This window comes from Triturus cristatus, chromosome 8 (assembly GCF_964204655.1).
Source record: "Triturus cristatus chromosome 8, aTriCri1.1, whole genome shotgun sequence".
NCBI classification, from domain to species: Eukaryota; Metazoa; Chordata; class Amphibia; order Caudata; family Salamandridae; genus Triturus; species Triturus cristatus.
In genome coordinates this window covers 655717272-655789360 of record NC_140591.1, presented here as the reverse complement: position 1 = coordinate 655789360, position 72089 = coordinate 655717272, and the positions used below count along the sequence as shown (strand labels likewise).

General features: G+C 41.1%; 1 protein-coding gene across 1 annotated transcript; it reads right to left on the bottom strand.

Annotated features, from left to right (window-relative positions):
* Positions 1–14956: 14956 nt before the first annotated feature.
* On the bottom strand, positions 14957–63389 carry LOC146802516 (uncharacterized). Its single transcript, XM_085623764.1, has 3 exons — positions 63280–63389; positions 53206–58900; positions 14957–15148 (listed from the first exon to the last, which is right to left on the bottom strand). The coding sequence occupies exons 2-3, from the start codon at positions 58855–58857 to the stop codon at positions 14957–14959; spliced, it is 5844 nt and encodes a 1947-aa protein (XP_085479890.1). The 5' UTR covers positions 58858–58900; positions 63280–63389.
* Between the last annotated feature and the right edge of the window lie 8700 nt (positions 63390–72089).

The following is a 72089-nucleotide window of genomic DNA, read 5'->3' as shown; positions in this document are numbered from 1 at the left end:
GTTACAGGAATCCAGATAGAAGTAACACTGGTACTTATATTTTTTGGTCCAGGCCAAGATAGTATTTTGGCCTCAAATAAAAGGGCCGAGATCTGTAAAGCTTGGAAATCGGCTGTTCCACCCCTTCTCTCCGAGTGTAAAAACAGTATCATACGCATAAGTCAGCTAGATATGGCATGTGACCCTAGAAGTCAAGAGAAAGTATGGGCCATGATCGTTGATTGGTGTCAGAAGAATGGGGTCCAATGATTAAGTCAATAAATAGCTGTTGGTTCTGGTCCCCCTCATGCCATGTGTGTGAGGGGTAGGAGTTAAAGCAGCTAGATTTCTTGTGTGGAAAGACTCTATTTCAATCCGGCACTCAGTAAGAGAAATGAAGTATTGCCTACAACTTAATTGGCAGAATGAGGACCACATTTTTTTAAATAAAGATAAAAATTATAGTAAGCAAATAGGTAGAATGTAACATGCCCTGAAACAACCAAATTACTAATCAAATTTAAGCAAAGTACTTTAGTGTTGTGTCTTTTGAAACAATTGAGATGTTTAACTTAGCTGAGGTTCCTTCATGCCTACCTCACGCTTCCCCATGGAGAGATAGAATCACCCCTCAACAACTAGGAATCTTCATGGAAGACAATTGTGAACCATGTTTTAAGGATACACATACAGTAGCCTGAAAGAAGTGGGAATGGATGGTTTGGGAGTTTTTTATGGTCATGAATGAGTGAATAGGTTATTATACTTAGAGACAGATGTACAATGCCATGTTTTGGTTCAAACTCAGCGCTTTACAAAATCACAGGGTTGGTGACCACAAAGGCTTTGGAACCTTTTGATAAAGTGTTCATCAATGAGCATCAGAGGAGAAGAGAGCATTAAATGAAGGTAACTGTCTGGAATATGTGATGCTTTCTTATAGCTGTCTCTTTCTCTGCAAATAATAATCTCAATGTGATGTTGAGCAGTTATATTTTTTGGAACTATTTTGTGATTTATTATTTTCACAGTTTTGATTTGTGTTTTTATCAGGATAGGGTTGGGTTATCACAGATTATTTTGTACCATTTTAAAACTGGTTTGCTTAGTAAAGGATTAGTCCATCGACCACATTTCGTTTGACACTCTAAGGGGTATATTATCAAGGAGATGTGATAATTATCGCAAATCGCGCTTAGCTCTATCAGGGTTGTAGTAAGTTGCCCACCAAGTCAGTTTTTCAAGATTTTAATTTGCAAAGGTATCTTGTCGAACTTTCCGATTCCCGCAGGTTTCCCTCAGTACAAATGTTGTGACTACAGTGTGGGTTGGGGGGAGCAATTCTGAGATTGTCCTGGACCCTCTAAAGCAAACAGGAGGACAATTTTGTGAAGTTTGGTCTTAATTGTCAAAGGAACTAATCCTTTGCTGAAATAAATATTTGCATTTTTTTAACACTACCTAAGTTTTGCATTTATTTTTGTAAATATTTAAAGGTATTTTCTATTGACTTGTACGCACAAAAACCAGTGACCGAAAAGGAATGATTTAACAAGGGAGAACTTATAAAATCCTCTTTAACCGCATACATTACACTGGAAACATTACATTATCTGCAATTCTTTCCTCCTTCCATTGTCCAGCTGTTATAAGTCTGTTGTTTTGGAATATTCCAGTATCCTCTCACCTATTTGCTGTGGGAGAATGATGTCAAATGTCTGGTATGCAGGCAGATAAAACATCTAATTTCGTGTTAAATTATGTTTATCTGAAGAAAAATGCACTAAAATGTGGCAGGTTATGTCAAATTCACATGCGTACAAGAAACTCACAAAGAGGAGCCTATTTGCCTTGAAGGACAAATACTAGACATGATTAAGACACCTTAACCACAATGCGTAACTAGCCACAATGTGATGATTAGTTGCCATGACATTTTGTTGTTTCAAAACGTAGGAGTGGAGTTTATAATGCACTGCATACCTTAGTAAGTTACTGTACAATGGCTATTCGACATCAACAGCATTTTAAGTGAAAACCTGGAAAATAAGTAATTTGTCTTTGAATCTTTTCAATGCACTAGGATTTTCTTTTTTATATTGAAAGGAACATTTAGGGGAGCATGAATTATTCCATGTACTTCTATTAGTTCAAGGTAGTGTTCCACAGAGACATGATATTTGTTCTCAAAATGATACCCAAGACATTGAACATACATGTGGGTTTATTTTTTGTGTGCAAGAAACTATCAAAGTATTGTCGAATCAGAGACTTACTTTACATTTCATTTTGTGAAGACTGAGGGGCATATGTACAAGAAGTTAACCCCACCGGCGGCTTTTTTTTATCGCCGTATTTACAAGTTGCCATTAACCGCAGTTAGCAGCAGTTTTCCTGAGTAAACGTGTGTTTTTTCGGATCGCCCCTTCTTTTAACGGGACTTAACGAAAATGAGATGCAAGTTGGACATTCCCGTGTAAAAATTGCCGCTAACCCAACTCAGCAATATTTACACTGATTTATCGGCCCGTCGATACTTCTAGAAAACTGCTGCTAAGGCCAGTTAGCGGCTGGTTTTTAAGACCAGAAAAAAGCTGGTTTAAAAAATGGTGCAAACACACCTGTACATTAGGGAGACTAACCCAGACCCTCATTTGCTTACCTAAGGATGGCATGGAGGCACTACTCTTGCAGCTTGGAGCCCCAAGAAGACCACAATCACCACCACCGCCACCAGTGCCACCACAGAGGCAGCGCCAAAGAAGAGAGCGAGTCTACTGCCAATGCATCACCCTGATAGACCTCTGGCCAGAGGATGTGATAGACCACTACAGGCTGAAAAGCACCTCCATCTTACGCATACTCACACAGATAGCACCAAGGCTGCAGGCACCATCACAGCAGTGCACAAACATCCCTCTCCAGACAAAGCTACTGGCAGTGCTGCACATGTTGGCCTCTGGCACCTTCCAACCAACCCCTGCCAGAGTGGACAGAGTCTCATGGTCAGCCTTCTCCAGGTTCCTCCCAAATGTCTTGGATGCCATTATCAGCCTGATATCACAGCACCTACACTTCTCCAACACTGCACAGGAACATCTTGACAACAAGCAAGGCTTCTATGACATTGCTGGGTTTCCGCATGTGTTGGGGGCAATTGACTGCACCAATGTTCTACTTGTGCCTCCTGCAAAAATGGCACATACATACAGGAACAGGAAGCACACACACTCAATGAATGTACAGACAATTGTGGACTCCCTGGGCTTGTTCGTCAATGTTGTCGCTAAGTTCCCTGGGAGTGTGCATAACTCCTACATCTTTCGCCAATCGATCATCAACCACCGCTTTGAGAATGGCACATATGGAAATGGAATGTTTGTTGATAAGTACAAACTGAACACACCACACACCTCAAGTACACAAGCATGTAGCTAAAATATCTGAGGATTCACAAGTAGCCAATGCAATATGAAATACCTTGAAACAGGTCAAAACAATATACACAAGCACACAATGCAAAATAATTAAGACATCCCAACAAGGGAGTAGCCAAGAAAATCTCACTTAAACCATTATCGCAGCCTTGGAGTATAGATTTTGAAAAATTCCTCAGACAAAAATGAAAATAATCAGTGCAGTACATGACACAGAACATATGCTTCTGCTGTGCTACATACATCTTGAAATCAACATATGTACCATATGTACAACAAGATGACAGATCACCCTCTTCTCACTTGTGGTAGTGCACAATTAGCTGACATGCAAAAACACAGTCATCCATGCACCATGCAGCGGGTGTACCTGCATCATGGGTCTGCAAGTAGTGACGCATGAAGGGAGCACCAAATGCACACAAATAATCAACAAAGTTATTTAAACATCAGTCTGTGTTGTCGCAGAATGGAGCCTGCATAGCAAGAGCATACAAACCATCCAAATCACATTTTCACCACATGTCGTGCATTCACATGACTCCCCTGGTGAGGCAGAGTAATCTGAGGCACAAAATCAGAATTCATAATGTATGTTGATTGGGAACAGACACAAACATGGCAAAATTGATGTGTATTAACACAATTGTTTTGGGGACAAAATGACTGGTCCTTTCAATGATTATAGAACAGGATTGTGACCTATTTCTACCTTTCCCCCCACCTTAGATCGGGTAGTCCCAGAAGTGGGTATATTTGAGGGAACAGTGTTTTCCAAAATGCAATCTATGCTTAGATGTGTCCCTAAACCTGCTTACAATTTTCATTTTGAGTAATATAATGCCCTCAATAATTTACAGAAAAACAGTGAGGTTACTATCAAACCCAGTGACAAGGGGAGAGGTATCGTGGATTTGATACCACAGACTATACGGAACAGATCCTGAAAATGTTAGAGGTACCTGAACACTACTATAAAGTCAACACCTTCCCTGAACAGAGGATTAAAAAAGAAATCCTCAACATTACTCAAAAAGCCCTGGATAGAAGCACTATCTGTAAACAGGAGTTTGAGTTTCTCTACAGTCTGTACACCAGAATCCCTGTACTCTATGGGGTACCCAAAACACACAAAGATACCACCAGGCCCCCATTTAGAACAATTGTGTCCACTATTGGATCTATAACAGTACCTCTTTCCAAATACGTTGATATTTTCGTAAAACCTATGATGTTTGCCATGCCTGCCTATGTCAAAGATACTGGGCACTTGATCTCTAAGATTGAAGGCACTGCATTTAACCCTAACACCAACGTTTTTGTCACGATGGATATCGAGGCATTATATACTAACATCCTGCAGCGGGGTGCCTTGGAATCAGTCAAGATGACCCTGGAAAGAAGTGATAGCCAAAACGATCATATGTCATTCTTGAATGTCTGGCGATAGTACTACAAGAGAACTATTTTGAATTTAACAACTTAATCTTCAAACAAGTTCAGGGTGTTAGTATGGGCGCTGCTTACGCCCCCAATGCGGCCAACATCTACATGGGGGTTTTTGAGGAATGATTCATTTTCAATGAGATAGCTCCTTTTGCAGAAAATATTCATCAACGGCACAGGTTCATTGATGATATTTTTTCATAAGGAAGGGACAAGAAGAGCAACTAAATGAATTTCTTTTATGGACCAACCAGTGTGACCCTCATTTGAAATTCAGTTCTAAAATTTGCAAAGAAAGGATTGAATGTTTAGACATATGGATTTACACTGCCAATCAGGAGATTCAAGTGTCTTCGTACATATAGCCCACAGTAAGGAATACAATACTGCCTTATGAGAGCTATTACCCCAGATGACAGTATTCGTTTTAGTCAGCACCTGAGATTATGCAGGAACTGTACTAATGTTAGTGATTTTGACCAGCATGCTGAGAAGCTTAATCTGAATCAATCAATTATTTGTGGCGCGCACTAATCACCCGTGAGGGTCTCAAGGCGCTGGGGTGGGGGTGCAGCTATTGCTTGAACAGCCAGGTCTTGAGAAGTCTCCTGAAGGGCAGCAGGTCTTGCCGCCGACGTAGGAGAAAGATCTGCCGCCGGTGGTTGTCCTGTGGAAGCGTGGAACAGTGGCGAGGGCGAGGTCAGCAGAGCAAAGCTGGCGGTTCGGGTTGTAGAAGGTGTGTCGTATGTTGAGGTATGCTGGGCCGGTGTTGTGGAGTGCCTTGTGAGCATGGGTGAGGAGCTTGAAGGTGATCCTCTTGTTCACTGGGAGCCAGTGCAGGTTTCTCAGGTGGGCTGTGATGTGAGTGTGGCGGGGGATGTCAAGGATGAGGCGTGCTGAGGCGTTCTGTATGTGATGTCTTTTCTGGAGTGCGGCCGTGGTTCCAGCGTAGAGGGTGTTGCCGTAGTCCAGTTTGCTGGTGACGAGAGCCTGGGTGACCGTCCTTCTGGTTTCGGTGGAGATCCATCTGTAGATCTTGCAAAGCAAGCGGAGGGTGTTGAAGCAGGAGGCGGAGACAGCGTTGACTTGCTGGGTCATTGACAGCGATGAGTCCAGGAAGAACCCCAGGTTGCGTGTGTGGTCGGTGGGCTGTGATGCGGTTCCCAGAGCAGCCGGCCACCAGGAGTCTTCCCAGGAGGAAGGGGTGCTGCCCAGGATGAGGACCTCTGTTTTGTCTGAGTTAAGTTTCAAGCGACTGTTCTTCATCCAGTCGGCGATGTCCTTCATTCCTTCGTGGAAGTTGGTCTTGGCGGTGTCAGGGTCCATGGTGAGTGAGAGGATCAGCTGTGTGTCATCGGCGTAGGAGATGATGTTGAGGTTGTGTGAGCGGACGATGTTGACGAGCGGTGCCATGTAGACGTTGAAGAGGGTTGGGCTGAGGGATGATCCTTGGGGCACGTTGCAGGAGATCTTGGTGGCTTCAGATCAGAATGGGGGAGGCGGACCCTCTGGGTTCTGTCGGTGAGAAAGGAGGTGATCCAGTTCAGGGCTTTGTCATGGATCCCTGCGTTGTGGAGGCGTGGGCATAGGATGTAGTGGCAGACGGTGTCGAAGGCGGCCGAGAAGTCCAGGAGGATAAGGGCCGCGGTTTCGCCGTTGTCCAATAGGGTCCTGATGTCATCGGTGGCAGCGATGAAGGCAGTCTCGGTGCTGTGGTTGCTGTTGATTCTGGATAGGGACGGGTCCAGGATGTTGTTCTTCTCGAGGTAGTGGGTCAGTTGCCTGTTGACAATCTTCTCGATTACTTTCGCCGGGAATGGGAGCAGGGAGATGGGCTGGAAGTTCTTGAGGTCCTTTGGGTCAGCTGTGGGTTTCTTGAGGAGGGCGTTGAAGCTTTTGAGTAGAGGATAGCCCAATAAACTGATTAAGGACTCCTATAAGGGAGCCAAATATTATAACAGGGAGTCCCTCTTTCAACACAAACCCAAGATGGATGATATGAATTTGATATGTATCACTAGACTTTCCAATTTCAATAACAAACTGAGCCAGATAATTGGCTCCCAATGGCACATCCTTAATTCAGGTGAAGAATCTACACATCTCCCTAAACCAGTTTTTGCATTTCAACGCAATAGAAACCTCCGAAACTCATTGGTAAGGGCTTCCTACAAAGAAGACAAGCAGTATATTCAGAAATCAATTAAAGGTAATAACCCCATCAAAGGTGCTCACAACTGTGGCAATTGCCATGCAAGTAGCCATGCCATTGTTTCTGCCATCTAAGATTGGGGACAAAGACAATTTATTTTCCGCGAGATGACCAACTGCAGGACAACTAACATTATATACCTTATGCTTTGTCCCTGCAACCAAGGATATGTAGGCGAGACCAGCCGCGAATTTAGAGTCAGAGTTAGTGAGCACAAATCTGCCATTAAAAACAATTGGACAGGAGCACACTTAGTTGACCATTGGTCTCAAAAACAACATCCGTAGAAAGATCTTAAATGGATCTGGGAAAATACGATGCCCTAATGACAGGAATATTGACAGCTTGAGAAAAAGAAGAGAAGTCTTTTCCATATACACACTGCAAACAGCCAATTGAGGCCTCAATGAACTTCTACCATGGAAAAATGCGACAACTTAGATCTAGGATCTTGCTGTCCCTTACATTAGGTTCTAGGGATCCCACCTATTTTGCTCTGCCCTTTGGGTTGTCTATCTGCATTTGGAGATATACTGGTGTTACCCATGTATAGATATATATCTATATATATGTACCTCTCCATTATTCTAGCTGAAAACAATGGCGAACAACGGCGAATTAGGTAACCGCACTTCCCTGCTGTGTACTCTTTGTAATTATATCCACAAGTAGTCCAAATCAGTGTGCACATGCAACTCCTGCACCTGCCGTTGTTGGGTGCCAGCTGCTAGGCAGAGAAAGAACTAAAGCAAAGTTGGAGTGGTGCACTACTCAATAAGTCATGTAGGCTTGTTCTGTTGTGTCAATAAATCCTTTATTCTCAATGTCATCCAACAGTAAAAAGTTCCAGCCAATGCGTTTCGTTCATTTGAAAGTGAACTTCTTCAGGGCTGTAAGTTACAATATATAAAAAGACATAAATATCTATACAAACATATAATTTCACTCAACACAGAACATAACTAAAAAGAGACAAAATGACAAAGGGCATAAGACACGACAACAACGTAAGAAACAAAGGCATATGGCGAGACCTAAATGCACATAGTCATACATATAAAGTCATATGTGGACAAAACACACATACATAAAGTCACTAAAATCACTAAACAATCTTCTTGGTATGCGTTTGTAGTGAGTTTCCAGGGCATGAAACAAACAAATAACGAAAAACAAAACACACAGGGACTAACTGTGGTCTTGTGGGGGATCTCCCCCAACCGATCACACACCATACATTGGTATGTACAGACACAATTAACTCTGCTTGCAATTTTTTGCATACCATTGCCATGTATCCCGATTGTCATTCCCACCTGGGAGGGATCTCCCCAGACGATAAGGGACTCACATCACTTGAATAACTTCTCCTTTCCACTTATCCTATTATGGGTAAGGTCCCCCCACAAGACCGGTGACCTCTTGGAGGAATGGGAACATAATCTGGAAGGAGCATCATTTACAATGATGAAAAATGTGGTTAAACAAGCTAGTGAGAAAGGCCAACAATTACAGGCAGAAACAGATGACATAGAGGAACAAATAGAAACTATGGACTGTCGGGATTTAGTGGAAAAACATTATGCCATCCTTAATAATTTCATAGAGGGATACCAACAATACCTAAGAGACAAAAAGACGGGAAAGATCAAGAGGGATGACCGTGATTACAAGGACGCCAAGATTTACACTTTGCCAGACAGTATGACAATCCCATAAACAACGAGGATAGAAAAAGGGGTAAGAAAGAAAGTCTAGAAACCAAATCAGTGAGTAGTAGCTCACTGGCCTCAAGCGAAAGTATCACCTCAAGCACAACACAACCCTCAATCACTTTAGGAGAGGGTACCACCAATTTCCAAAGGGAATTGGAGAGATTACGCATAGGCGACAGGCAGTTAAAAAGGAACACATGAAAACGGGGGCGCCACCAGTCTTACTCTCACGCCAGTGCCGAACACAGATTTATAGATCGTTAACCTATCAAGCAGGGTACTAGATGTACATGAATGTAATGTTTTGAAAATGGGACTTGGATTTTGTCCTACCCAATATAAGGACTTTGTTGATGTTCACATAGATTTGTACAAATTCCTACGAACACTCAAATTAAAGAAAAACAATTCTCAGCAACCTGCTAAACCTGTCATGAATGCATTGCACACCTCACCTGTACATAGAACCATTGGGGATATACAGGGAGTTCAAACACTGTTATCTATCGAGAATGATGAAAGACCTGGCATACAGACCATTCTCGATGACTTAGATATCAGTGAAAACTACAACCAGGACACAAGTCTCAAATGAACAAACAAGTTTGTCCCACCTGGGGGTACCATGCTAATACTGAAAAATTTGGAGAATTAATCACACAGGAGTTAAGAACGCTAGAAGGCCTCAGCAAGCATACACCTCACCCCACATCCAACCTGTCCCAGAAGGAAAGAGAAGCTCTTCAGTGATTACAAAATGACTCCAATATTGTAATCAGAGAGGCAGATGAGGGTGGGAATGTGGTGGTAATGGACATACAGGACTACATGGGGTACATTTCACGACAACTGGGTGACTCACAGTGTTACAAACCAATAAACCATAACCCCATCAGTGCATTACAAGTAACCATCAACACAAGACTCACGGAATGGAGGGAGGAATGTTTGTTTACTGAGAATGAGGACAGGTACCTACATATTGACAATGCGCGCTTCCTGTGCATCTACATCTTACCCAAGGTACACAAGGGAGGTAAAATTAAACCAGGGAGACCGAATATTTCAGGTGTGGGGTCCCTAACAGTGCGGCTGTCTGAATTAGTGGACTTGTCACTACAAAAACATGTCACCAACCTACCAGCATACCTTAAAGATAGCAAGGACATCCTGGGTAAATTTGAGGGCTTCCCATGGTCAGAGGAGCACAGATTTGTCACCTTAGATGCGGTAGGACTCTACACATGCATCCACAAAAACTATGGCATGTTGGCAACCCGTCATTACTTGGACACAGAAGGGGCAGACTGCTATGCAGATAATAACATGATCATAGACATGATCAAGCTGATTCTCACCAACAACTTTTTCAAACACAACGAGAGGTGGTACCACCAACTTCAGGGGACTGCCATGGGTTCAAGATTCGCTCCTTCGTACGCCGGGATCTTCATGGGCTGGTACGAGAAGGAGCATGCCTGGGCCAGACGTGCCTCCCCCTTGACCAAACACATTGTATATTGGGGGAGGTACATAGATGACATCATCTGCCTATGGTCTGGCTCAGAAGTACTCCTCAATGAAATCCTCAATTACCTCAACAACAATCCCTTCAATGTCCAACTCACCATGCAGCACCATCTAGAACATATTGAGTTTTTGGACATTCACTTTTTTGTCAGAGATGGGGTGGTACACAGCACTCTTTACAGGAAACCCACCTCCTGTAACAGCATATTTCAAGCGGGAAGTGCCCATGCTAATTCTGTCATTTCCAACATCCAGTATGGGGAAATGGTCCGGGCACGACGCGCATGCAGGGAAGAAAAAGGGTTCAAAGAGAATGTATCTGACTGACATCAAGGAACGTTTCAAACAAAGGGGATATGACCAAAGGGTTTTGGACACAGCAGAGCAGAGAGCACTGAGCATTTCCAGATCAGACACACTCAAAAACAACCCCTCACAAGGATCAGGGAAACACCACACCAAGTAACATAACAGGGAAAAAATAGCCTTTTTTAATAACTACACGGCACACAGTGATCGGATCTTTAAAGCCTTCAGAAAACATTGGCATCTACTTGTGGAAATTCCTACATTATGCCCCCACATCAATGACAACCACTCATTGATTTTCAGGAGGGGACGTACTCTGAGGAGCTCCCTATGCCCCAGCTACATCATAGCCAACAAAGCAACCTCCAGAACATAGTTGCCAGAAACACCCCCCATGGCTTTTTTACCTGTACCAACTGCAACGTTTGCTGCTTGGGCCAAAACAAGCGTAAGGAACTGTGTTACAATTCCAACTACACACACAAAATCTAACACCACATTAATGGCAACACACAGTTTGTGATTTACATTCTGGAATACCCATGCAGTATGATTTATGTGGGCAGCACTGTCCCTAATCATAAAACCAGAATCCAGGAACATCGCAGGGCACCAATTAATGGTGATGACAGATACCTGATGACAGAGCACTATCTCACAACACACACAGGACCCATTGTATGACAATCCCATAAACAACGAGGATAGAAAAAGGGGTAAGAAAGAAAGTCTAGAATCCAAATCAGCGAGTAGTAGCTCACTGGCCTCAAGCGAAAGTATCACCTCAAGCACAACACAACCCTCAATCGCTTTAGGAGAGGGTACCACCAATTTCCAAAGGGAATCGGAGAGATTACGCATAGGCGACAGGCAGTTAAAAAGGAACACATGAAAACGGGGGCGCCACCAGTCTTACTCTCACGCCAGTGCCGAACACAGATTTATAGATCGTTAACCTATCAAGCAGGGTACTAGATGTACATGAATGTAATGTTTTGAAAATGGGACTTGGATTTTGTCCTACCCAATATAAGGACTTTGTTGATGTTCACATAGATTTGTACAAATTCCTACGAACACTCAAATTAAAGAAAAACAATTCTCAGCAACCTGCTAAACCTGTCATGAATGCATTGCACACCTCACCTGTACAGAGAACCATTGGGGATATACGGGGAGTTCAAACACTGTTATCTATCGAGAATGATGAAAGACCTGGCATACAGACCATTCTCGATGACTTAGACATCAGTGAAAACTACAACCAGGACACAAGTCTCAAATGCAAAAACAAGTTTGTCCCACCTGGGGGTACCATGCTAATACTGAAAAATTTGGAGAATTAATCACACAGGACTTAAGAACGCTAGAAGGCCTCAGCAAGCATACACCTCACCCCTCATCCAACCTGTCCCAGAAGGAAAGAGAAGCTCTTCAGAGATTACAAAATGACTCCAATATTGTAATCAGAGAGGCAGATGAGGGTGGGAATGTGGTGGTAATGGACATACAGGGCTACATGGGGTACATTTCACGACAACTGGGTGACTCACAGTGTTACAAACCAATCAATCATAACCCCATCAGTGCATTACAAGTAACCATCAACACAAGACTCACGGAATGGAGGGAGGAATGTTTGTTTACTGAGAATGAGTACAGGTACCTACATATTGACAATGCGCGCTTCCTGTGCATCTACATCTTACCCAAGGTACACAAGGGAGGTAAAATTAAACCAGGGAGACCGATTATTTCAGGTGTGGGGTCCCCAACAGTGCGGCTGTCTGAATTAGTGGACTTGTCACTACAAAAACGTGTCACCAACCTACCAGCATACCCTAAAGATAGCAAGGACATTCTGGTTAAATTTGAGGGCTTCCCATGGTCAGAGGAGCACAGATTTGTCACCTTAGATGTGGTAGGACTCTACAAATGCATCCACAAAAACTATGGCATGTTGGCAACCCGTCATTACTTGGACACAGAAGGGGCAGACTACTATGCAGATAATAACATGATCATAGACATGATCAAGCTGATTCTCACCAACAACTTTTTCAAACACAACGAGAGGTGGTACCACCAACTTCAGGGGACTGCCATGGGTTCAAGATTTGCTCCTTCGTACGCCGGGCTCTTCATGGGCTGGTATGAGAAGGAGCATGCCTGGGCCAGACGTGCCTCCCCCTGGATCAAACACATTGTATATTGGGGAGGTACACATATGACATCATCTGCCTATGGTCTGGCTCAGAAGTACTCCTTAATGAAATCCTCAATTACCTCAACAACAATCCCTTCAATGTCCAACTCACCATGCAAATCCAATCTGCCAACTAACGATCCCAATAGCTTTCGCCCGATCGCCAGACTTCCCCTTCCGGCCAAGTTGGTCGAAAAATTCATGAATAGGCAACTTAGTCTCTTTTTAGCCGATTCCCAAGCACTTGACCCCACGCAATATGGTTTCAGGCCAGGTCACAGCACGGAGTCCGCCTTGATCAAGGCCACGGATGAAATCAGAGAGGCAGTGGATCAGGGAGGGAAAGCAGCGCTGATCCTGCTTGACCTATCGGCAGCTTTCGATACGGTCCATCATTCTTTACTTCTGAACCGCCTAAAAACGTGTGGTATTGCCGGAAAAGCATGGGACCTTATTAGATCCTTTCTCACAGATAGGAAACAGGTGGTTACCTTAGGGGAATTTCAGTGCAAGCCTTTCTCCACACCCTGTGGTGTCCCTCAGAGGTCTTTACTTAGCCCCACCCTTTTTAATATGTATGTGAGCGCATTGGCTCCTGTTATCAGTGCCTACGGTTTTGGTATCACTTCATACGCAGACGACACTCAAATCGTGGTCTCTCTGACTCCAGGGGGGGAGACTGACACGGAAGAGCGTCTGCGGGAGTGTATGTTAGCAGTTGGGAGCTGGATGGCCAAGAATTGCCTCAAATTAAATTCAGACAAAACAGAGGTCATTTTCATCGGAAATATCTCTAATTTCTGGACACCAGCCTGTTGGCCTGATTCCCTGGGCACGCTACCAGTTCCGGTCATAAAAGCAAAAACCTCGGCATAATCCTGGATGATAGACTAACCTTGGATTTCCACATCAAGGAAGTGACATCCAAAACCATGTACACCATTAGGATGCTGAGGAAAGTGCTACCCCTCCTGCCTCAGGACAGCAGACACATTGTGGTCAGGGGATTGGTACTTGCTAGACTGGATTATTGCAATGGACTTTATTTAAATGCTCAAGGTAGGGCACTGAGTAAACTTCAGATTCTGCAGAACGCCGCAGTACGCCTTCTTATGGGCAATTCCAGATTTGCCTCTGCATCCGAGGGAAGAAAAACCTTGCACTGGCTCCCGGTCAAGAGCCGAATTCAGTTTAAAGCTTTTACCATGACCTTCAAGGCTCTGCACGGTTTAGGTCCAGAATTTCTAAAGGACAGACTACATTGGTATGTGCCCGGGAGGAACCTTCGGTCAAAAGTAGCCAACCTGGCTCAGGTCCCACGTATTAGGAAAGCTCGCTGGGGAGGCAGGAGCTTTATCTACGGGGCCGCTAAAGCATGGAACGAACTTCCTCCTTATCTTAGGACCGTGACGGATCTCCTGTCATTCAGGAGGCAACTTAAGACCTGGTTGTTCTGCAATGAGTAATCCCGTTCATCCACTCACTCTTTTTCTTGACTTAGGACTCTCTGGTTTTTCAAGACAGCGCCAGGACACCTCCGGGTAATTGCCGCGCTTTACAAAATTCAATAACATAACATGCAGCACCATCTAGAACATATTGAGTTTTTGGACATTCACTTTTTTGTCAGAGATGGGGTGGTACATAGCCCTCTTTACAGGAAACCCACCTCCTGCAACGGCATACTTCACGCGGGAAGTGCCCATGCTAATTCTGTCATTTCCAACATCCAGTATGGGGAAATGGTCTGGGCACGACGTGCATGCAGTGAAGAAAAGGGGTTCAAAGTGAATGTATCTGACATCAAGGAACGTTTCAAACAAAGGGGATATGACCAAAGGGTTTTGGACAGAGCAGAGCAGAGAGCACTGAGCATTTCCAGATCAGACACTCTCAGAAACAAGCCCTCACAAGGATCAGGGACACACCACACCAAGTAACATAACGGGGAAAAAATAGCCTTTTTTAATAACTACACGGCACACAGTGATCGGATCTTTAAAGCCTTCAGAAAACATTGGCATCTACTTGTGGAAATTCCTACATTACGCCCCCACATAAATGACAACCCCTCATTGATTTTCAGGATGGGACATACCCTGAGGAGCTACCTATGCCCCAGCTACATCACAGCCAACAAAGCAACCTCCAAAACATAGTTGCCAGAAACACCCCTTATGGCTTTTTTACCTGTACCAACTGCAACGTTTGCTGCTTGGGCCAAAACAAGCATAAGGAACTGTGTTACAATTCCAACTACACACACAAAATCTAACACCACATTAACAGCAACACACAGTTTGTGATTTACATTCTGGAATGCCCATGCAGTATGATTTATGTGGGCAGCACTGTGCCCAATCATAAAACCAGAATCCCGGAACATCGCAGGGCACTAATTAATGGTGATGACAGATACCTGATGACAGAGCACTATCGCACAACACACACAGGACCCATCAACTTCAGGTTGTTTGGCATTGACCACATCCCACCTAACAACCGACGGGGAATAGGGAACTGACACTAAGGAGAGCGGAGGCCAAATAGATTTGCAGTCTTGATGCGGTAAAGAAGGGGCACAACAATGACAATGAGTTTCACTATTTTTTTAGTAAGGGCTCCCTTCCCAGAATTTTTTTTGGCCAATGCCTCCAGATGTTTGCAGCCATCCCTCTTAGACACTCGGCCCTAGACCTGAGTGTGTTGCTCTCTATTCCTCCTACCCACTCTTCCTGCCGCCCATTATCTATTTCCCCTTTTTTCTATTTTTATTCTCATTTATTTGTTCATATCCTTTTGCTGAATTTAGTTCATTCATTCCATTCTTTGGATGCATGCAGTGCTGCAGCATGTACCAGTTACCTACACCCAGCGAATCTAGGCAGATCATGCCCAAGGGTGTACCCCTTCCAACGCACAAGTGTCATACTCTCTGATCCCAGCGGTACACAAGGGGGTGGTGATGGACGGAGCATCAGAACCAATCAAACACTCACACCCAGTCAACAGATCTGGGTTTGATCCATCACCGTTCTTTAGCCCACTCTGCCACCCCAGTTTAGACATGGCCATATGCAAATCAGTCTGACCCTGTGCCTCATGGAAACAGTCGAGCCCGAACTGCCAAGCCATGCCTTCCCTGGACCGGAAACAAGCTTCCTAGGACCGGTTTCTGGCATTTCAGCCATCTTCAGCCAGGCTTGCTTGAATCCAGTGGCAAAGTGAGCAAGGGACTCACGTCTGAGCATACCCTGCCAACTTATGGCGAACAAAGTGGTACAAAAGGGGGTGGTGATGGACGGAGCATCAGAACCAATCAAACACTCACACCCAGTCAACAGATCTGGGTTTGATCCATCACCGTTCTTTAGCCCACTCTGCCACCCCAGTTCAGACATGGCCATATGCAAATCAGTCTGACCCTATGCCTCATGGGAACAGTCCAGCTCGAACTGCCAAGCAATGCCTTCCCTGGACCGGAAACAAGCTTCCTAGGACCGGTTTCTGGCATTTCAGGTATCTTCAGCTAGGCTTGCTTGAATCCAGTGGCAAAGTGAGCAAGGGACTCACGTCTGAGCATATCCTGCCAACTTATGGCGAACAAAGCGGTACAAAAGGGGGTGGTGATGGACGGAGCATCAGAAGCAATCAGTCACTCACACCCAGTCAACAGATCTGGGTTTGATCCATCACCGTTCTTTAGCCCACTCTGCCACCCCAGTTCAGACATGGCCATATGCAAATCAGTCTGACCCTGTGCCTCATGGGAACAGTCCAGCCCGAACTGCCAAAGCCATGCCTTTCCTGGACCGGAAACAAGCTTCCTAGGACCGGTTTCTGGCATTTCAGCCGTCTTCAGCCAGGCTTGCTTGAATCCAGTGGCAAAGTGAGCAAGGGACTCACGTCTGAGCATACCCTGCCAACTTATGGCGAACAAAGCGGTACAAAAGGGGGTGGTGATGGACGGAGCATCAGAACCAATCAAACACTCACACCCAGTCAACAGATCTGGGTTTGATCCATCACCGTTCTTTAGCCCACTCTGCCACCCCAGTTCAGACATGGCCATATGCAAATCAGTCTGACCCTGTGCCTCATGGGAACAGTCCAGCCCGAACTGCCAAGCCATGCCTTCCCTGGACCGGAAACAAGCTTCCTAGGACCGGTTTCTGGCATTTCAGCCGTCTTCAGCCAGGCTTGCTTGAATCCAGTGGCAAAGTGAGCAAGGGACTCACGTCTGAGCATACCCTGCCAACTTATGAAGAACAAAGCGGTCCAGGGAAGACATGGCTTGGCAGTTCGGACTGGACTGTTCCCATGAGTCACAGGGTCAAGACTGATTTGCATATGGCCATGTCAGAACTGGGGTGGCATGGTGAGAAAAATAACGATGGATTAAACCCAGATCTGTGACTGGGGGTGAATGTTTTGCCAATGTGCAACATTCCGTTCATCATCTTGTGTGTTTTGCTGTTCACCCTAAGTGGGAAGGGTATGCCCAGACGTGGGTCTCGTGCTCACTACGCCACTGGAGTCAAGCTATCCTGGCTGAAGAGGGGTAAAACCCCAAAACTGGTCCTAGGATGCTTGATTCCGGTCCAGGGAAGACATGGCTTGGCAGATCGGGCTGGACTGTTCCCATGAGGCACAGGGTCAAGACTGATTTGCATATGGCCTTGTCTGAACTGGGGTGGCGTGGTGAGCAAAATAACGATGGATTAAACCCAGATCTGTGACTGGGGGTGAATGTTTTGCCAATGTGCAGCATTCCGTTCATCATCTTGTGTGTTTTGATACTCTTTGATCCCCCCTTACTCCATTGCCACAACTCGGTTGGTCACCCTTGCTGACATCATCTACGGTCAGTAATACCGATAGATTCTCAGATACACCGGCATCATCCTATCTGGTGCACCCTCACGTGCCATGCCCCTTTGAGCCCCTCCTCCAACGCACATGCGTTCTACTTTCTCATCCCCCCTTACTACATCACCACAACCCGGTTGGTATACTTGCTGACACTAATCGCCTGTCAGTATTATCGATGGTTATACGGATACATTGGCACTTTTATGTACAGTGCACCATCGTGGAGCATTCCCCTTGGTATCCTTCCTCTAACGCACCCGTGTTGCAGTCTTTCTTCCCTTTACTCTTTCCTTACCCTTCCACCTTCACCCACCATTCCCCTAGTTTGTTGACAACTTGTGCTGACGCTTATTCCTGTCAGACATGCTGACAGTTACACGGATACATTCGCCTCTCCATCAGCCACTAGAGGCACTTCCTTATCTTTCAGTCTTCCACCCATGTCTGCCCATTTCCTTTCCTGCGCTTCCAGGCATATATTACTTGGTCGCCAGCTCTGGCATCACTTGGATTCGAGCAGGACTGACGGAAGTGTTCTGCAAACTCAGGTACGAGCCTTTCCATCTCCAATCACCCACTGACCTGAACCCATGCACTTACTTTCTGTCATGGGTCTTGGATGCACTCTGGGTCCCGTTTTGTTTTTTACTTCATTTCTTCCTCCGAACCTTTCCCTTATCACTCACGCTGGTCACCATGCGCCCACCTTGTGGTTGCCCAGTAGTTTCCCGGCGGCTTTCCTCCCCCGCTACTGCAATTTTACCATCTTCCTTTTCCCAGCAGCTCACACATTGGCGCCCCTCGGTTTTCTTGGCTCTTACTTTACTATTCCACCAGCCGCATCGCTTTCATCTACTCGTCACTTGGCCTCACATGTGCACAGCCCTTTTCCGGCGCTACCATGAAACCAGCAGCATCCATTTTAGCTACCCGCTGCTTGGCCTTACATGTGCACAGCCCACACCGGCGCCAACATCTTGCTAGCTGCACCACCTTTTGGTTACCTGCCACATTGCCTAATGTGTGCATTTTGCACGGTCATGCACACATACTTACAGCCGCTCCTGCTCCACTTTTGCTTATTCAGGTCAAGCGTACCCCGCAGATACCGCTGATCACTTGCACTGCCAATTTCACACTCGCGCGCATGGTCAACGCCAATTACATGCTTGTCATCCCATGTTCGTGACCCATAGCACTTTCGGCCTTGGCCCAACTTCATGCCCAACGTTGATGCCTTTACATGTGCGCGCACTGTCACCGCTATTTATATGATTGTTTCCCAGCACAAACCCCATCCCACTGTGGAAATATGGATTTTTATGATCAGTTATGTCCCCTATCTTGGACCCCAACGGTTTCATGTATAAATCACAAGTACATGTATGTTCCCTCCAGTTCCAGTTATGAAGACGCAAACACATGTGCGTCCACCGTCAACATGTCCTCTTTCAGATCCGCCATGAATGGGCCGGATATTCTATTCCTAAGTATGAAAGGCCACCGGCTTTATATGGTTCATTTATCCCATTTTACAGTCCAGGCGAGTAGGCCCTGATTCTGCCATTAAGCCTTTTCTTGCCTCCTGCCTCTGAAAGCTCCAGTCTGAGCTCGCATCTGTATCCATGAACTTTGTCCTACTCCCTGCGCGGCTAACGGTGCCTGACTCCAGCCTGTTGCCTGCCAAAAACTGTATTTCACCTTCGAGATTATCTGCTCCGCTCCCTACCCAATGCATTCCTGTCTAATAGTTTAAATAAACATTCTTCCAGCTACCGAGCAAAAGGCCCGGCTTCTCTGTCTTTATGCAAGTAATTCATAGCCCTGTTACTATGGAAGATTTCTGCCCTTGCATCTAGTGTAGACACTTAGACGCTTGTACACGCACTCACAGTCAGTATAGAATAGATTTTATTCGAGAGACCTTTCTTTTTGGATAACATAGTTCTTTAAACATAGGATGTTAGATATGATTTGGGATTAGGTTGACATAACCCCAGACTTCTGTCTCCACATGTAGAGCTAAATGTCAAGTCCCCTTCACCCCCTAGTTGCACGTCAATCACACGTCATGCTGCTGCGCGCGCATTTCTGCCAAGTATTTCTGCTGACATTGCGAAATTCTTTCATGGAACCACCCATTTATGACATCATACCTGATGACGTTCTTTAGTTACGCCTCGTTACACCCACTTTAATTACGCATGTATGTTTTATCTTTTGTCACGCCTCCTGCATCTGTTTCACTGTAATGCATATTGTATAAAAATGATTACTTGTCAATAAAGTATGGTCCTTCACTTCCTGAACCTTCGTGGTGATGGAATATGGAGTCCATCAAATTCGAATTGATTTTGGAATAAAGCCCATTCCGAACCTCTAATACCACGGATTCTGCCTCTTATTTTACTGAGCTATTATTATAGATTTTCTGCATCAAATTAAGTACCGGTAATTAAATTATTTACCACATATATGGCGCCCGAACAGGGACACTTTCTCATCTCACGCGCCGGAGGTGCGTTGCAGGCCCGGTCTCCTGTCACAGCTGGACGGACAACAACGCGTACCCACAGGATTTCCTGTATCTCCCTCCTGCCGAGCGGGGGTAACTGAGGCTGCGATCAACACCCAGACGAGGCGGTGAGAAGTGCGAAGTATCCCGACCAGAGCCTAGCTGAGAGAGCAAGATCCGAGGTATACAGAGGCCCACCAGTTTCCGAAGTTCCGAAGTTTCGAGTCGAGTCCAGTCCGGTTCAAGTCCAGTTCAGTTCAGTTCCGAGGCCTTCCGTTCCGAGCTACCCGGTGAGTACCATTGCCGGGGAGGCGTTCTGACGTGCACATAGGTTGTGCCGGTCAAGACGGGTTTGGTACACAAATCCGGTCTGCACTGTTTCAGCAGTGTATCTGTACTGTTCAGCAGTATATCTAGTATGTCTAGTATATAATTCAGAATTACCTAGTTAGTGCCGAGTATTATGCTTAGTGACTAGTTCCCTAAATGGCCATCATTGTTGTTCATTAAATGTTAAATGTTAAATGTTTTAAATACGTTCTGCATATTGTGGTGTGAATGACTGTTCATTATTGTGTTTTGTTGTATTAAAACGTGTTCAAAATTAGGTATCAGATTAGTTCTCAATATGCCGCTCTTTTCGAAATTAAGACAAATCAAAACTAGAAAAGGGGTACTCGAAGAAGCTGTTCCCATTCCTCCTAGGGACACTCCAGGGTACTTCATGTATCATAAACATGGCCTAGACGCCATATTATTTCTTGATTTATGGGCAGACTACACCAAGGAATTATCCGAAAGTCAGAGGTGGCCCGCAGCTGGGACCTGGGATGCAGATTGCATCATGAAAGTAGAGGAAGAATTATGGAAAAAGAAAGCTAGACAGTCACAGAAAGATGCCATTGAATTATGGCGTAAAGAATCATATAGACGTACAGAAAAAGCGCTCAGACAGGAAGAGAAAAGTAAGGAGAATTCAAATAAAGTCCGAGAAAATGTATTAATTGAAGAAGGTACTCGAGTAAAAGCAGAACAAGTAGACAGACAAAGAAATGCCCTTATGAATGGTATGTATCCTCTTCTGGCCGAAGGGTTACCTAAGGCTACTCCGGAGATACCAAAAGATTTGCCACCCCCATTGTTTCCGATAAAAGCATATCCCAAAGGGCATCCCAGAACCGCAGAAGATGTTTTCCTTTCCTCTTATTTAGACGACGCAGCTCCCGAATATGCTAATTCTGCACCTCATAGACCGCCTGCCGAGGGGGTTCAACGCCAAGACCCTCCTCCGTCTGTACCTCCGCAACAACAAACTCCGACACAAGTTCCGGCAAGCACATCTGTTTCTACAGCTGTATCCACACCTATGGTTGCTATATCACGTTCAACGAATCCTTTCACATCCAGCACCCCAGGTGGTGCTACAGGAAGTGCATCAAACATTTTTTCCACGCCACCCGGAGTAAATAAACTTTCGTTTCAAGAATTAGCCCACCAACGTACGCCCAAACTAGTAACTCCCGACATGCTTAAGGAACTTCTAGTAGATTGTAGATATGACCCTGTGCCCGGCAAGGAGGACGAAATGCTGCTGGCATCATTACGTATCCGACGAGCTGCAATATATTTAGGGAGGCTACCAGGAATGACTACACATTTAGAAAATATATATCATTTTGTCCAGTCAGGGCGAGATTCTGAAAGTATTAATCGAGCAATGGAATACCAGAAAGTGGAGATACAGGGGGAACTGTTACGTTTCCTCATACATTGTGTGATCAGAAATCAAGACCGACCAGGGGTAAATTCGGAAGAAATGCAAATTCTTACCACATGGAGTCGGAATATATCAGAGGGGAAACATGATAAACGATCATGTATAGTAGCTATGTGCCGCAAGATCCGCAAAGAAGTAGAACGAATACACGAAGAAAGATTAGCAGTAGACGAGCCTGAACAAACCGAGGAGGAGGAAGAATTAGAACTGCCCACAGGACAGTTAGAAACCATGGCCTATGTAGGTAGAGGAAGATCTTGCAATAATACTAGATGCTTTAATGATCCAATACGTCCGATACGTCCAGATAATAGCAGAAAATTTCAAACCCCTATAATAAATATAAGGTCCCCCGAACATTCGTTCCAAGCCGCTGACAAATTACTCAGAGAACGAAGGGGTTATCATATACTCGATTCTATGGACGAACAAGAATTAGCCAGGTCAGCCGTTCACTGGGTCGATAGTCCCGGAAAATATAGTGATGACACACTAGCGCACACGTTTTTGAACCTCACCCCAGATGAACAGCGTTTAGCTGGTATCTATATGATTCAACAACTCCTTATATTATATAAAAGCCAACACTCCGATCCTGGTCCCTTACCTGATATATTGACTGAATTACTCACGAATAAATGGAGAGGTTCAGGTACTGAGTTAATTAGAGAAATACTAGAATCCAGAAAGCAGTACATTCTTTTTGTATGCCCCGAACATGTCTCACTGCCCATCAAGGAAAGAACGACGTATTACATGGATAGACAGAATCCCTTACGCGAAGTGCACCCGATAAAAGGTGATGATAACCAGTTTAAACGTGTGTTTGTATACACACCCATATCTAAAATAGAACTATTAGAAATGAAGAAAGTGGTACCCAGTCATGATAAAGACCCAGCGGGTTTCCACCGAGAAATTAAAGACATGTTGCTCATGGGAGAATATACCTATCCCGACATTTGAAAATATTGAAGGTATTAATGCCTACGGGCATTTACGAAAAACTCAAGGAAAAGGATTGGGAGGTGGGAGACCAAAAGATAGATTGGACAGCATTAGAAAACGAAGAAAACGCTCGAGGTCCAGGTTCAGGGCTTGGGGACAAGACCAAAACACTACCAGGTTTACTAGTACAGGTACTGCCACGTTTATTAACTACGAAAAAGGAAGACTGGGGTGCAATCTCAGCCTGTAAACAAAAGCAAGATGAAGACACTAGTGATTTCTATGCCCGATTCGAAAAATGTTTTGGTATAAATAGTGGAATAAAAGCAAGTAGCGAATCGTATCCACATCTGTTTGTGACTAAATTAGTTGAAAATTCCTTGCCCCAAGTTAAGAGTAGAGTATTGAAATTCGAGAGTACCTGGCAAGGTAACACTCCGTCCCAAATGTTACAAATGCTACAGTACCATCACAATAGAATTAGAGAGGAACAAGAACATGAACACAGACGCATGAAAGACACGAAAATAAAAATGCTAGTTTCCCAGACAGTTCCAGCAGACGGTCATAAAAAGGGTATGACACAGTCCAGTGTTTCAGCAGGTCCTGTAAAAGGGACATGCAACTATTGTAAACAGCCAGGTCATTATGTACACGATTGTCCAGTTTTAAAACATAATATCGCCATAGGTAATACAAAAGAAAGACCACGGCCACTTAGACAGGATCAGAACCAACAAGGAGCCCCGCAGCATGCACAGTCCATGCCAGCCCCGCAACAGTCTATGCCTGCTCCACCACCGCAGCCTATTGCTGCCACACAAACAACGACACAACAGATGTACCAGACCGCACAGTATGACTATCCTGATTATCAACGATACTCATGAAACAGCCTAGAGAGGGAAGTTGGCTTACCCCTTATCGAGGTCCCTGTGGATCAAGAAGGACCTTATGTACACAGTGAACTATTAGGCCAAGATAGAAAGTTTTTACTTGATACAGGGGCAAGCCGAACAACAATAAAACGTAGTGAAGTTCCAGGGGCACCCCTCTCAGGCTCACAGAATATTTCCCTTGGTTTTTCAGGAAAACCTATCATTAACGAAGTATCACAGCCTCTTCCACTTACGATTGGTCCCTTGACACGAACTACAGATTTATTGCTCACTAAATCCTGTCCAGAAAACCTGTTAGGTATAAAAACATTGAAAGCTCTAGGAGCTATAATATGTTGTTCTCCGGAAGGAGTAAGATTGTTTTTACGTGATTTCAAAGGGCACTATGTGTCTCGAGACATGGATCACCGACTGCAGACTTTACCCACACATTTATGGGCACAAGGCCCTACAGATGTTGGTTGCATGAACATTACACCATATCGAGTCACACTAAAGACAGGAGTGGTATTACCACGAATGCGACAATACAAGTTACCCCCAGATGCTGTAGTGGCTTTACTGCAAATCATTGATGAGCTTATTACCCAAGGAGTGGTTGTGGAAACCGACTCCAATGTATGTAATTCCCCGATAATTCCGATTCTTAAACGAACTGATCCAAAAGCCCCGCCAGTATATCGATTGGTTATTGATCTGCGCGAATTAAATAAATGTATTGTACCACAATACCCCGTAGTCCCAGACATTTCTTCATTATTGACAGCCATTGATTCCGAAGCAACATTCTTTACTGTAATTGATCTCAAGAATGCCTTTTTCAGCGTCCCAATAGATCCGGAAAGCCAATACTTGTTCGGATTTAGTTTAAATGGACGAAGCTTTAAATTCACACGCGCACCTCAAGGATTCACAGAAAGCCCCAGCATCTATAGCCAAGCACTGAAACGAGAACTTGACAGTATCCACATGCCAGTCAACACTGCCCTGCTTCAATATGTCGATGATCTGCTGATCACCGCTAGAAGCGAACATGAATGTGAAAAAGCCTCACTGACGGTTCTACAATTTCTGGCCGACAAGGGGCACAAGGTGTCCCCTTCTAAGCTGCAATTCTGTGTCCAGCGAGTTGTTTACCTTGGGCACTCGCTGTCCAAGGAGGGAAGGCAGCTTACACCAGATCGCATCCAGTTAATTGCTAACATGCCAATACCCAAGACACAAAAGGAGGTACGGGCTTTCATAGGCCTCACTTCATACTGTAGGCAGTGGATCCCTCAGTATGCATTTCTAGCAAAACCACTCATTCAGTTGACAACACAGGAGGCAGCCACATCGACTGTTCTCCCTTGGACTCAGGAACATACACAAGCTTTTGAAAGCCTAAAGAAAGCTTTATGTCAAGCACCTGTTTTAGCAACACCATGTTACAATAAACAGTTTACACTCTTTGTTACAGAACGCGAAGGTACTGCCTTGTCAGTACTCACACAGGAACAATCAGGATCACACAAACCATGTGCTTATTTTTCTAGTACATTAGATCCCGTAGCTCAGGCTCTGCCTGCGTGCCTGAAATCAGTGGCAGCGACACCTTTGGCAATCCGACAAAGCGATGCCATAGTGTTAGGACACCAATTGACAGTACAAGTACCACATGCAGTAGAGGTTCTCTTGAACCGCACACAAACACAACACTTGACTATAGCAAGACTCACTGGTTACGAATTAACATTATTTCAGCCACACATAGAAATCAGACGTTGTAGTACATTGAATCCTGCCACACTGTTACCAGTAAACGGAACAGACCCACTAGCACACGATTGTATTGAAGTTATCACTATCACGACGAAACCCAGACAAGACTTGACAGACGTCCCATTGTCAGATCCAGACCTGACGTTGTATGTAGATGGTTCATGTATGAGAACAAGTACAGGAGAGTTAGTGGCCGCGTATGCAGTCACAACAGACACTGAAGTCATTGAAACAAATTGCATAAATACCTTGTCAGCTCAAGCAGCAGAGCTCATCGCTCTGACACAAGCCTGTATTCAAGCCACAAATAAAAAAGTCAACATATACACTGATTCACGTTATGCATTCGGAGTTGTACATGACTTCGGCGTGCTGTGGCGAGAGAGAGGTTATTTAACTTCTCACGGTGCCCACATTCAGCACGGACCCCTCATTCATGCCTTATTAGATGCCATACATCTACCCACTGCAATATCAATTATGAAATGTAAAGCTCATACGAAAGTTACTGATATCATTTCCCAAGGCAATGATCTAGCTGACAGAACAGCTAAACAGACTGCTCAAACTCACACATCTGACATGACAAAGACAATAGTCCAGACACCAACACATTGCATGACGGTTAAGGATCCCGCTCTTGATGTAATTGACATACAGACACATGCTACACCAGATGAAATAAAGAAGTGGACTGAATTAGGAGGGATCCAAACGGATCAAGGATGGATGACGAAGGAAAAATCTGTATGGTTCCTTCCTGATTCAATGGTCCAAGTTATCATTAATACAATACATAGTCCAGCGCACCTAGGAGAAAAAGCTATGCTAGACAGCATTCAACACATTTGGTTCAACAAACATTTACGAGCAGCAGCTAAACAAAAAGTTCGTACCTGTATGATCTGTTGTCAGTTTAACCCAGGTAAAAGCATCCCCGTAGAACAGGGTGGATTTCAGCCTCCTGATCACCCTTTTGAAGTCCTCCAGATGGATTATATCCAGATGGAACGATGTCGAGGATTCAAATATGTTCTCGTAGTTGTCTGTGCTCTTTCCCGTTGGACAGAAGCATACCCGGTTTCAGATTACACTGCCCCGACTACTGCCAAACAGTTGGTTCGAGAATTTTTCCCACGGCACGGTTTACCACGTGTTGTCTACTCAGATAACGGCCAGCCGTTCTCATCCGAACTAATGAAGCACGTTTCACTCTTGTTAGGCTATCAGTGGAAATTTCACTGTGTCCGACACCCCGAGGCAGCAGGTCTCGTGGAACGACATAATCAAACTCTGAAAATTAGATTGTCCAAGATATGTAGAGAGAAAGGTGTCGACTGGGTAGTAGCCTTACCCTTTGCACTCTTTTACATGAGAATGGTAGCGCACTCTCGAACAGGGCTATCCCCTTATGAGGTGATCTTTGGCAGACCACCAAATATGTGGGGGACGCCAATACCACGCAAAATAACTGATATTGACTGTAATATGCTGACAGATTACTTGGCTTCCTTGATGTCTGCACTACAATCTTGTCGTTCACAGGTAGCTGCAGCCTTTCCCGACAACACCGAGGTGAAACCCCATGACGTAATTCCAGGGGACTTGGTGTTAGTGAGGAACTTTGACCGGAAGTCTCAGTTGGATCCTAGGTGGAAATAGCCTCAACTTGTATTGTTAACGACGAGGACAGCCGTGAAGATCGAAGGTCGAAAAGGCTGGATACATTCAAGTCATATCAAGAAATTTCATGGACTACCGTCCGATGTAAATGACACACCTCGCGTGTCTTCACCGATTGACTCAAAACTTCCTTTGGTTGAACTGAATGACAAGGAACAATATAAACTAAAACTACGGTCTAACAAGTCAGGCAATTTGATTGTTTAAGTCCTCTCCAAGGTGAATCGGTCGAATTTGTCTCTGACATGAATCCCCTAGACCTGAATAGAGAAAGAAACGGAAAAATGCGATTGAAACAACATGCGTACTGTAAATCACTGCGGAGTCATTGCACAGTGACGTTATTAATTTTGTTTTTCTTAAGTCTTTTAATAATCGCTGCAAGTATATTGTTACACATATATTATCCTATTTCTAAACATGTTTACAATGTTACTGCTGAACATTCTTTTAGTGAATTACCCCCACATGAGTTGTCCTATAGATTTGCGCTGCGCAATAACACTTTCATTAGTATGTTACATCATTCCCATCAGGCTAGCAATGCTACAAATTGTTGGATATGTGGCCGACTCCCTCCCTATCAGAACTATAAGGGAATTCTGCCTCTCTTTCCATATCCGTTCACACACAATGGCTCCTGTGGAGCATGGTTTAGTTTAATTAATTCCTTAGATTCAAACTCAGTAACTTATCAAGACAATTGGGTATGGGGAAACCTGAACCTAGTTTTACTCAAAGCCTGCTACCCTAACAAGGAGGGACTTCCCAAAAGAACAGGAACTGATCTAGAAAATGAAGTATATGGACTAGGGAATTTCACGCTTAATCTCATGATCCTGAATGTTGAATCCGAAGCTGCACCAATTTTGCCTGCTATGTCAGTATTTCCAGTTAAAGGTGAATTATGTGTAAGAAAGAATGGTTCTATACATATGGGCCATAGTAGATGCACCACTGTAATAGAATTCAGTGATCAAGGCAAATCTACATTTAGAGCTTCTCGCCATTCCTACTTCGTATGTGGTCAGACTGCATATATACGTTTGCCTCTAGATTGGGATGGTACCTGTTACATCGGATTCCTTTTGCCACCCGTTTTCCTAGCTCCTCCTGATTATCACAGAAATCCTCATTTAGTACACAATAGAGAACGGAGAGATCTCCCAATAGTCGATTACACTGAAACAGCATGGGAAAAATACACAGATTTCAATAAAGGTCTCTTTCCCTATATAGGTACAGTTACCAATAGTAAGCTGATACGTAGATTAACCAGAACCCTTGAAGCAGTAGTGAACGAAACTATTTCCGCCTTAGGCAATTTAACAGAAGAGCAGTCTGCTATGCGGATTGTTGTGCTTCAAAATCGTCTTGTCCTTGACGTCATCCTGGCCGATAGGGGCGGAGCTTGTAGGGTCATCGGATCAAGTTGTTGCATTTTCATACCAGAAAATTCGCCATCTGTATATAAAGCCATAACTCGCCTTCATAAGATTGTAAGCCAGATACACCAGAATCCAGACACCTGGACTTGGTCCGGTTGGTTTTGGAGTGTATTATCTACCTTTGGATGGAGGGTCCTATCCTTCCTAGGTATTGGCTTTCTCATACTATTCAGTTGCTGCTTATGCCTACAATGTGGACCAGCGATTTGTGGTCTGTGTGCCACATCGTGTATTCCACCACCAAAATTTCATTCATCCCGGAAGAAAAAAGAAGAACAAATGATGTTATATGAACAGATCAACGGATTGATGAAGATTGATATCTCTTAAGGGCAAGTAGGGGACAAGGAGGGAATGTGGAAATATGGATTTTTATGATCAGTTATGTCCCCTATCTTGGACCCCAACGGTTTCATGTATAAATCACAAGTACATGTATGTTCCCTCCAGTTCCAGTTATGAAGACGCAAACACATGTGCGTCCACCGTCAACATGTCCTCTTTCAGATCCGCCATGAATGGGCCGGATATTCTATTCCTAAGTATGAAAGGCCACCGGCTTTATATGGTTCATTTATCCCATTTTACAGTCCAGGCGAGTAGGCCCTGATTCTGCCATTAAGCCTTTTCTTGCCTCCTGCCTCTGAAAGCTCCAGTCTGAGCTCGCATCTGTATCCATGAACTTTGTCCTACTCCCTGCGCGGCTAACGGTGCCTGACTCCAGCCTGTTGCCTGCCAAAAACTGTATTTCACCTTCGAGATTATCTGCTCCGCTCCCTACCCAATGCATTCCTGTCTAATAGTTTAAATAAACATTCTTCCAGCTACCGAGCAAAAGGCCCGGCTTCTCTGTCTTTATGCAAGTAATTCATAGCCCTGTTACTATGGAAGATTTCTGCCCTTGCATCTAGTGTAGACACTTAGACGCTTGTACACGCACTCACAGTCAGTATAGAATAGATTTTATTCGAGAGACCTTTCTTTTTGGATAACATAGTTCTTTAAACATAGGATGTTAGATATGATTTGGGATTAGGTTGACATAACCCCAGACTTCTGTCTCCACATGTAGAGCTAAATGTCAAGTCCCCTTCACCCCCTAGTTGCACGTCAATCACACGTCATGCTGCTGCGCGCGCATTTCTGCCAAGTATTTCTGCTGACATTGCGAAATTCTTTCATGGAACCACCCATTTATGACATCATACCTGATGACGTTCTTTAGTTACGCCTCGTTACACCCACTTTAATTACGCATGTATGTTTTATCTTTTGTCACGCCTCCTGCATCTGTTTCACTGTAATGCATATTGTATAAAAATGATTACTTGTCAATAAAGTATGGTCCTTCACTTCCTGAACCTTCGTGGTGATGGAATATGGAGTCCATCAAATTCGAATTGATTTTGGAATAAAGCCCATTCCGAACCTCTAATACCACGGATTCTACCTCTTATTTTACTGAGCTATTATTATAGATTTTCTGCATCAAATTAAGTACCGGTAATTAAATTATTTACCACACCACCACGCTTCAGATTCCTGGCTTTTGCCTGCTCTCATTTTTATGCTGATGACTTTACACATGCGGGCACAGCCACTGCCAACTACATGTCTTTTATCTTTTCTTTTATCTTTCCTTTGCGACCTTCTGCCCACCCCACTCCTCACTCCACTACCCTCCCCACCACCTTCCTTTCTTTGCACCCTGACTTCTCTTCCGATCGTCTTTCCCCTCCCACTGTTTGTTTATTCTTACTTCGTTCTTTTCCCCAGAACCACCCAGTGCTGGCCCTTATCAGGGAGGCCTTCGCTATTGCATTAATTTGCGTATCCCAAACATTTTTGACAACTAACTTCATGAGCAAACCAGAACAAGTTCACTCTTTGCTCATGAGACAACCTTTGGGGATCTGAGGACCGTCTCCCCCAACCGATCACACACCATCCATACACAGACACAGACACAATTACCTTTTCTTGCCATTTTTTGCATACCATTGCCATGTATCCCGATTGTCATTCCCACCTGGGAGGGGTCCCCCAGACAACAAGGGACTCACATCACGTGAATCACTTCTCCTTTCCACTTATCCTATTATGGGTAAGATCCCCCCACAAGACCACAGTTAGTTCCTGTGTGTTTTTTTTTTCTTTTCGTTATTTGTTTGTTTTATGCCCTGGAAACTCGCTACAAACGCATACCAAGAAGATTGTTTAGTGATTTTAGTGACTTTATGCATGTATGTTTTGTCCACAGATGGCTTTATATGTATGACTATGTGCGTTTAGGTCTCGCCATATGCCTTTGTTTCTTATGTTGTTGTTGTGTCTTATTGTCTTATGCCCTTTGCCATTTTGTCTATATATATATATATATATATATATATATATATATATATATATATATATTACCTACTGGCGGTCGCCAGTAGGTAGTTATAGTTAGGACCCTGTTTCCATAGGAAATCCGCAACATTCTATTTTGAATAACTTTGGCGCCGGTCGACGAATCCTCGCGAATATTTCAAAATAGGTGGGGCGCTACGCTCCGCTCCTACCCTGAAAGTCTCGGGGGGATTTGTCAAGCGGGGGCTGAGATAAAAGGGGGGTCCCAAAACGCGTTTTTCCCATGCATTTTTCCATAGGACCTTTAGACACAGCTACAGCCCGAACGGCTGAACAGAATTACTAGAAATTTGGCAGAGAGATAGTCCTCAGGTCAAGGAAGTGCCTTTTGTAGGTTTGGTGTAAATCTGTTCAGTAGATTCTGAGAAAATAGCCTTTAAATCAATATATATATCTGAGCCAGCTTACGGTGCGCTTACGGTGCGCTTACCGTATGCGTACGGTGGCGTGCGCGAGCGCGATTCTGATTGGCTCTTAGATCTTAGTAAACATTCGAATCGGTCGAAACCAGGAAGCGGCGGCCGCCATTTCGTGTGTTTCACTCAGAAAAAAAAGAGTGATATCTTGAAAAGGGGGCAAGGAGGAGAGTTACAGACCCCCTAACATTTGTAAGGGGGTCAAAGAAGGACAGAAAAGTACAAAGAAAACATTTATTGATTTTAAAAAAAATCACGGGGTACGCGTACGGTAAGCTCAACGTACGCGTACGGTAGAAAAAAAATAAAATAAAAGAAATGAAATGCAGATTTAAGAGTTTAGATATTAGGGGGCTCTAAAAAGAGCCGTTGTGTTTATGAAGTGATTTTTTAGTGGTACCTACAAGTAAGTACCGATGCAGAGTCTAAGGTTCAAGAGGAAGACTCTGTTCCCTTCATCATTGAAGTGCACACCATCTCCTCTATAAATGTCTTGCATGTCGTAACGCAAGTTGTTGTGGTAAATGGAACCCATACCATAGTCACGGAGGAAAGCAGAAACAGATTTGTTGACGTGCTTTCTTGCTTTGTCAATCTGCGGACAGAAATGATTGGACCAGTTCCATTTTTGCCTTTGGCATATGTTAGAAAACACAAAGGCAGTTTTAGGGAAAAGTGAAAACAGTTGTGCAAAGGTGTCCTTCATAAGCATTTCCAGACCTACCCCAGTCAAAGTGCCTAGGTCATTGTCACCACAGTGCACTATTATGAGGTCAGGGTGTTGGATTTGCATGAAGGATTTCACCAATGGCATCAATTGGTGCCACTTTAACCCTCTCTGACCAATCCATTTAATGTCTACATTTGGCAAAGCAAGGTCTCTCACCATATCTGTTTTCTCTGCATACTTTTCACTCCAGAAGACATAGCTGTGCCCTACAATCCACACTGTGAACATCTTCAAAGGAGAACTGGATGCACTCAGGAGGTGTAATTCAGTAGAATGGTAAAAAGAAATGAAAGACAGTTTGGAAATGGAGGCATACATATTTTTTTCATAAAAAAAGAACTGATTGGCTGTTTCATACCATTCTAGAATAAGAACTAGGCTGTATGTGTAAATTAATAGAAGCATGTTTTGTATTGGTACAGAAAAATGTGTTACCAAAGAACAGTACTATGGATTTGCTGTTAGGTTTGAAAAGTCAAGCACTCTTGCTCTGTGGAATTGAAACATTGTTTGGTGAACTTCTGACCTAACTCCACACAGCAGTGTTCCATGAGCTGTTGCTATGGTAGCAGGCAGAAGTCAAGTTGGGGGAAGGGTACTAGGCAGAAGTCAAGTTGGGGGAAGGGTACTTTTGGAAAAGGGTTGGTTTTCAACCAATAGAAATGTGTGATTACATTTGAAAAAAAGGGGGAAGCACTGAGATTTGAAATTAACATGTATATGTGTGGAAAAAGAGAGGGAAAGTTTGCCATTATCTGGTTCTGCTGAGAGGAGAGAGGTGTAAAGAACAGAGATCCTGGCTCTGATAATCTGCTGTTTGAGTGCCACATTTCTTTCACAGCTAACTAATTTTAAAGGTGAGTTTAGAGTTTGAGAGGGGATGTATATGGTAAATTAAGAAATGAATAATAGAAATGGAATTCCTTTTGTTGAAGTTGTGTTTATTATTTTCTGTTTTGGGAGAAATTTAAATGTGAGGAACATGTAAAATAATATGGACTATGTTTTCACGATAAATTAAGGTGTACTGGTAAAAATAAAGAATACTTTAAGGGTTTGAGGTTGGACTCAGTAATGCAAATACATACAGCATCAGTAAGGCTGGTTGCCCTTGCTGGAGTGTAGGCAGTCACCCAGGTTACACATGGTGCTGGTCTGAAAAAGCAGTTTGGACATGTGCTTTTTTAAGAATCTGAAAAGTGGATTCATAATGTGTCAGTCTGTAAAAGTGTTTATCACTTGCCAAAAAAAAGAGTAGTAAGTGTGCTTTCAAATTGGCAAAGAAATTTCGTTTTGTGACTAATGTGAAAACATGACTCTGTGTGCAAATAGGAATTACAGGCAGAGATTTATTGCGTATTGCTCTGGTGATTTCACAGTTGCATTAGATGGAAAGGGGGAGCCATTTTTTGGTGCAGAAGCAGACTCTTAGCACACACCCAGCTGCTTACCCTGTGGAATCATGCACAGTATTCACAAGCGAGTGGGGTTTGAGGTTTCAGTCAGTAATGCAAATACATACAGCATCACTAAGGCTGGTTGCCCTTGCTGGAGTGTAGGCAGTCACTCAGGTTACACATGGTGCTGGTCTGAAAAAGCAGTTTGGACATGTGCTTTTTTAAGAATCTGAAAAGTGGATTCATAATGTGTCAGTCTGTAAAAGTGTTTATCACTTGCCAAAAAAAAGAGTAGTAAGTGTGCTTTCAAATTGGCAAAGAAATTTCGTTTTGTGACTAATGTGAAAACATGACTCTGTGTGCAAATAGGAATTACAGGCAGAGATTTATTGCGTATTGCTCTGGTGATTTCACAGTTGCATTAGATGGAAAGGGGGAGCCATTTTTTGGTGCAGAAGCAGACTCTTAGCACACACCCAGCTGCTTACCCTGTGGAATCATGCACAGTATTCACAAGCGAGTGGGGTTTGAGGTTTCAGTCAGTAATGCAAATACATTCAGCATCACTAAGGCTGGTTGCCCTTGCTGGAGTGTAGTCAGTCACCCAGGTTACACATGGTGCTGGTCTGAAAAAGCAGTTTGGACATGTGCTTTTTTAAGAATCTGAAAAGTGGATTCAAAATGTGACAGACTGTAAAAGTGTTTATCACTTGCCAAAAAAAAGAGTAGTAAGTGTGCTTTCAAAATGGCAAAGAAATTTCGTTTTGTGACTAATGTGAAAACATGACTCTGTGTGCGTATAGGAATTACAGGCAGAGATTTATTGCGTATTGCTCTGGTGATTTCACAGTTGCATTAGATGGAAAGGGGGAGCCATTTTTTGGTGCAGAAGCAGACTCTTAGCACACACCCAGCTGCTTACCCTGTGGAATCATGCACAGTATTCACAAGCGAGTGGGGTTTGAGGTTTCAGTCAGTAATGCAAATACATTCAGCATCACTAAGGCTGGTTGCCCTTGCTGGAGTGTAGTCAGTTACCCAGGTTACACATGGTGCTGGTCTGAAAAAGCAGTTTGGACATGTGCTTTTTTAAGAATCTGAAAAGTGGATTCAAAATGTGACAGACTGTAAAAGTGTTTATCACTTGCCAAAAAAAAGAGTAGTAAGTGTGCTTTCAAAATGGCAAAGAAATTTCGTTTTGTGACTAATGTGAAAACATGACTCTGTGTGCATATAGGAATTACAGGCAGAGATTTATTGCGTATTGCTCTGGTGATTTCACAGTCGCATTAGATGGAAAGGGGGAGCCATTTTTTGGTGCAGAAGCAGACTCTTAGCACACACCCAGCTGCTTACCCTGTGGAATCATGCACAGTATTCACAAGCGAGTGGGGTTTGAGGTTTCAGTCAGTAATGCAAATACATTCAGCATCACTAAGGCTGGTTGCCCTTGCTGGAGTGTAGTCAGTCACCCAGGTTACACATGGTGCTGGTCTGAAAAAGCAGTTTGGACATGTGCTTTTTTAAGAATCTAAAAAGTGGATTCAAAATGTGACAGACTGTAAAAGTGTTTATCACTTGCCAAAAAAAAGAGTAGTAAGTGTGCTTTCAGAATGGCAAAGAAATTTCGTTTTGTGACTAATGTGAAAACATGACTCTGTGTGCAAATAGGAATTACAGGCAGAGATTTATTGCGTATTGCTCTGGTGATTTTACATTTGCATTAGATGGAAATGGGGAGCCATTTTTTGGTGCAGAAGCAGACTCTTAGCACACACCCAGCTGCTTACCCTGTGGAATCATGCACAGTATTCACAAGCGAGTGGGGTTTGAGGTTTCAGTCAGTAATTCAAATACATTCAGCATCACTAAGGCTGGTTGCCCTTGCTGGAGTGTAGTCAGTTACCCAGGTTACACATGGTGCTGGTCTGAAAAAGCAGTTTGGACATGTGCTTTTTTAAGAATCTGAAAAGTGGATTCAAAATGTGACAGACTGTAAAAGTGTTTATCACTTGCCAAAAAAAAGAGTAGTAAGTGTGATTTCAAAATGGCAAAGAAATTTCGTTTTGTGACTAATGTGAAAACATGACTCTGTGTGCATATAGGAATTACAGGCAGAGATTTATTGCGTATTGCTCTGGTGATTTCACAGTTGCATTAGATGGAAAGGGGGAGCCATTTTTTGGTGCAGAAGCAGACTCTTAGCACACACCCAGCTGCTTACCCTGTGGAATCATGCACAGTATTCACAAGCGAGTGGGGTTTGAGGTTTCAGTCAGTAATGCAAATACATTCAGCATCACTAAGGCTGGTTGCCCTTGCTGGAGTGTAGTCAGTTACCCAGGTTACACATGGTGCTGGTCTGAAAAAGCAGTTTGGACATGTGCTTTTTTAAGAATCTGAAAAGTGGATTCAAAATGTGACAGACTGTAAAAGTGTTTATCACTTGCCAAAAAAAAGAGTAGTAAGTGTGCTTTCAAAATGGCAAAGAAATTTCGTTTTGTGACTAATGTGAAAACATGACTCTGTGTGCATATAGGAATTACAGGCAGAGATTTATTGCGTATTGCTCTGGTGATTTCACAGTTGCATTAGATGGAAAGGGGGAGCCATTTTTTGGTGCAGAAGCAGACTCTTAGCACACACCCAGCTGCTTACCCTGTGGAATCATGCACAGTATTCACAAGCGAGTGGGGTTTGAGGTTTCAGTCAGTAATGCAAATACATTCAGCATCACTAAGGCTGGTTGCCCTTGCTGGAGTGTAGTCAGTTACCCAGGTTACACATGGTGCTGGTCTGAAAAAGCAGTTTGGACATGTGCTTTTTTAAGAATCTGAAAAGTGGATTCAAAATGTGACAGACTGTAAAAGTGTTTATCACTTGCCAAAAAAAAGAGTAGTAAGTGTGCTTTCAAAATGGCAAAGAAATTTTGTTTTGTGACTAATGTGAAAACATGACTCTGTGTGCAAATAGGAATTACAGGCAGAGATTTATTGCGTATTGCTCTGGTGATTTCACAGTTGCATTAGATGGAAAGGGGGAGCCATTTTTTGGTGCAGAAGCAGACTCTTAGCACACACCCAGCTGCTTACCCTGTGGAATCATGCACAGTATTCACAAGTGAGTGGGGTTTGAGGTTTCAGTCAGTAATGCAAATACATTCAGCATCACTAAGGCTGGTTGCCCTTGCTGGAGTGTAGTCAGTCACCCAGGTTACACATGGTGCTTGTCTGAAAAAGCAGTTTGGACATGTGCTTTTTTAAGAATCTGAAAAGTGGATTCAAAATGTGACAGACTGTAAAAGTGTTTATCACTTGCCAAAAAAAAGAGTAGTAAGTGTGCTTTCAAAATGGCAAAGAAATTTCGTTTTGTGACTAATGTGAAATCATGACTCTGTGTGCATATAGGAATTACAGGCAGAGATTTATTGCGTATTGCTCTGGTGATTTCACAGTTGCATTAGATGGAAAGGGGGAGCCATTTTTTTGTGCAGAAGCAGACTCTTAGCACACACCCAGCTGCTTACCCTGTGGAATCATGCACAGTATTCACAAGCGAGTGCGGTTTGAGGTTTCAGTCAGTAATGCAAATACATTCAGCATCACTAAGGCTGGTTGCCCTTGCTGGAGTGTAGTCAGTCACCCAGGTTACACATGGTGCTGGTCTGAAAAAGCAGTTTGGACATGTGCTTTTTTAAGAATCTAAAAAGTGGATTCAAAATGTGTCAGACTGTAAAAGTGTTTATCACTTGCCAAAAAAAAGAGTAGTAAGTGTGCTTTCAAATTGGCAAAGAAATTTCGTTTTGTGACTAATATGAAAACATGACTCTGTGTGCAAATAGGAATTACAGGCAGAGATTTATTGCGTATTGCTCTGGTGATTTTACATTTGCATTAGATGGAAAGGGGGAGCCATTTTTTGGTGCAGAAGCAGACTCTTAGCACACACCCAGCTGCTTACCCTGTGGAATCATGCACAGTATTCACAAGCGAGTGGGGTTTGAGGTTTCAGTCAGTAATGGAAATACATTCAGCATCACTAAGGTTGGTTGCCCTTGCTGGAGTGTAGTCAGTCACCCAGGTTACACATGGTGCTGGTCTGAAAAAGCTGTTTGGACATGTGCTTTTATCAGAATCTGAAAAGTGGATTCATAATGTGTCAGTCTGTAAAAGTACTTTTCACTTGCCTAAAAAGTAGTAGAAAGTATGCTTTGCAATTGGCAAAGAAATTTCGTTTTCTGCCTAATTTCAAAGCATGACTTTGTGTGCACACAGGAATTATTTTTAGAAATTTAATTTGTGAAGGTGTTATTGTGATGTTCATTTATAGGAAAGGGGTTTATAGTATTTTAAGATTTCTAAAGAACATAAAAAATGTAGTAATATATTTAAATAAAATAAAGGAATTTTTTTTTAGTTTTTTTCAGGTATTGCTGAAGAGCAGTGAACAAAATTTAAGATGCCTACAAAATCCAGAGTAAAGAAAGACCACAAAAAAAACCTATATTTGAAGACAACTGGAGGACCTAAGTTAGTTGGAGATGCTCATGTTGGGAAAAAGAAAAAATCTTCTGGTAAGCAAACAAAAGATTTTTTAAAGAACATATTCAAAAAAAGGAAAAATGTACAAAATGTCTGTACTGGAAAGAATGTTTTCAATAGAAAAGGAGAGGAAAAAATTGAGCATTTAGTTAATGCAAATATACCTTCTGCAACTAAAAAGATTAACTTAAACAGAAAAACAGCTTTTAAAGAGATACGTAGAAAAATGTTTCAGAGAAGAGTTATGTCCAATTTGATAAAGGATGTGAAGAAATATAAGCAAAAGGCTAAGTTTTATAAGAGAAAAAAAGAAATTGAAGCCATTGCAGCAAAGGCATTAGAATTAAAAAGGAAACTATTCATTTTAATTTTGAATAGGATGCGTACATTAGATAAAATGGTTAATGTACTGAAATCACAAAGCAAAAGGAAAAGAGTAGTGAACAGAACAAACTTTTGTAAAGTGTTTTTAGGAAAATGGATGCATAGTTCAAGTAGTGAACCTTTTTTTAATGAAGAGAGCTATTTTCAAAGTAATAGTTTGCTGCATGCAGTTGACACCAGAGGTCGTGCTTACGAAGTGAAAAATGGTTGCATAATGGAGAAGGAGATAATGGTTCCAAGAGATGAGGTACAAGTGATGGCGGATGAGGCTATGGGGAGACGTCCTAAAGCCCCAGTGTACACTTGGAATTGTAGTAGTATTTGCACTGTGCGTCAGGAATCTATTGATAAATTTCGTGAGTTTCTAAGAGAATATAGTAAAAAAAGTGTAAAACAGAAGATTAAGGTGCTTCAAAGTCTAGATCCATGCAGAGTGAGAGAGAATACTGGTTTGCAGGGTCATTCTCTGGCTTGTCTATCTAGAAAAGTGTGTATTAGTGTTTTCCATCATTTTAGAATGCTGGCTGTTCATCATACTGAAATGAGAAAGTTTGTGAGACGGTTGTATTTTGCTAAAAGTCCAGCAATAAAGTTAGATGAATTGAATAGGGCTCTGTTCCGTGGGTCAGTATCAGATGTAGAGAAGGTTGTTGATGAAATTCAGTTTTGTTACTTTGGTCCTGAACAAAACAGTGCAGAAAAGGACACAGTAAATGAGGAAGAAGTGGAAGAGAATGTACAACCATTTGTAAGTAAGACATTTAATGATCACATAAAAAAATTTGAAAAAATCTCTAATGAAAGACCAAATATTACTTGTATTTGTTGCCGCAGAACTCATTATAGAAAACAAACCAGGTATGTTGATCTCTATAGAAAAAGTGAAAATGAAGATAATTATAAGTGGAAGGATTTTGCCACATATATATTTCTTGAAAATTGTTTTGAATTGGGTGAAGTTCAGCGTATTTGTAAATACTGTTATAATAAGTTAGAAGAAAATAGAATGCCGACCAGAGCTGTACATAATAATTTAGAATTGGATGCTATTCCTGCTGAACTTTCTGAATTAAATACATATGAGTCTATACTCATTCAATGTGTTCATCCATTCCAGACCATAGTACGTATGCAGCCCAAAACTGGTAAATTACCTCCTTCAGATTTACTGAGAGGTTTAAAAGGTAGAGTGGTGTATTTGCCCTTGGATTTGAAAAAAAATATGGAAACTATTGATGCGGATACTTTGGAAACTGAACCATTAATTATTCTGGTTAATGGTGTACCTACAAAGAATAAGAAGATTTGGCAGGAGCTGGTAGATGTACGGAAAGTACAAAGAGCAAATTTCTATTTGAAAAGGAATAACAAATGGTATGAATCAATTTATATAGAAGAAGAAGAAGAAGAAGATTTACAAGAAGACACAGAAACACCAACTGGACAAATTGAAAAAGTGGACAAGTCAAAGGAAGAAGAAATTTTTGAACATTTTAGCATACATCCTCTTCATTCAAAAGAAGTTATGGGAGACAATATTGATCTGTTTCAGATGAGGAAAGCAAAAGGAACTCCCGTGAGTGTATGGGAGAAGAGCTTGGAAGCTCGATGTTTTCCCCAGCTGTTTCCTAAAGGAAAAGGAGGACGATACGATGAACGTCCGGAACAGATTCCAGCTTCTGAGTATCGGACTACAAGACTATATGCTGAAGATCCCAGATTTCGACAAAGTATTCCTTATTTGTTCCATCTTTTATTTGAAAGCGACTTGTCTGCACTGTCTTATGCAGTAACTCACATTTTAAAAAGTGGAGTACATTTACAAAATGTGTCTGCTAAGGATTTTATGGAGAAAGTGCAGCACCGAGATGATCATTTGGAAACACAACTGATCAATCTGATGGCTTGTCAGCGTGGGACAAATTAATATTGGTACAGACGCCATGGTGAATTAAAATGCATGTTACGGAATTTAGGAACACCAACATGGTTCGTTACCCTAAGCTGTGCTGAGTACGCTTGGGATGATTTACTGGATTTTCTACGAGAGGCAAATTCAAACATTAAAAACATTGAATACAAGACAGCAGGAGAACTGTGCTCATTGGATCCGGTTAATGTTTGCAGATATTTCAATCATAGATTTGAGGCTATGATGTCGTTCATCTGCAATAAAAAAAATCCACCTCTAGGAGAAGTAGTGGATTTCTTTTGGAGAAAAGAGTACCAGGCAAGAGGTGCTCCTCATATTCATATGCTGTTGTGGATCAAGGATGCCCCAAAGTTTGGAACAGATACTGATGAAGCAGTGTTATCTTACATTGAAGAATATGCAACATGTGCTATACCAAAAAACACAGAAGAGAAAAAGTTAAAGGAGCAAGTTTTACGTTTCCAAAGTCATCGGTGTGGAAAATACTGTCGACGGAAATACAAGAGCAAAGATAAATACTACACTAAATGTCGATTTGGATTTCCTAGACCTGTTCTTTCAAATGGAAGAGTAAACAGTTTTATGTCATCTGTGAGACATACTATCACAAGAAAATCACCTAAGAATACCTACAACCTTAAAAGAAAAGAAGAATCAAAAAATATAAATGACTACAACCCAGTCATTTTATCCATGTGGAATGCTAACATGGATATACAGTATTTAGCTGACAATTCCATTGCTGTTGCTCGATATGTAACGTCTTACATTACGAAATCAGAAAAAACAGAATTGAAGGAAATGTGGGAAGAGATTTCTCACGAGAAGACTGTCAGTAAGAAGCTGTACAGTTTCAGTTTGAAGATGTTATCGCATCGAGAAATTGGATCCTACGAATGTTCAGATAGGTTATCTTCTGCAAGTCTCTACTGGAAATCAAGAAGAAGAATTTGGGCAAGTTTAGGCCTTGCAGCAATGAGAAATCGGGTACTGAAATCTGTTGGAGAAATTGAATATTTGGCCGAGAATGACCCAGAAAGTACAGATATTTTGAAATCAAACATGTTGGACACATATTATCCCAAGAGAAGTCATCATCTGGAGAACATGTGTCTCTATGAAGTGCTGCAGAACTACATTTATTCACGGAAAGCCACAGAAGACATCAACAATGGAAAATATAAAGTCATTGGTGAGGAAGGATGTTTGGTGAAGCAAACAAAAGGAAGTTTGATAAATCACAGGAAGCTGAGTTGCGACACTACTGACAAAAAGGAATTTTACTACTTGGCTCTTTTACAGCTGTTTAAACCATGACGTACAGAGTATGAACTACTGGGAGAATTTCAAAGCTATGAAGATTCTTTTAATGCTTGCAAAGACAGCATACAATGCAGTACATTCTCAACTTATCTGCAAATGTTAAATGAAGAAATTGAACAGGAAACTACAAATGCAGCAGAAATAGCTAGAGACAGTTCTCAGGACAGCGAAAGTTCAGGAACACTCAGTCAAGATCCCCTAGGACATCCAATCGTTGAAAATGAAGCATCAATAGCCATGAATGAAGTGGAAACGGCTATGAATCAAGCTCAAGAAGAATTTATAGACTTACAAAATTTGGAAAGACAACTGAACGAAGAGCAGCAACAAATTTATGAAGAGATCAGAAACAAAATTGATCACGGATTTCTACATGAAAAAAAAGAGTGCTCATGCACATCATTTCATCCAATCAGGATGTATGTAAGCGGACAAGCTGGAACTGGAAAAAGTTTCCTTATAAAAGTCATCAGAAGCTACCTACAGCAAAAAACGGATTCTACTTTGTCTTGTGTGGTTACTGCTCCAACTGGGTTAGCAGCATATAACATAAAAGGAATCACTTTACATCGTTTGCTAATGTTACCAGTGGAGCATGAGAACAAAATACAATACAACAAGCTAACTGGAGAAGCATGCTTGGAAGTTTCAAGAGTATTGAAGAAGATGCAAGTTCTCATTATTGATGAGGTGAGCATGGTATCAAACTTAATGCTTGCCTTTGTGCATTTAAGAATGCAGCAAATTCTGAAGACAGACTATGACGTGTTATTTGGAGGAAAACACGTCATAGTTTTTGGAGATCTTTTGCAACTTACTCCAGTTAAAGGACAACCAGTGTTTAATACTGTGACACATGAAGACACGAAGAAGTCATTGGGAAGCATCGGTAATGCAAATATTTGGTCCTTCTTTGAGTACAAGGAACTTACTACTAATATGAGGCAAGCAAACGATGAAGAATATGGAAATATTCTGAAAGATATCAGAATTGGACTACTCACTGAAGCTGGCACGAAAGCATTACAGAGTCGGCTGCTACATAATTTATTTCCAAAGGAAGAAATAGTTGCAGAGAACATATACAAGAAACATTGCAGAAAAGAAAAGTGTCATCTGCTTAATGCCAACTCTACGTGAATGCTCAATATTCAATGAGGAGCTTTTGAAATTGGAAAAGGAAGATATCAGGAAATTGGAAGCAGTGGACAAAATTGAGGATGGAAGAATTACTGTCACATTAACAGGCACACAGAAAAATAAATTGGATTCACTAGAGAAGAACATTTCCAAAAAATCTATATGTTTGCATGAACTGTAGAGTATTTTTAAGGAGAAATTTGGATGTTGAAAAAGGTTTAGTTAATGGAGCTATGGGAAGAGTTGTGGGTTTTATTAATTATCAGAAAAAAGATGGAATTGAATGTTTAAAAATAAAATTTGATCAGATAGAAGAAGTTAAAGACATTTGTCGTTGTTCAGTTCGTTTCATGCTTGTGAAAGACTTATATGTACGTAGGAAGCAGTTTCCGTTTTCTCTAGCATATGCTGTAACTATTCACAAGTCTCAAGGATTGACTGTAGATTGTGCATTTGTGAACATTGGTTCAACTGTGTTCAAAGAAGGTATGGCATATGTTGCTTTGTCACGAGTGAAAACATTATCAGATTTATTCATGATAGACTTTGATGACTCAAAAGTTAGTGCTGATGCAAATTGTGTAAAGGAGTATAATAGATTAAGAAGAAGCTATGCTCCTCATTTAGGTCAGTATCCTGTGTTGGAGAAACGTGTAGTTTCTCGTAAAAGGAGAAATGAGAATATCTGTAATGAAGATGTAGAGAGGAGGAAAAAAAAGAGGAGTGATGTAATTGCAAGCAAAAAGAAAAAGGAAAATGAAGCACAGGTTGTAGGATGTCATTTTGAAAATAGCTCTGGTGTCAACTGCTACGCTAATGTAGTGCTGAATGTTGCATTTTATCTGGAAAGTGTGCAAGAGCAGATAATAGTAAATCAGGGAAAAAGATTCTGTTCTGAGTTGAGTCTCCTTTTTCAAAAGCTGAATTCTTGATGTTTTTTCTTCAGGTACTGGAAGAAGAAGGGGTTCCCATTGAAAATTTATTTGGTCTCTCTTATAAATGGGAACATAGTTGTGAAAACTGTTATAATATATGTGGCTCTAATGTTGATTCTGAAAGGTTTATTTATTTAACATTGCCAGAAAGTAAAACAGTCACTTTTGCTAAATTAGTTAAAGATGCTAATCATAGCATGGAATGCAGTGAGTGTCAATCTGACATTTTTTCAACGTTAATTTTAAAGGAATACGGACAGTATGTAATTTTAATGATGCAACGCTGTAAAGCTGATGGTTCAAAATTAGATACTTTAATAAAGAAGTTTACAGGACAGCAATTATCAATTTCAGGAAAAACTTTTGTAACAGTTGCAATAATTTTCCATGATGGACCTACTGTAACTTCTGGTCATTACACAGTTTATCTTAAATGTGAAAAAGGCTGGACACTGTGTAATGATTCCCAATTGATTTTTAAGCAACGTTTGCCTTTTGATTTAGCAAATTCCTATCTAATCTTCCTGAAACCTAAATTTTAGAGAGATTTGGCAACATCTGGACAAAACAATTTTACCATTTTATTTGATTACCATTGGAATTTTCAAAAAAAATGATTTTACAAATTACCATTGGGCCTAATGGAAAGGTAACCAATTGTAATGTGGACTTTTTCAATTTTTAATGAAACTTTGGAAAACCAAAAATTTAGAAAAAATCGGTAACATCTGCACAATTTAAATTTTGGAATGTTATTGGATTGCCATTGGAAATTTATTCAAAAAAGATTTTTAAAATTACTATTTGGCCATGCGGAAAGGTAAACAATTCTATTGTGGACTTATTTAATTATTAATAAATCTTTCGGAAACCAAAATGTTACAGAGAATCGGTGAGATCTGTACAATTTAAACTTTAGATTTTTATTGGATTACCATTGGAAATTTAATCAAAAAAGAATTTTAAAATTACTATTTGGCCTAAAGGAAATGGAACCAGATGTATTGTGGAGTTATTTGAGATATATTTTTGTGACTATACTTCTGAAACAAAAATATCAGACGGTATTTTAAAGAAATAAGTATTGATATTAGATGATATTTTTTAAGAATATTATGCATTTCTATAAAGTTATGTTTATGCAAAAAGAGATTGTGGGCTTTTTTAAAACAATCTTTGAGATTGGTAATTTTTTTTTTGCCCGCTGTTAAATGATGAATGCAATTGCTTTCACAATTTATAGTGAAATGCAATATATTCTGAAAACAGCAAAAAAAAGGCAAATTTTTTTTTTGAAAAATATGTAAATATGTGTACTGTATTATAAAATGTTTTATTAAATATTAATACTTTTTTCTTTTTTTTCAGATTGAGATAGAAAATTTTCGAAAACTAGAACCATTTTTAAAGCAATTAAAAAAAATTTAAATGAATAAATATTTTTTTGAGTGGGTATGGTAAGTCAAAAATATCATGGTCCCTTTTTTCCACTTCTCCACAATCACATTTTCAGTTTTTCATTGTAGTCTCTCAAGGACCTTGTAATGTGATAATTGATTTTAGTGTTTTTTTAAAAAAAAAATAATAATTACGCGTACCGTACGCGTACGGTAAAGAAAAATCAAAAAAAAGTTTTAAAAACATATATAAAAAATAGATGAAAGGTAAGGTTGGCTCTTAAAAGAGCCGTTGTGTTCATGCAGGGACAGAGGAAAGAAAGAATGGGAATATTAGACGGTACGACAAATGTGCTGATCTATTTTATTGTTCACTAGGGAAATACTGGTCTCCCTATAACAAATTAGATCATGACAAGTGGCGCACCGTATTTCAACCCTCAGAAACCGAGGGTTAATTTCCTGAGGAGAAGAAAAAGGAGATGCTCCCACCACAGATGAAGGGCTCACCTGACCTGCAGAAGAAGGACTCGGCCCTGCAGATGATGGTCCAGGCTGAGCTGCTGTGGATGTGCTTGGTTGACTTACTGAAGGGTTACCTTCAGTATGTCGAGCATGTGTCCTTCTGTGTACATCCTTAAGGTGTCTCAACATGGTGTGATTCCCGAAGGAATACTTCTTGTTGGGATTCCCTCTTGAAAGTACACGCTTACACAGCTTACAAGTCACTAAGGGTGCATTTACCTTTTGCTGGCCCTCTGGAAAAGAAAAATACTCCCATATGAAAGAGGTCTTTTGTTTCCTCGTTCTCTGCCTCAAGGTAGTGCTGCTAGCCTCACTCTCAGAAGGGCTCTGCTGTTCTGCCATCGTATCACAAAGACAACCCAGCTCCTTCTCCTAAGGGATCACAAGCAGAAATGAGGGGAATGGGTGTGGTGTAGGAGAGTTCTAGAACTGAAAGTAGTTTCAACCAATCAAAAGTTGTGTTTCATGATCACATGACCCACCGTACGCTTACGGTGCGCTTACGGTGCGCTTACGGCAAAAGTACGCATGCGCGTAAAAAAGACACGCGCACGCGCGCATGCGCAAAACAGGCACGCCCCTTCACTTCCGCGTAACGTGCGCGTGCAGCGTACGCGTTACGCGCTGTGCGCGCGTGACGTGCGTCTACGCAAATTGCGTAAATGAACGCAAACAGCGTAGAAATCTAACGTAATTAAAGCAAGACGTGCGCTTACCGTACGCGCACGTTAAAAAAAAAAATAACAAAAAAAAAGGAAAAAAAACAATAAATATGTAATACTAATAAATTTTACCTGTTTATTTTAAAAAAATGGTAAAATAAAAACATATTGTAGAATTTTTAAAATTTAACCATAGTCTTTAAAAAAGGATAGAAAATTAAAATAAAAATATGTTAAAAAAAAAGAAAAAAAAAATAAAAATTAGCATTTAAAAAACCTTGCAAATTCACTGAAAAAACCATGGGTTTCACAAACGTTATAGTTAGGAATTAGCATTTAAAAAACCTTGCAAATTCACTGAAAAAACCATGGGTTTCACACACGTTATAGTTAGGAATTAGCATTTAAAAAACCTTAGAAATTCAATGAAAAAACCAAAGGTTTCACACATGTTATAGTTAGCTGGACATTTCACTCGTGAAAAACCATTGAAATTCCCCCGTTATAGTTAGTTCAGCTAACTATAACTCGCGCGCCCACAATGCACTACTGATGACGTCACATATTACATCACTCATGACATGGTCACTGACATCACTCATGACATCACTGATGACATCTCAAATGACATCACTGATGACATCACTGATCACATCATCCTTGTGATAGAGTGGCAGACCTCCTCTTCCCCTAATATAACCATTGAAACACACATTCAAAAATAGAAACTAAAATGTTCAAAATAATGAACATATCAATATCAGTTACAACAACCTAATCAGTAATTCTAAGAACCACATACACATACAGTCATTCACCAACAGTCCTCTACAGTCACTCATACATGTACTCACTCATCATATGTATTCATACACCTATACATCCTGTTACACAACGCCACTCATCCATAGAGTTACTCACACACATAGTCACTCATGCTAATAAAGAATCAAACATACATTTACTTGCATATACAGTTATACACACACCACCACACTTACTTCTACAGAAACTTACATATACTTACTCTTTTAAACAATAACTTATAGAAACACATACTTATTCATACAGGAACTCTTCCAATCTCTCACTCTCACATATACTCACTTATATACACCAATAGTCACATATACTAGTTTAAAACATATGTAGTTACTCATAAAGACACTATAGAGACAGTCATTCACTCACTAACACACCCATGCACACACTCATCCACCCATACAGTCCTGCACACATGCTGTATTCAACACATACAAACAGTGAGTCACTCATTCATGCACCTATGCACTAAGTAATACCCCCCACCGAACCATACAGAAACTCAGACACTCATACTGATAAAAAACCAACTAATAACCTATATAGACACTCATGTAGCTACTCACCAACCCATGCAGCCACTTATACACAAAGTAAGAAACTGATACAGATATTTTCATATTTAAAGATTACTCAGTAAGCCATGTATTCACTATGATACACTTAATCAGTCAGTTACACAAAAAAAATTTAAAAAAAAAAAGCATCCATTTAGACACTTATATACCCATTTATTCTTCCATTGACCTTGAGATATACATAAATATAAAACATATTTAATTTTCAGAAAAACACACAATCACTGGATGATGTCATCAGTGATGTCATTTGAGATGTCATCAGTGATGTCATGAGTGATGTCAGTGACCATGTCATGAGTGATGTAATATGTGACGTCATCAGTAGTGCATTGCGGGCGCGCGAGTTATAGTTAGCTGAACTAACTATAACGGGGGAATTTCAATGGTTTTTTACGAGTGAAATGTCCAGCTAACTATAACATGTGTGAAACCTTTGGTTTTTTCATTGAATTTCTAAGGTTTTTTAAATGCTAATTCCTAACTATAACGTGTGTGAAACCCATGGTTTTTTCAGTGAATATATATATAAATATATATATATATATATATATTCAGTGAAAAAACCATAGGTTTCACACATGTTATAGTTAGCTGGACATTTTACTCGTAAAAAACCAATGAAATTGCCCCGTTATAGTTAGTTCAGCTAACTATAACTCGCGCGCCCGCAATGCACTGCTGATGACGTCACATATTACATCACTCATGACATGGTCAGTGACATCACTCATGACATCACTGATGACATCTCAAATGACATCACTGATGACATCACTGATGACATCATCCTTGTGATAGAGTGGCAGACCTCCTCTCACCTTAATATAAGCTTTGATACACACATTCAAAAATAGAGACTAAAAATTTCAAAACAATGGACATACCAATACCAGTTACAACAACCTCTTCAGTAATTCTAAGATCCACATACACATCCACTCATTCACCAACAGTCCTATACAGTCACTCATACATGTACTCACTCATCATATGTACTCATACATCTATACATCCTGTTACACAATGCCACTCATCCATAGAGTTACTCACACACATAGTCACTCATGCTAATAAAGAATCAAACATACATTTACTTGCATATACAGTTATACACACACCACCACACTTACTTCTACGGAAACTTACACATACTTAGTCTTTTAAACAATCACTTATAGAAACACATACTTATTCATACAGGAACTCTTTCAATCTCTCACTTTCACATATACTCACATATATACACCAATAGTCACATATACTAGTTTAAAACGTATGTAGTTACTCCTGAAGACACTATTGAGACAGTCATTCACTCACTAACACACCCATACACACACTCATCCACCCATACAGTCCTGCACACATGCTGTGTTCAACACATACAAACAGTGAGTCACTCATTCATGCACCGATGCACTACGTAATACCCCCCACCGAACCATGCAGACACTCAGACTGATACTCAAAAAAACAACTAATAACCTAAATAGGCACCCATGTAGCTACTCACCAACCCATGCAGCCACTTATACACAAAGTGAGAGACTGATACAGATATTTACATATTTAAACATTATTCACTAAGCCATGTATTCACTATGATACACTTAATCAGTCAGTTACACAATCAATTTTTCAAAAACAAATCATCCATTTAGACACTTATATACCCATTTATTCTTCCATCGACCATGAGATATACATATATAAAACATATTTAATTTTCAGAATAACACACATTCACTAGATGATGTCATCAGTGATGTCATCAGTGATGTCATTTGAGATGTCATCAGTGATGTCATGAGTGATGTCACTGACCATGTCATGAGTGATGTAATATGTGACGTCATCAGCAGTGCATTGCGGGCGCGCGAGTTATAGTTAGCTGAACTAACTATAACGGGGCAATTTCATTGGTTTTTTACGAGTAAAATGTCCAGCTAACTATAACATGTGTGAAACCTATGGTTTTTTCACTGAATTTCTAAGGTTTTTTAAATGCTAATTCCTAACTATAACGTGTGTGAAACCTATGGTTTTTTCAGTGAATTTCTAAGGTTTTTTAAATGCTAATTCCTAACTATAACGTGTGTGAAACCCATGGTTTTTTCATTGAATTTGCAAGGTTTTTTAAATGCTAATTCCTAACTATAACGTGTGTGAAACCCATGGTTTTTTCAGTGAATTTGCAAGGTTTTTTAAATGCTATTTTTTTTTTATATTCTTCATTTTTTTCAAACATATTTTTATTTTAATTTTCTTATCTTTTATAAAGACTATGCTTTAATTTTTAAAATCCTTAAATATTTTTTTTATATATATTTTTTAAAATAAACATGTAAAATTTATTTCCAGATTTTTTTTTTTTTTTTTTTATAGTACGCGTACCGTAAGCTCACGGTAAGCGTACGGTTTACGCAACGTCCGTAATCTATCTACGCTGCTTGCGTATAGTTACGCACTTTGCGTAGCCGCGCGTACTGCGCGTGGGACGCGTGCGCGCTTACGCAACACGCGCACGTTACGCGGAAGTGCCGGGAAATGACTGTTATGCGCATGTGCGCAAGCGCGTGTCTTTTTTACGCGCACGCGTACTTTTTGCCGTAAGCGCACCGTAAGCGTACCGTAAGCGTACGGTAGGTCATGTGATCTTGAAACACAACTTTTGATTGGTTGAAACTACTTTCAGTTCTAGAACTCTCCTACACCACACCCATTCCCCTCATTTCTGCTTGTGATCCCTTGGGAGAAGGAGCTGGTTTGTCTTTGGGATACGATGGCAGAACAGCAGAGCTCTTCTGAGAGTGAGGCTAGCACCAGCAGCACTGTCTTGAGGCAGAGAGAGAGGAAAGTAAAACCTTCTTATGTTTGGGATTATTTTACTTTTCCAGAAGGCCAGCAAAAGGTGAATGCACCCTTAGTTACTTGCAAGCTGTGTCAGCGTGTACTTTCTAGAGGTAATCCTGACAGGAAGTATTCCTTTGGGAATCACACCATGATGAGGCACCTCAAGGATGTACACAAAAGGACACATGCTCAACTTTTTGGAGGTAACTCTTCAGAAAGACGAGCCAGTACATCCACAGCAGCTCAGCCTGGACCATCACCTGCAGAGCTTACTCCTTCTTCTGCAGCTCAGGTGAGCCCTTCATCTGTGGGGGGAGAATCTCCTTTTGCTGGCCCTCTGGAAATGAACCCTCGATTTCGGAAGGTTGATATTCATTGCACATTTTGTAAAGCTCTAATTTGTTATAGGGAGACCAGTGTTTCCCTAGTGAATAACAAAATAGATCAGCACATTTGTAGCTTTGAATGATTTTCCCATGGTTCCTTTCCTCTGTCCCTGCATGAACACAACGGTTCTTTTAAGAGCCAACCTTATCTTTCATCTTTTTTTTACATTTTTTTTAAAAAACTTTTTTTTTTTACCGTACGCGTACGGTAAGCGTACCTTTTTTTTTATTTTTTAAAAAAAACACTAAAAATCATTTTTCACATTACAAGGTCCTTGAAAGACTACAATTATTACTATTGACTTACCATACTCACTGAAAAAAATATTTATTCATTTGTTTTTTTAAAAAATAGTTTTTAAAATGGTTGTAGTTTACGAAAATTTTCTATATCGATCTGAAAAAAAAGAAAAAAGTATTAATATTTTTAAAACATTTTATAATACAGTACACATATTTACATTTTTTCCCAAAAAATATTTTTGCCTTATTTTTGCTGTTTTCAGAATATATTGCATTTCACTATAAATTGTGAAAGCAATTGCATTCATCATTTTACAGCGGGCAAAAAAAAATAACAATCTCAAAGATTGTATTAAAAAAGCCCAGAATCTCTTCTCACTTAAACTTATCATTACAGAAATGCATATTATTCTTAAAAAATGTCATCTAAAAACAATACTTTTTTCTTTAAAATACCGTCTGATATTTTTGTTTCAGAAGTACATTCACAATAATATATCTCAAATAACTCCAAAATACATCTGATTTTATTTCCTTTAGGCCAAATAGTATTTTTTATTCTTTCCCTGGAATAAATTTCCAAGGGAAAACCATTAAAATTCTAAAGTTTAATCTGTCCAGATCTCACCGATTCTCTGTAACATTTTGGTTCACGAAAATTTTTCGAATAATTTATTTAGTCCACAATAGAATTGCTTACTTTTCCACATGGCCAAATAGTAATTTTTGAAATTATTTTTGAAAAAATTTCCAGTGGCAGTCCAATAACATTCCAAAATTTAAAATGTGCAGAAGTTACCGATAATCTCTAAATTATTGGTTTTTCAAAATTGCATTAAAAATTTAAAAAGTCCACATTACAATTGGTTATCTTTCCTTTAGGCCAAATGATAATTTTAAAAATCTTTTTTCTACAAAATTGCAATGGTAATCCTGTAAAATGGTAAAATTATTTTGTCCAGATCTTGCCAAGTCTCTCTAAAATTTAGGTTTCAGGAAGATTAGATAGGAATTTGCTAAATCAAAAGGCAAACGTTGTTTGAAAATCAATTGGGAATCATTACACAGTGTCCATCCTTTTTCACATTTTAGATAAACTGTGTAATGTCCAGAAGTAACAGTAGGTCCATCATGGAAAATTATTGCAACAGTTACAAAAGTTTTTCCTGAAATTGATAATTGCTGTCCTGTAAACTTCTTTATTAAAGTATCCAATTTTGAACCATCAGCTCTACATCGTTGCATCATTAAAATTACATACTGTCCGTATTCCCTTAAAATTAATGTTGATAACATGTCAGAATTACACTCACCACATTTCATGCTATGATTAGCATCTTTAACTAAGTTTGCAAAAGTGACTGTTTTACTCTCTGGCAATGTCAAATAAATAAACCTTTCATTATCAACAATAGAACCACTTATATTATAACAATTATCACAACTATGTTCCCATTTATAAGAGAGACCAAAAAAAATGTCAATGGGAACTCCTTCTTCTTCCACTACCTGAAGAAAATACATCAAAAATTCGTGAGCATCTTGCTGTTCATTTTGAGAAAACTGTGTTCGTCCTGAACATACATCTAAAAGTTTTCTAATATCAGTAGCACTTTCTATTTGAGTTTTATCTTTACTCAGCTTTTGAAAAAGGAGACTGAGCTCTGAACAGAATCTTTTTCCCTGATTTATTATTATCTGCTCTTGCAAACTTTCCAGATAAAAAGCAACATTCAGCACTACATTTGCGTAGCAGTTGACACCAGAGCTATTTTCAAAATGACATCCTACAACCTGTTCTTCATTTTCCTTATTCTTTTTGCTTGCAATTACATCACTCCTCTTTTTTTTCCTCTTCTCTACATCTTCATTACAGATATTCTCATTTCTCCTTTTACGAGAAACTACACGTTTCTCCAACACAGGATACTGACCTAAATGAGGAGCATAGCTTCTTCTTAATCTATTATACTCCTTTACACAGTTTGTATCAGCACTAACTTTTGAGTCATCGAAGTCTATCATGAATAAACCTGATAATGTTTTGACTCGTGACAAAGCAACATATGCCATACCTTCTTTGAACACACTAGATCCAATGTTCACAAATGCACAATCTACAGTCAATCCTTGAGACTTGTGAATAGTTACAGCATATGCTAGAGAAAACGGAAACTGCTTCCTACGTACATATAAGTCTTTCACAAGCATGAAACGAACTGAACAACGACAAATGTCTTTAACTTCCTCTATCTGATCAAATTTTATTTTTAACCATTCAATTCCATCTTTTTTCTGATAATTAATAAAACCCACAACTCTTCCCATCGCTCCATTTACTAAGCCTTTTTCAACATCCAAATTTCTCCTTAAAAACACTCTACAGTTCATGCAAACATATAGATTTTTTTCTAATCCTGCTGTTTTGGAGATGTTCTTCTCTAGTGAGTCCAATTTATTTTTCAGTTTGCCTGTTACTGTGACAGTAATTCTTCCATCCTCAATTTTGTCCACTGCTTCCAATTTCATGATCTCTTCCTTTTCCAATTTCAAAAGCTCCTCATTGAATATTGAGCATTCACGTAGAGTTGGCATTAAGCAGATGACACTTTTGTTTTCTGCAATGTTCTTGTATATCTTCTCTGCAACTATTTCTTCCTTTGGAAATAAATTATGTAGCAGCCGAGTCTGTAATGCTTTTTTGCCAGCTTCTGTGAGTAGTCCAATCCTGATATCTTTCAGAATACTTCCATATTCTTCATCGTTTGCTTGCCTCATATTAGTTGTAAGTTCCTTGTACTCAAAGAAGGACCAAATATTTGTATTACCGATGCTTCCCAATGACTTCTTCGTGTCTTCATGTGTCACAGTATTAAACACTGGTTGTCCTTTAACCGGAGTAAGTTGCAAAAGATCCCCAAAAACGATGACGTGTTTTCCACCAAATAACACGTCATAGTCTGTCTTCAAAATTTGCTGCATTCTTAAATGCACAAAGGCAAGCATTAAGTTTGATACCATGCTCACCTCATCAATAATGAGAACTTGCATCTTCTTCAATACTCTTGAAACTTCCAAGCATGCTTCTCCAGTTAGCTTGTTGAATTGTATTTTGTTCTCATGCTCCACTGGTAACATTAGCAAACGATGTAAGGTGATTCCTTTTATGTTATATGCTGCTAACCCAGTTGGAGCAGTAACCACACAAGACAAAGTAGAATCTGTTTTTTGCTTTAGGTAGCTTCTGATGACTTTAATTAGGAAACTTTTTCCAGTGCCAGCTTGTCCGCTTACATACATCCTGATTGGATGAAATGATGTGCATGAGCACTCTTTTTTTTCATGTAGAAATCCGTGTTCAATTTTGTTTTTGATCTCTTCATAAATTTGTTGCTGCTCTTGATTCAGTTGTCTTTCCAAATTTTCTAAGTCTATAAATTCTTCTTGAGCTTGATTCATAGCCGTTTCCACTTCATTCATGGCTATTGATGCTTCATTTTCAACGATTGGTTGTCCTAGGGGATCTTGACTGTATGTTCCTGAACTTTGGCTGTCCTGAGAACTGTCTCTAGCAATTTCTGCTGCAATTGTAGTTTCCTGTTCAATTTCTTCATTTAACATTTGCAGATAAGTTGAGAATGTACTGCATTGTATGCTGTCTTTGCAAGCATTAAAAGAATCTTCATAGCTCTGGAATTCTCCCAGTAGTTCATCCTCTGAACGCCATGGTTTAAACAACTGTAAAAGAGCCAAGTAGTAAAATTCTTTCTTGTCGGTAGTGTCGCAACTCAGCTTCCGGTGATTTATCAAACTTCCTTTGGTTTGCTTCACCAAACATCCTTCTTCACCAACGACTTTATATTTTCCATTATTGATGTCTTCTGCAGCTTTCCGTGAATAAATGTAGTTCTGCAGCACTTCATAGAGACACATGTTCTCCAGATGATGACTTCTCTTGGGATAATATGTGTCCAACATGTTTGTTTTCAATATATCTGTACTTTCAGGTTCGAACTGTGCCAAATATTCAATTTCTCCAACAGATTTCAGTACCCGATTTCTCATTGCTGCAAGGCCTAAACTTGCCCAAATTATTCTTCTTGACTTCGAGTAGAGACTTGCAGAAGATAATCTATCTGAACATTCGTAGGATCCAATTTCTCGATGCGATAACATCTTCAAACTGAAACTGTACAGCTTCTTACTGACAGTCTTCTCGTGAGAAATCTCTTCCCACATTTCCTTCAATTCTGTTTTTTCTGATTTCGTAATGTAAGACGTTACATATCGAGCAACAGCAATGGAATTGTCAGCAACATACTGTATATCCATGTTAGCGTTCCACATGGATAAAATGACTGGGTTGTAGTCATTTATATTTTTTGATTCTTCTTTTCTTTTAAGGTTGTAGGTATTCTTAGGTGATTTTCTTGTGATAGTATGTCTCACAGCTGACATAAAACTGTTGACTCTTCCATTTGTAAGAACAGGTCTAGGAAATCCAAATCGACATTTAGTGTAGTATTTTTCTTTGCTCTTGTATTTCCGTCGACAGTATTTTCCACACCGATGACTTTGGAAACGTAGAACTTGCTCCTTTAACTTGTACTCTTCTGTGCTTTTAGGTATAGCACATGTTGCATATTCTTCAATGTAAGATAACACTGCTTCATCAGTATCTGTTCCAAACTTTGGGGCATCCTTGATCCACAGCAGCATATGAATATGAGGAGCACCTCTTGCCTGGTACTCTTTTCTCCAAAAGAAATCCACTACTTCTCCAAGGGGTGGATTTTTTTTATTGCAGATGAAGGACATCATAGCCTCAAATCTATGATTGAAATATCTGCAAACATTAACCGGATCCAATGAGCACAGTTCTCCTGCTGTCTTGTATTCGATGTTTTCAATGTTTGAATTGGCCTCTCGTAGAAAATCCAGTAAATCATCCCAAGCGTACTCGGCGCAGCTTAGGGTAAGGAACCATGTTGGTGTTCCTAAATTGCGTAACATGCATTTTAGTTCACCATGGCGTCGGTACCAATATTCATTTGTCCCACGCTGACAAGCCATCAGATTGATCAGTTGTGTTTCCAAATGATCATCTCGGTGCTGCACTTTCTCCATAAAATCCTTAGCAGACACATTTTGTAAATGTACTCCACTTTTTAAAATGTGATTTACTGCATAAGACAGTGCAGACAAGTCGCTTTCAAATAAAAGATGGAACAAATAAGGGATACTTTGTCGAAATCTGGGATCTTCAGCATATAGTCTTGTAGTCCGATACTCAGAAGCTGGAATCTGTTCCGGACGTTCATCGTATCGTCCTCCTTTTCCTTTAGGAAACAGCTGGGGAAAACATCGAGCTTCCAAGCTCTCCTCCCATACACTCACGGGATTTCCTTTTGCTTTCTTCATCTGAAAGAGATCAATATTGTCTCCCATAACTTCTTTCGAATGGAGAGGATGTATGCTAAAATGTTCATAAATTTCTTCTTCCTTTGACTTGTCCACTTTTTCAATTTGTCCACTTGGTGTTTCTGTATCTCCTTGTAAATCTTCTTCTTCTTCTTCTTCTACTATATAAATTGATTCATACCATTTGTTATTTTTTTTCAAATACAAATTTGCTCTTTGTACTTTCCGCACATCTACCAGCTCCTGCCAAATCTTCTTATTCTTTGTAGGTACACCATTAACCAGAATAATTAATGGTTCAGTTTCCAAAGTATCCGCATCAATAGTTTCCATATTTTTTTTCAAATCCAAGGGCAAATACACCACTCTACCTTTTAAACCTCTCACTAAATCTGAAGGAGGTAATTTACCAGTTTTGGGCTCCATACGTACTATGGTCTGGAACGGATGAACACATTGAATGAGTATAGACTCATATGTATTTAATTCAGAAAGTTCAGCAGGAATAGCATCCAATTCTAAATTATTATGTACAGCTCTGGTCGGCATTCTATTTTCCTCTAACTTGTTGTAGCAGTATTTACAAATACGCTGATCTTCACCCAATTCAAAACAATTTTCAAGAAATATATATGTTGCAAAATCCATCCACTTATAATTATCTTCATTTTCACTCTTTCTGTAGAGATCAACATTCCTAGTTTGTTTTCTATAATGAGTTCTGCGGCAACAAATACAAGTAACATTTGGTCTTTCATTAGAGACTATTGCAAATTTTGTTATGTGATCATTAAATGTCTTACTTACACAAGGTTCTACATTCTCTTCCACTTCTGCCTCATTTACTGTGTCCTTCTCTGCACTGTTTTGTTCAGGACCAAAGTAACAAAACTGAATTTCATCAACAACCTTCTCTACATCTGATACCGTTCCTCGGAACAGAGCCCTATTCAATTCATTTAACTTTATTGCTGGACTTTTGGCAAAATACAACCGTCTCACAAACTTTCTCATTTCAGTATGATGAACAGCCAGCATCCTAAAATGATGGAAAACACTATTGCACACTTTTCTAGATAGACAAGCAAGAGAATGACCCTGCAAACCAGTATTCTCTCTCACTCTGCATGGATCCAGACTTTGAAGCACCTTAATCTTTTGTTTTACACTTTTTTTACTATATTCTCTTAGAAACTCTCGAAATCTGTCAATAGATTCCTGACGCACAGTGCAAATACTACTACAATTCCAAGTGTACACTGGGGCTTTAGGACGTCTCCCCATTGCCTCATCTGCCATCACTTGTACCTCATCTCTTGGAACCATTATCTCCTTCTCCATTATGCAACCATTTTTTACTTCGTATGAACGACCTCTGGTGTCAACTGCATGCAGCAAACTATTACTTTGAAAATAGCTCTCTTCATTAAAAAAAGGTTCACTACTTGAGCTATGCATCCACTTTCCTAAAAACACTTTACAAAAATTTGTTCTGTTCACTACTCTTTTGCTTTTGCTTTGTGATTTCAGTACATTAACCATTTTATCTAATGTACGCATCCTATTCAAAATTAATATGAATAGTTTCCTTTTTAATTCTAATGCCTTTGCTGCAATGGCTTCAATTTCTTTTTTTCTCTTATAATATTTAGCCTTTTGCTTATATTTCTTTATATCCTTTATCAAATTGGACATAACTCTTCTCTGAAACATTTTTCTACGTATCTCTTTAAATGCTGTTTTTCTGTTTATGTTAAACTTTTCAATTGCAGAAGGTATATTTGCATTAACTAAATCCTCAATTTTTTGCTGTTCTGTAGGTTTTGTTACATTTTTCCGAGAACAGACATTTTGTACATTTTTGTTTGTTTTCAATATTTTGTTTAGGAATTGTCTTTTTTGCTTACCAGAAGATTTTTTCTTTTTCCCAACATCAGCATCTTCTACTAACTTTGGTCCTCCAGTTGTCCTCAAATATAGTTTTTTTTTTAGCGTTTTTTGAACTCGAGATTTTGTAGGCATCTTAAATTTTGTTCACTGTTCTTCAGCAATACCTGCAAAAAAACTAAAAAAAAAATTCTTTATTGAATTTAAATATATTACTACATTTCTTTTCACAATAGTCACAAAACGAAATTTCTTTGCCAATTTGAATGCACACAAACTCCTCTTTTTTTTTGGGCAAGTGAAAATCTGTATAACAAACTGTCACATTATGAAACCAAGCTGTTTTTTTTTCAGACCACCACCGTGTGTATTCTCTGTGACTGCCTACACTCCAGCAGGGGCAACCAGCCTTAGTGATGCTGAATGTATTTGCATTACAGACTTAAACCTGAAAACCCCACTCGCTTCTAATTACTGTGCATGACTATACATGGCAAGCACATGGGTGTGTGCTAAACCTCTGCTTCTTCCCCCAAAAATTCGCTCCTCTTTTCCATCTACTGCAACTGTGAAATCACCAGAGCAAGACGCAATACATTTCTGCCTATAATTCTTCTATGCACACAGAGTCATGTTTTCACATTAGTGCCAAAACGAAATTTCTTTGCCAATTTGAAAGCACACTTACTGCTCTTTTTTTTTCGGGCCAAGTGAAAATCTCTTTTTACACTTTGAAATCACTTTTACAGACTGACACATTCTGAAACCTTTTTTTTTAAATTTATTTAAATGCACATGTCCAAGCTGTTTTTTTTTCAGACCACCACCGTGTGTATTCTCTGTGACTGCCTACACTCCAGCAGGGGCAACCAGCCTTAGTGATGCTGAATGTATTTGCATTACAGACTTAAACCTGAAAACCCCACTCGCTTCTAATTACTGTGCATGACTATACATGGCAAGCACATGGGTGTGTGCTAAACCTCTGCTTCTTCCCCCAAAAATTCGCTCCTCTTTTCCATCTACTGCAACTGTGAAATCACCAGAGCAAGACGCAATACATTTCTGCCTATAATTCTTCTATGCACACAGAGTCATGTTTTCACATTAGTGCCAAAACGAAATTTCTTTGCCAATTTGAAAGCACACTTACTGCTCTTTTTTTTTCGGGGGCAAGTGTATATCTCTTTTTTCAATTTGAAATCACTTTTACAGACTGACACATTCTGAAACCTTTTTTTTTAATTTATTTAAATGCACATGTCCAAGCAGTTTTTTTTTCAGACCACCACCGTGTGCATTCTCTGTGACTGCCTACACTCCAGCAGGGGCAACCAGCCTTAGTGATGCTGAATGTATTTGCATTACAGACTTAAACCTGAAAACCCCACTCGCTTCTAATTACTGTGCATGACTATACATGGCAAGCACATGGGTGTGTGCTAAACCTCTGCTTCTTCCCCCCAAAATTCGCTCCTCTTTTCCATCTACTGCAACTGTGAAATCACCAGAGCAAGACGCAATACATTTCTGCCTATAATTCTTCTATGCACACAGAGTCATGTTTTCACATTAGTGCCAAAACGAAATTTCTTTGCCAATTTGAAAGCACACTTACTGCTCTTTTTTTTTCGGGGCCAAGTGAAAATCTCTTTTTACACTTTGAAATCACTTTTACAGACTGACACATTCTGAAACCTTTTTTTTTAATTTATTTAAATGCACATGTCCAAGCAGTTTTTTTTTCAGACCACCACCGTGTGCATTCTCTGTGACTGCCTACACTCCAGCAGGGGCAAACAGCCTTAGTGATGCTGAATGTATTTGCATTACAGACTTAAACCTGAAAACCCCACTCGCTTCTAATTACTGTGCATGACTATACATGGCAAGCACATGGGTGTGTGCTAAACCTCTGCTTCTTCCCCCAAAAATTCGCTCCTCTTTTCCATCTACTGCAACTGTGAAATCACCAGAGCAAGACGCAATACATTTCTGCCTATAATTCTTCTATGCACACAGAGTCATGTTTTCACATTAGTCCCAAAACGAAATTTCTTTGCCAATTTGAAAGCACACTTACTGCTCTTTTTTTTTCGGGGGCAAGTGTATATCTCTTTTTTCAATTTGAAATCACTTTTACAGACTGACACATTCTGAAACCTTTTTTTTTAAATTTATTTAAATGCACATGTCCAAGCTGTTTTTTTTTCAGACCACCACCGTGTGTATTCTCTGTGACTGCCTACACTCCAGCAGGGGCAACCAGCCTTAGTGATGCTGAATGTATTTGCATTACAGACTTAAACCTGAAAACCCCACTCGCTTCTAATTACTGTGCATGACTATACATGGCAAGCACATGGGTGTGTGCTAAACCTCTGCTTCTTCCCCCAAAAATTCGCTCCTCTTTTCCATCTACTGCAACTGTGAAATCACCAGAGCAAGACGCAATACATTTCTGCCTATAATTCTTCTATGCACACAGAGTCATGTTTTCACATTAGTGCCAAAACGAAATTTCTTTGCCAATTTGAAAGCACACTTACTGCTCTTTTTTTTTCGGGCCAAGTGAAAATCTCTTTTTACACTTTGAAATCACTTTTACAGACTGACACATTCTGAAACCTTTTTTTTAAATTTATTTAAATGCACATGTCCAAGCTGTTTTTTTTTCAGACCACCACCGTGTGTATTCTCTGTGACTGCCTACACTCCAGCAGGGGCAACCAGCCTTAGTGATGCTGAATGTATTTGCATTACAGACTTAAACCTGAAAACCCCACTCGCTTCTAATTACTGTGCATGACTATACATGTCAAGCACATGGGTGTGTGCTAAACCTCTGCTTCTTCCCCCAAAAATTCGCTCCTCTTTTCCATCTACTGCAACTGTGAAATCACCAGAGCAAGACGCAATACATTTCTGCCTATAATTCTTCTATGCACACAGAGTCATGTTTTCACATTAGTGCCAAAACGAAATTTCTTTGCCAATTTGAAAGCACACTTACTGCTCTTTTTTTTTCGGGCCAAGTGAAAATCTCTTTTTACACTTTGAAATCACTTTTACAGACTGACACATTCTGAAACCTTTTTTTTAAATTTATTTAAATGCACATGTCCAAGCTGTTTTTTTTTCAGACCACCACCGTGTGTATTCTCTGTGACTGCCTACACTCCAGCAGGGGCAACCAGCCTTAGTGATGCTGAATGTATTTGCATTACAGACTTAAACCTGAAAACCCCACTCGCTTCTAATTACTGTGCATGACTATACATGGCAAGCACATGGGTGTGTGCTAAACCTCTGCTTCTTCCCCCAAAAATTCGCTCCACTTTTCCATCTACTGCAACTGTGAAATCACCAGAGCAAGACGCAATACATTTCTGCCTATAATTCTTCTATGCACACAGAGTCATGTTTTCACATTAGTGCCAAAACGAAATTTCTTTGCCAATTTGAAAGCACACTTACTGCTCTTTTTTTTTCGGGCCAAGTGAAAATCTCTTTTTACACTTTGAAATCACTTTTACAGACTGACACATTCTGAAACCTTTTTTTTTAAATTTATTTAAATGCACATGTCCAAGCTGTTTTTTTTTCAGACCACCACCGTGTGTATTCTCTGTGACTGCCTACACTCCAGCAGGGGCAACCAGCCTTAGTGATGCTGAATGTATTTGCATTACAGACTGAAACCTGAAAACCCCACTCGCTTCTAATTACTGTGCATGACTATACATGGCAAGCACATGGGTGTGTGCTAAACCTCTGCTTCTTCCCCCAAAAATTCGCTCCTCTTTTCCATCTACTGCAACTGTGAAATCACCAGAGCAAGACGCAATACATTTCTGCCTATAATTCTTCTATGCACACAGAGTCATGTTTTCACATTAGTGCCAAAACGAAATTTCTTTGCCAATTTGAAAGCACACTTACTGCTCTTTTTTTTTCGGGCCAAGTGAAAATCTCTTTTTACACTTTGAAATCACTTTTACAGACTGACACATTCTGAAACCTTTTTTTTAAAATTTATTTAAATGCACATGTCCAAGCTGTTTTTTTTTCAGACCACCACCGTGTGCATTCTCTGTGACTGCCTACACTCCAGCAGGGGCAACCAGCCTTAGTGATGCTGAATGTATTTGCATTACAGACTTAAACCTGAAAACCCCACTCGCTTCTAATTACTGTGCATGACTATACATGGCAAGCACATGGGTGTGTGCTAAACCTCTGCTTCTTCCCCCAAAAATTCGCTCCTCTTTTCCATCTACTGCAACTGTGAAATCACCAGAGCAAGACGCAATACATTTCTGCCTATAATTCTTCTATGCACACACAGTCATGTTTTCACATTAGTGCCAAAACGAAATTTCTTTGCCAATTTGAAAGCACACTTACTGCTCTTTTTTTTTCGGGCCAAGTGAAAATCTCTTTTACAGACTGACACATTATGAATCCACCATGTGTAACTACAACAAAAACAATTCCCATTTCTATTATTCATTTCTTAAGTTACCACATACATCCCCTCTCAAACTGTAAACTCACCTTTAAAATTAGTTAGTTGTGAAAGAAATGTGTCACTCAAACAGCAGATTATCAGAGCCAGGATCTCTGTTCTGTACACCTCTCTCCTCTCAGCAGAACCAGATAATGGCAAACTTTCCCTCTATTTTTCCACACATATACATGTAAGTTTCAAATCTCAGTGCTTCCCCCTTTTTTTCAAATGTAATGACACATTTCTATTGGTTGAAAACCAACCCTTTTCCAAAAGTACCCTGCCCCCAACTTGACTTCTGCCTAGTACCCTTCCCCCAACTTGACTTCTGCCTGCTACCATAGCAACAGCTCATGGAACACTGCTGTGTGCAGTTAGGTCAGAAGTTCGACACACAATGTTTCAATTCCACAGAGCAAGAGTGCTTGACTTTTCAAACCTAACTGCAAATCCATAGTACTGTTCTTTGGTTACACATTTTTTTGTACCAATACAAAACATGCTTCTATTAATTTTCACATACAGCCTAGTTTTTTTTCTAGAATGGTATGAAACAGCCAATCAGTTCTTTTTGTTTTGTAAAAAATATGTATGCCTCCATTTCCAAACTGTCTTTCTTTTCATATTGCCATTCTACTGAAAGACACCTCCTGAGTGCATCCAGTTCTCCTTTGAAGATGTTCACAGTGTGGATTGTAGGGCACAGCTATGTCTTCTGGAGTGAAAAGTTTGCAGAGAAAACAGATATGGTGAGAGACCTTGCTTTGCCAAATGTAGACATTAAATGGATTGGTCAGAGAGGGTTAAAGTGGCACCAATTGATGCCATTGGTGAAATCCTTCATGCAAATCCAACACCCTGACCTCATAATAGTGCACTGTGGTGGCAATGACCTAGGCACTTTGACTGGGGTAGGTCTGGAAATGCTTATGAAGGACACCTTTGCACAACTGTTTACACTTTTCCCTAAAACTGCCTTTGTGTTTTCCAACATATGCCAAAGGCAAAAATGGAACTGGTCCAATCATTTCTGTCCACAGATTGACAAAGCAAGAAAGCACGTCAACAAATCTGTTTCTGCTTTCCTCCGTGACTATGGTATGGGTGCCATTTACCACAACAACTTGCGTTACGACATGCAAGACATTTATAGAGGAGATGGTGTGCACTTCAATGATGAAGGGAACAGAGTCTTCCTCTTGAACCTTAGACTCTGCATCGGTACTTACTTGTAGGTACCACTAAAAAAATGACTCCATAAACACAACAGCTCTTTTTAGAGCTCCCTAATTTCTAAACTCTTAAATCTGATTTTCATTTATTTATTTTTATTTTTTTTACCGTACGCTTACCGTGAGCTTACCGTACGCGTACCCCGTGATTTTTTTTAAAATCAATAAATGTTTTTTTTGTACTTTTCTGTCCTTCTTTGACCCCCTTACAATTGTTAGGGGGTCTGTAACTCTCCTCATTGCCCCCTTTCCTTGTTTTCACTCTTTTTTTTCAGAGTGAAATACACAAAATGGCGGCCGCCGCTTCCTGGTTTCGGCCGATTCGAATGTTTACTAAGATCTAAGAGCCAATCAGAATCGCGCTCGCGCACGCCACCGTACGCTTACCGTAAGCGTACGGTAAGCGTACCGTAAGCTGGCTCAGATATATATATTGATTTAAAGGCTATTTTCTCAAAATCAACTGAACTGATTTACACCAAACCTACAAAAGGCACTTCCTTGACCTACGGACTACCTCTCTGCCAAATTTCTAGTAATTCTGTTCAGCCGTTCGGGCTGTAGCCCTGTCTAAAGGTCCTATGGAAAAATGCATGGGAAAAACGCGTTTTGGGACCCCCCTTTTATCTCAGCCCCCGCTTGACGGATCCCCCCGAGACTTTCAGGGTAGGAGCGGAGCGTAGCGCCCCACCTATTTTGAGAAATTCGCGAGGATTCGTCGACCGGCGCCAAAGTTATTCAAAATAGAATGTTGAGGTTTTCCTATGGAAACGTGGTCCTAACTATAACTACCTACTGGCGACCGCCAGTAGGTAATATATATATATATATATATATATATATATATATATATATATATATATATATATATATATATATATATATATATATATATATATATATATATATATATATATATATATATATATATATATATATATATATATATATATTTCATGGACATATTGCCAGTTATTATATGGAAGTGTTTTGGAGAAGTTTTTGTTTCTTCTTATTCTGTGATTTTGCTGCTTTCTTCTCCAAATCCATGTATGTTAGTTAGGGACCCTCTCTGTTTCTCAGTAAGTTTACCACAACATGCATACATGCAGAGTATAAGTCAGCTCATGCACAAGTACATCAATGCATATTTATGTTGCCTTCACATGTCCCAGTAAGTCAGGTGCACCAGTTATCAGTGCCACTGTCACTTAGACCCTGACCCACCTTGGCGGCAAGCTGGATGTAAAGAGCCCACAATGAGTTCAACGTTTAGCATACAAGGATTTTCACTCTCAGCTAACCTCGCCACAATCACTCCCAATGAGGTACATAGGTGATGTTCCAACATAGTAATCATCAAAAAGTCAAGGTGGATGCGCATTCAGGCACATGTGCCAATGGAGACATAGCTCTTTAATATGTTTCAGGTGATCGAGGATGTGCACTCTCACCATTGCTGATAATGCCCATCAAAGTGACCCACACACAGGCTGAGAGAGACTACAACGTTGCACTGGGATGCACAAGGGCCATTGTTGAACAGACATTTGGAGTCCTCAAATCCAGGTTTCGGTGCCTAGACTCCTGTACAGTCCTGAACTTGTTTGCAAGATCATAATGACATGTTGCATTCTGCATAATATTTGAGTACACACAAACACGCCATTGGATGAAGACCAGGAGAAGCAGGACAACACAGCGGATGGCCAGGACGAAGAGGCAGATGCTAGACACACCATAGCTTCTGCTGCAGGAATAGCAATCAAATCATAAGAAATTCTTTTACATAATGACAACAAACAAAGATGCCATCACATGGTTTTATCTGAAAAAATACACACCCAATGTTACTCTGGGAAACAAAATATCACTACACAAAAGTCTTGCATGCATGGTTTAGTCCTTAAAAAGTTCATATACCTGTTAAGTGAAAGGTAACTAAAAATATGTGCCACAAAGCTATCACATATAGCAGTGGACAGAACATTGATTAAATGAAGATTAGGGTTGTTACAACGCATTGGACATATGAGCAAATCAATGTGACAATCAATATGTGTGTGTACTATCATCCTGGGAGCACATAGATGTCTGATGATATACAAGAGTGTAGTACAACAAACACTGTATGTCTGATGCGTCATTGTAGCTGTGCCCACATAGCTAGAACCCATCATAATATGTACAATCAAACATATATGTGAAACCAATGGCACATGAATAAAGGTGAGTGACAAAAGTATCAAATATACATTGCAGATCTGTACTGCATCCACTTCTGGGTGTGGAGGATGAAGATACAGATGATAGTACAGATACAATAACTTTTGTGTCAACACAGTTCTGGGAATGCCCCAAATACCAAGCACACACAGTGAAACAACAAATGAATTTGGGAATAACTCAAAAGCAGACACATGTGCCATTGTAATGATCAATAGTCACATGACATGCATCATCCACTGTGCATGTCTCATTCTACAACACAGCAATGATCTGCCAATGCTGTTGTCACATAAGCACAAACAATTACATAAATGCCTAGCATAGTACAAATTGCTAGACAGCAGCACACAACAACGTGTATGTAGGACCATGTACCTGCCAAGGCAATGTCAATGTTTTGTCTATGTCACATGCACCACAACAAGCTTGCTTCATGGCAATGAGGGGTAGAATGGGCTACATCCTCTGCAAAGAACTCTATCTGTGTGTTCACACACCCAAAACAGAGAACATACATACACATTAGTGAAGTGCTACAGGGAATACAATCAGTACAGCAATAACATCCCAACAACATGCAACATATAACAAAAGGAACTGACCTTGTTTAGTGTCATACGTTGATGAAATGATTCATCATAGCCCCCAGAAGGTGCACCAACTAGATCTGGATTATGACTGGACATTCACACATGTCATTTGTATGATGTGTGTACGTTTGCACTTCAGCAGAACTACAACAATCTAAATAGCAACACACCTGCAGAGCACAGTTCAACACATAGACAAGTATGCCTCTAAGAAGAAATGTTAATGTCACACAATGTTACATCTCTCAAGCAATGTACAAATTCTTATCATGAAATGGTTTTGTGCAAACCGGCCTAATATCATGTATGATTCATGTAACAGTACAGTGTGGACGCCAAGACACAACACCACAGTCAGTGGTATGCGTGACATAAATAGCTGTACCAATATCATCCAGGGAAAAACTATATTCAACAAAGTGCTCCCTAACATGTGTCGATAATAGGCTGCACCACATGTTTGCCTCATGAAATGCAACATTGTAAAGCAGAAAACATGTCCATTATCATCCATGGAAACCTGCTAGGTACAAGCAGTATTTTGCCGGATAGTGTGCAGACACAACCCCTGGCACTCCTCCGCTTTACACCCAACTATTTCCACCAACTCAATACTACAGCAGGCATCATTACACAACACTCTCACTGGCTCACTGATTCAGCCAGCAAAATCCTTGATGAGTACAGATAAAACAATCCAGGGTACAGCATGGTACTCAAACTATGCATTTAAAAGTAATGATACAGGGGACGTAAGTGGAGACTCTAATTTGCCTAATCACATGTCTCCTGCATCACAAGTCTTGTAGAGTAGATGGGCCTCATCCTAGATAGTGACGAACAGTGCAACCTACTCTTGTGTAATGACTTTCAGAGGACATTCAAAGAGATATGATGTCTACCCTGTTACATCAGTGTCCTCATGCTGTGTATCCAGCAATACACACTAACATTTGTACATTACCAGTAGCACCTTCAATGATCAACACAACAAGTTGCTCCATGCATACTTCTCATGTCAGTGATGTTAAAACAATAACATGACAAGCCTTGTCATCAGGTAATGTTCATTGCTCATGCAAGAATGGCAAGAGAGGGGGGCATGGTTAGCAGCCAACGAAAATGGCCACAGTCTAAGAGAGCTCCGAGGTCGGCAAAGATTTCCCCTCTACTCCTTTCATTAATCCGGTGGCAAAACTGCTTCAAAGCGACAAGGGTGACACCAGAACAGCTGGGGCACAGATTGAAAAAGTCTGGATCCCGAACGAGCGGCCAGCGGGAGGCCGTGGGGCAGAGTCACAGCCTACGACCTGCGAGAAAGCCGGGACCTTGTGTGAATTGAGAGCAGAGCGGGCGAAAGTGAAACTGGCTCGGTTTTCCCAAGGGTGGTGGAAAGACCCGGGCAGTGCAGACAGCACAATCAGCCACTGTGGGACAAGCTTTGTGGTGTGATGTGTGAGCCGCAATATGAATGTAGGAGAGGGCCGGGAGGTACCTGGGTGGTCAACAGACGGACCTCGCATCACCGCCGTGCTCTGGGCTGCCCACCACACACGTAGGGTGTGGACCCCAAATATCAAGCATCCGGCGCCGAAGATCCGGTGTGGGCCTGTAATGGTGAGAGGCCCACTCATGCTAGAACTGCAGCGCCAGCATCAGTAAAGTTGGTGGAACCGATGCAATGTGACCCCATATTACCTGCGCCATAGCCCTTCCTGCCTCCTCGGACCATCATCTGGTGGTCCCTCACTGTGGTCAAGCGTACTGTACTGACTGGGTGTGAAGATCTGCCCTCAGTTGCACCTACTACTTGAAGTACAGGATATGGGCCTCAACAGCATCTGCGCGGGATGACTAATTGCCAAATCAAACTGCTACAGTTCAGGGGGCTATTTCTGCAACAGAGGGGTCTAGTGGACTCTTCGTGACCTGTGTAGGTAACGGAAGGTTCGAATAGAAACGGAAAGCTATCACTGAAGATAAGCCAGAGCTGGGGTGCCGCCCACGTGACAGCACCGGCTCCTGGTAATTTGGCGGTGGGCAACAGAAAAACCAAAAGGCCATGCGCGGACGAAACTCCCACAAGCAGACAGCAGCGACTACTGTTCACCCCCCGGGTGGCCTGCTGAGACGTCCGGAGAACTGGACACCATGGGGGGCCTAGGCCAGCGCACTGTGCAAAGCAATAAGCTGGACAAGTATACTTACCACAAAGACCATCCGGACAACCCAGTGACAATTGCAGAACGCGGGGATGGCCCACAGACTGAAAAACCTAGGGAGGTCACCCTGCAGGATATAATGGCCACCCTCCACCAGGTACAAACGTCGATTGGCACGATCTCAACAGACATTTCACTACTGCGTGCCAACGTCTCAAAAATGAGCATGAGAATAGTGGAGGTGGAAACTACCGCAGCCGCTCTCTCCACAGACATGGCGGCTTTGAGGAGACAGGTGCAGCAACTAGAACTGGCAAATAAGCAAATTGCAGACAAGCTTGACAATCAGGAAGGCCGCTCGAGGCCCAACAATGTCTGCCTGGTCGCAGTGCCGGAGAGCGTGGGGGGACCGGCCCTGGATCTATTTGTAGAAGACATCATCAAGACTCAACTGCAGCCACGTGGCCTGTCCAGCTTCTTTTCGGTGGAGAGGGCACACCGAATGCCTCGGGCAGACCTCGACCGGGGGCCCCCCTAGGCCCATACTAGCACACATATTCAACTTCCGAGATCGAGACATGATTCTGCAGGCGACGCACATCGCCCCCCCAATACGTGTTGAAAACTGCAATGTAACCCTCTATCCAGACTACACAGCAGCGGTGACCAAGCAACGTCGTAACTTTCTGGACGTCAAGAAAGTACTGCAATGTTGTTACCTGCGAAACTGAAGGTAGAGGCTGAAGGGAAAATCTGGTTCTTCACGACACCTGAAGAAACCCATGACTGGCTGGAGGGATGGCGCCTGGCTGCGGGATTAAGGAGGACAGAAGCAGAAGCACCAACTCATGGTATCGGCGTCTTTGGGAGTGAGGGAGTCGGCAGCATCGGGAGGCACACAACAGAATGCAGATGAGAACTCAGATTGATGTCACACTTAAGGATCTCAGGACTGAGTAGGAAACAACCCCAGCGGAATGGATGTGGGGACTCGACAACACAGCAATTCGGTGCAGGTGGACCACTGACAAGGGTTGCACTGGACAGACTTCACTATGTCATAAAATGCCTTTGCTGTTGCAACGGTGACATTTTGGTGTGAACAGCTAGCCACTATAGAATACAAATTTAAGGGGATGACTCAAGGAGGTCGCTGAACGGCTCTACCCTCACGCAATTACAAAGTTCTGGGAAATAAGCACTCTTCTGAGTTGGGGTGGCAGGTAGTTTTAAGTCCGCCATGCAGGGAGGCAGGGAGGGGGGTGGGGGGTAGGGGTCAGTTATATGGGTTATTGTTTGCATTGTTACAGATACACGGTGAAGTAATTGACGGCATACATTGTGACAACTTGGTGCTCATATCACAAGGCGCTTCTTGCTCCTACACAGACGATGTCACACACGACACAAATAGAAACACTGACTGAAGTTTCGACCACCCAGTTATCGACCTCTAATGTATCAAACCTTCCTTTCACTGTGATGTTATGGAATGTAAATTGTCTGGGTGACAAGATAAAAAGGGGGCTGGTCCTCCCCTACATTAAATGCAAAGGCCCGGCAGTAGCACTAGTACAGGAATCACACTTGGTGGGCTCATCTTGTAAGGCCCTGGATAGATGGGGCTTTAAAATGGTGGCACACTCTGAATTCACCTCGGGTTCTCAGGGGGGTTGGGGATTCTGATCAATAAACGCTTCCCACTGATAATAACCGGGTTCTGGACCAATGACCAAGGACTATTTGTAGCCATATCGTGCCAATGGGAGGGACGGTCCTACAACCTGGTATCAGTATATATCCCACCGACGCTGCACCAGACGCCCTTCCCGTCCCTGGGAAATTTCCTGTTATCACTCCCGCAAGGTGAACTAATTGTGGGGGGCGACTTTAACGCTACGATTGACGCACCCGTAGATAGAAAACCCCCTAGGGACCCCAGTAGTGTGAACCTTAAACTAGTAAAGTTTGTCGACACCCTTGGTCTAATCGATGTCTGGCGAGCCAAGTACCCACAGGAGCGAAAATATACCTTCCACTCTGGAGTTTATAACAGTCTTTTGAGAATAGACTACATATTCACACTGGCAACTGGGTTGGAAAGAGTGTTAGACGTTTTGCACTTGCCCATGGGCAACTCAGACCACTCACCGGTGCTCCTTACATATGCATCTTATGCCCTGGGACTTCGCCGAATATTTCCGCTCTACCCCGGATATCTTAAAAATTGTAAAATTGGGAAGGGACTACTTACAGCCACAGGGCAATACTTTGCGGAAAACGAACACTCAGTTACATCACCGACGACTCTTTGGGAGGCATATAAACTGTACTGCAGGGACATGCAATCTCCCTAGTTGCAAGGCATAAACAGGTCCAACGACAGCAGATTGAAACTCTAGAACTGGGGGTATCTCAGGCAGAGGCTGACCATGCCACAGACACCAACGATACCCCAGCACATAAGTTAAATCTGGCCCAACAGGAATACAGGGCCTATGCATGGGAGGAGGCACAAACTAAACTCACCAACACACAGCACACTATTTACGAAGTGGGTGATAAAGCAGGCAAGCTCCTAGCCTGGCTAGATAAATGGGAAAGGGCTAGCAGATGGGTGGCGCAACTTAGGTTACAGAATGGG

Bases quoted from the DNA above. Each gene is read 5' to 3' on its own strand.
- LOC146802516 (XM_085623764.1), bottom strand. From the start codon at position 58,857: ATGCCTACAAAATCTCGAGTTCAAAAAACGCTAAAAAAAAAACTATAT. The intron at 15,149-53,205 runs GTAGGATGTCAT...TGGGCATTCCAG, and splicing joins AGGAAAATGAAGAACAGGTT to AATGTAAATCACAAACTGTG.